General features: G+C 43.0%; 2 protein-coding genes across 3 annotated transcripts; one reads left to right on the forward strand and one right to left on the reverse strand.

Moving 5' to 3' along the window:
- Positions 1 to 3,502: 3,502 nt before the first annotated feature.
- On the forward strand, positions 3,503 to 28,636 carry ATP2C2 (ATPase secretory pathway Ca2+ transporting 2). The gene is made up of 27 exons (XM_008925184.3): positions 3,503 to 3,601; positions 8,091 to 8,201; positions 9,033 to 9,149; positions 10,910 to 10,999; positions 11,085 to 11,120; positions 11,215 to 11,276; positions 12,409 to 12,517; positions 12,594 to 12,743; positions 13,127 to 13,195; positions 14,147 to 14,222; positions 14,461 to 14,527; positions 15,734 to 15,858; positions 17,738 to 17,835; positions 18,480 to 18,581; positions 19,333 to 19,422; positions 20,750 to 20,851; positions 21,406 to 21,562; positions 23,181 to 23,351; positions 23,965 to 24,062; positions 24,156 to 24,206; positions 24,743 to 24,909; positions 25,605 to 25,673; positions 25,758 to 25,874; positions 26,492 to 26,639; positions 27,233 to 27,328; positions 27,628 to 27,769; positions 28,429 to 28,636. The coding sequence occupies exons 1-27, from the start codon at positions 3,503 to 3,505 to the stop codon at positions 28,539 to 28,541; spliced, it is 2,832 nt and encodes a 943-aa protein (XP_008923432.2). The 3' UTR covers positions 28,542 to 28,636.
- On the reverse strand, positions 28,387 to 41,925 carry MEAK7 (MTOR associated protein, eak-7 homolog). Of its 2 annotated transcripts, XM_008925079.3 has the most exons (8): positions 41,836 to 41,925; positions 40,246 to 40,422; positions 37,427 to 37,657; positions 36,790 to 36,934; positions 35,763 to 36,203; positions 34,370 to 34,488; positions 33,009 to 33,185; positions 28,387 to 31,999 (listed from the first exon to the last, which is right to left on the reverse strand). In XM_008925079.3, the coding sequence occupies exons 2-8, from the start codon at positions 40,411 to 40,413 to the stop codon at positions 31,871 to 31,873; spliced, it is 1,410 nt and encodes a 469-aa protein (XP_008923327.1). In that variant the 5' UTR covers positions 40,414 to 40,422; positions 41,836 to 41,925; the 3' UTR covers positions 28,387 to 31,870. The 2 variants fall into 2 exon arrangements, with proteins under 2 accessions (XP_008923327.1, XP_017939363.1); XM_018083874.2 differs by lacking the exons at positions 40,246 to 40,422; positions 41,836 to 41,925 and adding an exon at positions 38,854 to 38,870.
- Positions 41,926 to 71,109: the final 29,184 nt, after the last annotated feature.

The following is a 71,109-nucleotide window of genomic DNA, read 5'->3' on the forward strand; positions in this document are numbered from 1 at the left end:
TTGTAGGTCAGACCCTCAGCTCTTGTCACCTGCATGCCTACTGCCGAAGAGGATGGACAAGACTGTAAAGAGGCTGGAGATGATGCCCCAAGGAGAAGGTGACCCTTTGGTCTCACCAGGCACTGTCCTTGTTGGTTCAGTGCTGTTGGTCACTGCTGGCTGGGTCTCAGCTGCCAGCTCAGGTGATTTGGGCCCACAAGCAGCTCCTCAGGCAGCTTTGCAGGAGGCCAAGGTTCGCTGGAAGGGTGGAAAAACAAACCAAGCTGAAGGGCAGGGCTGGTCTGTGCCCACTGCAGGACACGGGGCTGGCAGAGGAGAGAGGTTGGGCTGCTGAGCTCTGCGTTTCCAAGGAGCAGGCAAGACTCCACCATCCCACCTGCTCCACCCACATCAGTCTTGCTCAACCTGCTTGTCAGGAGTGGGCAGGAGTCCTTCTGCATTGCCTCCCTTCTGCCCCGAAACTGTATCAGGGAGAGAAACTGCCTGTAATTTATCCCGGGGTGGACAGTGGGGAGTCAGTGCTTTGGAAAGGTGTTCCAGGGGGGATTGAGAAGATGCCAGCCAGCACTAGTGTCAGGTTACCTCTTCACTCCATCAGGAAAGATGGGATCAATTGGATTTTTCATGGCAGTGCTCACAGAGGCTGTTTGGAAGGGGAGATTACAGGGTGTGTGTACATAACTCCTGTCTCCTGCAAGTGTGACATGGACCAAGTACCTCGGCTTTCAAGAGAAGGATCTGTTTGGTGAACACCACAAAATCATGTTTTAATTTCAGCTTGTTTCCATGTCAATGCAAGCAAATATAGTTCCTGTTGCTGTAGCTGGGTAATGGTCTTTGTGGAAAAAAACACAGTGTGACCTAAGGCAGCATCTGCAGCTGACACTGAGGAGCTGTCTGTGCATCCAAGAAACCAACTACTGGAATCAACAGCAGGATCAACACAGTAGATCTTCAAGAAGTCTAGAATTATAACCATAATAATCAGAATAATATAAAAATTGCTCTATTTCTGACTGCCTGGTTTAGGGCTCCATAGATCTCTGTGGAGCAGAAGTGTTCTGGTTACCTTCAGGAAGCTGTTCCATGGGTTGATGAGCAGTGAAGAAACCCATAAAAAAATCTTTGGAGAGTGATGTGACACAGCAGGGATTTGTTCATACAGGAGACTATTTTCTTCTCCCACCTCACACTGCCTACACAGGCTGGATTTCTCTCTGGAGCTGGGGTCGGGTGAGCCTTGGTTTTCTGTCTATGGCAAAAGGATTTACAGCATCATTTAGGATCCTTTAAAGGTAGACAATAAAACTCACTTTTTGCTGGTGAGTCTGCAGAGGTAAATCCTATTTCTTCCCATTATTTTCTCCTTCTTGTTACCTTTCTACACAGACAGAACAGCAAGAACCACGGGAGAAGCCATGCAAAACAAAAAAGACCTTTAGAGCGTGTCCCAGATGGAGATGTGGATGGTGGGGCTTGTTTCACCCAGTCTGAGCCACCCACCAGGTGAGTGTCCCGATTTAAGCAGTGGACACTGTGCAAAAAGAAACCAAGAGCTTTAATTAAATTCTTCCTTCCTCATTCCACACCTAGGGACAGACCTAAGGATTTCATTCAGCCCTTATCAGTAGCATTGACAAGCTGGAAAGGAACCACAGCCCAAAACTCTGTTCTTTGCATTTATAACCAGGAGCAGAGGATGTTCTGCCCAGGGGCCCAGGAAAACCCCAACCTGAAAGTGAAGTATTTGGATTTTTGGGTAGCAGCAAACTCAATTCTACCCATGCAGCAGAGTTTTTTTCCCTCAAGGTGGCACAAGAGGAACAAGAGTGTGACGAGCCCTTGTTCAGGCAGGGAAGCAGGTGAAGGATCAGTGTGAAAGCATAAATGAGCTCAGAGGGGTTTCACCTCCTAATTCCCTCACATTTCCATAATATCCAAATCCCTGTGTACCCCTGGGCTGCTCCAAGTCCCAGCTAAGCACCTTACCTAAACCCTGGGAAGGGCCTGGATGTGAGATTCCCAGAAAATCAGAGCCCAGCATTGTCCCCTGGATCCTTTCCCATGGGAAGGAGGGCTGTTGAGACGATGCAGGAACTTCCTTCATCTGCCTGACGCATCCAGTTTGGATCCTTGCGAAAGCGTTGCTCAACAGGGAGCCGAGGGATTTGGGAAGAACCAGCTGTGTTTTACGAGAACAGGGCTCTTTGCAGGGTGTTTCCCAATCTCTTTGTTTTCTCCTCAGTCTGGGAAGGAGCCTCTCCCTCCACAGGGTGCTCTCTGTGGCAAAAAGATCGTGCCAGGGGAGTGTCCCACGGGGCTCATCAGCTTTTGCCGGAGCTGGGAGATGCAAATAAGCAACGCTGAAATTCTCCAGGGGAAAACACCAGTTTGGGGGAAGTTGGCCAGGTTTTGGGTACCGTGGGCTCTCACACAGGTGAGAATCTGGGGTCTTGGCCTCATCATGATCTAGGTATCACCACCTGCTCCAGGGCTGTGAAGCTGTCATCTGGATCTCCTTGGAGGAAACTATTCTCCTGCAGGAAATTGCACATCTATTTTCCTCCTTCTGGGAATGACATCTATTCCCTTGATGCGGTTTTTACTGTCAAAGGAGTATCTTAATCTCATAGTTTACACCTCAGAGACAATTTAAGTGTAAGTGAATCCCACAGTCATGATGCCTGGGGGAGGATGTAGTTCTCATGGTGCCAACCAGAGCATGATGCTCCCTGACAGGCAGCCATAAATCTTTGGAAATGATGTAACTGGTGAACTTCATCAATCATGGAATGATAGAACCATAGACTATCCTGAGTTGGAAGGGACCCATAGGAATCATCAAAGTCCAGCTTCTGACACTGAAGTTCGACTTTAGCTGCATGTTGCAATCCACCATGAAAGCACAAATAAAACACTGTGGTTTTACAAATGATCATCACAAATTCCCACATCACACATTCATGCCCTGTCCCTGATGCAAATACTTATAAATACCGACCTTCTGCTGACTGGAGCATTTCCTAAGGAGGATTACCCCAGCCTGGAAGTTTACAAACAGGCTGGGCAGTGTGTGAAACCTGTCCTGCCTCTGCACACAGCAGCCTTGGCAAAACACCTGCCCTATCTGCTGCCCGGGATGTGGCACCGCCGACGCTCCTCCCGCAACAATCTTCCAGAGGGCGGAGGAAAACCTCAACCTGCTCTTCAGGTGCTGTCACACACACACACATATCGAGTTCACTCGTGTCCCAGGCACGGCGTCAAACACAGCCAGGCTCCCCCAGCAGGGTTTTACGGGCAGCACCCTGCCGTGGCTCCGAGGGTGTGCAGCCTCCTCCGGCACCGCCGGCCGAAGGCGTGACTTGGCGGCAGGTGAAGGTGCCTCTCCCCGCAGGTAACTCCAGCCCTGAGCTCCCAGGGGAATTGGAGCCCGCACTTCCAGCAGCCGGTGGCCCCATCCCGGTGGCCCTGGGGCACTTCCCACTGCGGCGCAGAGAAGATGGGAGAAGGGATTTTCACCAAACTCTTCCAGAAAAGGTCATTTTTCCGCTTCGTGCAGAAGTATCAGCCCCTTGGAAGCGGAGAGCCGGAAGAGGAGGTGAGGATTGCCTGTGCCTCTTGCCTGGACCTGCTGAAATAGTTTGTGTAATTGGGGTTAATTTTGTCTACTTTGTTTCCTTCGTCCCACCAGTAACTTGATATTGCGGCCGCTGCGCTCTCCCTTCCTGAGCAGCCGAGTCACTCCCCGTGCAAGGAGGGGTGAGATTAATGTTGTTTACCAGGCAGTGGGGAGCAATGGGGAGCCTTGCTTTTATGCAATACTCACAGGACATAAAGCTCAGGCCTGAGTCCTGCCCAGGAACATTGTTCTCTGCACTGAGGAGGCTCAAAATTAAGGAAACGTGGGAGAGCACATGCTATGTGGCCATGAGTGCTGTGTGAGCTCTGGAGTGTGGGCACAACGTGCCAGCCCTGCCCAGCAGAGGGGAAATGAAGAGCAAGGTTCATAACCCTGTCCCCAGGGGTCCCCTGATCAGTGGTAGAGGGGCTGTGACTCCTTGGGCTGTGACCCTCAGGCTGCCCTCTGTGCTGTTGCTGCTGTCAATGCTGGTAATGAGTGGCCAAGAACAGCTTTGGCTCAGACCTGCAGAGTCCACTTGGAAGTGATGCTTTCTTTTCCTCCAAAAGTGCCGGTGTAGAGCACTGATGTCCCCATCCTGCTCTCACTACTTCTCCTTGGTGCAGATGGACCAAAAAGTGGTGGTTTGTGTGGCACATTTGCTGTTCTCCTCATTTTTTCGTCACAAAACTTTCAGGTCTGGGATTATGTGATTGTTTGCTCAGCACAGGGTTTTCCATGGCCCAAGCCCTATTTTTTCTCCCACATGACAGATTGGTTGGGTGCTCTCTCACGTGGACCCCATTTGTCCAGTTCCTTCAGCACGTGGCATTAAGCCCTTACTCCCATCCCAACGAGCACCATCCGTGCACATGGAAATATTCCTGTGCTTTTTCTTACTGTCTGACTGAGGCCTTTTCTCAGATGAGATTTCAGCTAATCCCCTGCTCTCTTCTGAGTCTCGTCTGTTCAGTGTGGGGGTTGGTGAGGTTGCAGGGAGAAGAAAACAAGACATTGAACTCTTACCCTGTGCACCACACAGTGGGTTAGGAGATATTGCTCTACATTGCTCACAAAGAGCCCAAAATCCCAGGAAAAAATAATCTTGATGAGGTCACAAAGAATATCTGTACCCTGGTCTGATGGGAAGCTGAGATTTCTGATCATACATAGGCAAGAGGCCGCTGGCAATTAGTCTGGCTTGTTCCTTGGCTGCACCATTTCTGCTGTGACAAAATAAATAGTGACATGTATTTACTTCCAAATCTAAACCCCTCTTGAATTTTAGCTCTGGTCCATGCAGAGAGCAATGTGTGCATAACAGGACAGGGAGACAACCTGAGTTTTGGTACAGGATAGGGAGCAGGTAGCAGTGTGAAATGAAAATAGGAACTTGATAAATAAGGAACTTTTTCTCAGTTTATGATTTAGGCTGGTAAATGACCAACATTTTCCATACTCGATGGTATTTTGCTTCTTTACTTGAAAATACTTGCAGTATTTTGGTCCAAGCTGAGGGTTGCTGTGGGTTGGATTCTGAATTATTCCAGCACCCCTGAGACAGAGGAATTTTGCCTGTCCTGTCTGCAAAAAAAACCAGCCATGTAAAGGGCTTTGGAGGGGATGATTTGATTTATTCATTGCGTCTTTGGTAAGGATGAAGTTTATGTTCTAAGGATAAAGTTAAAGGGTTCCTTGTAGACTAAATAACCCAGCCCACTCTGGATTACAGTACATTAACTGGTCCAAAGCAATCTCAGACTCGGAAAAAGAATATGCAAAGTCTCAGTAAAGGCAGAGGTGGGGAAAAATCCCGAGAACTGATCTTTTGGGCTGTTTGCCAGAGTACACAAAAAGGGCTGTGTGCTCTGCAGAAAGTCCTATGCTCTCTTGCTCCCACATGGGCTGCTCAGCATGACAATTGCTGGATTGTTTCGGGATGAGGGATGTGCAGGTACCTCCGAGGTGGCTCCCGGCCCCCACCAGCTGCTCTTTACAGCCTCCAGTATTTCCTGACCTTGCAAAGCAATAGATAAACTGATAATTAGCTTTTTGTTACTTCTTCCTGCCCTGCTGTGTGGAGTTGTGCACTCCTGTGTCTAAAGGATAAAGGTTATAAAAGTAAATGGATAATGTGGATAGCCCACATCTGCTTTGCAATGTAAATAGAAAAGCAAGTGATGCTCAAGGAGAGGTTTGTTTATGAAGAGGTTTGCTCAGGACACTGCCTGGTGCCCAACATCCATGGGGTGGGATGTGAAAAGGGGCTCTGCACTGGCAGAATGTTACAGAGGAGGAGTGAGATGAGGTCCCACTGCTGCTTTTCTGACCTTTGCATCACTGTGGCTGTTCATCTGGTGGGAAAATCCCAGGTGTAAGCCCACCACTGCACATGGACTCATCCCAATAAAATAGGGATTCCTTTCCCCACAGCCCCTGGCTGTCGGGAGCAGGGAGCTGTCAACATTTTGAATGAAATCACACACAGCTTGGGCACATCCATGGATTTTGTCATTTATTTCCTCCACACTTTTTTGGAGGTAAATATTAGCTATAGAGCTGGGCCCTGATTGCCCTGCTGGCTCTGGGGACTGCAGGCATGTCATTCTCATGCCCAGGTCTCTTCCTGCCCTCCAGCTGCTTTACTTAAAATTTAAAATCCTTCAAGGCAAGTCTATACCTTGATATCTGAGTGTGTCACCTGCAGCACAGAGGAGCCTGTAGAAGCCACGTTAATTAGGATGGTAATGAATGCAGGGATGTGTCTATCCATGACAGCCCTGGGTTTTCTTCCCACCAAGTCCTTCCATCTCCTTAGACACATGGATGGCTCTCAGGCTTGCAGTGTCTGGATGTCAACAAAGTTGCAGGGGACTGATGAATTTACACAACCAGAACACACAAATAGGGATATAAATCATCCGTTTTAAACACTGAAGGACTTTTTTTTTTTGCCTCTTCTAGAGATGCCCATTAAGGGGATGTTGAAATAAGGGTGATGTCCAGTGCTGGTATGGCTCAGAAAAGGGGACCAATACTGCAGCTTCTTTGGGCAAAGTGTGGTCACCAGCGTGAGGGAATCATGAGAGCAGGAAAACCCTTGGAGATCTTGGGCCAGTTGCTGGGGTTTGGGGAAGGCAGGGTGTTCTTGGGGCAAAATGGCTTTTAAATGAGCCCTCCCCAGTCCAAGGGGTCAGAGCAGACCCCTGTGCTTTTCTGCTGGGAGCAGGTGGGTGTCCCACATGTTGTCAGCTGAGCTGTGGGTCAGGAAATGGCCATTAAAAGGGGGCTGCAACAGATGGATGTGGCTAAAGCCTCTTCAAGGAGCAGGGCTTAGAGATGCTCCTTGCTCACCTGCTATGAGCTCTCCAGAAACCAAGGGAGTGAAACCAATTCCACATCCCAGCAGGAGCAAACAACCAGGGAGATTTTTCTGCATTTCTGATTTCCTGCATTTATCTTACATTGTAAAGCACTGGATGTTCCCAGAAAGCTCCTGACTGTTCAGGAGGACTAATTACCCAAATACTGCTGCAGATACCCCTGAAATCCTCCAAGCCTTGCTCAGCTGCAGATGAGCTAGACCTGGATGAATCCTACAGCAAACACCCCTGGGTGCTGGCAGCAGGGAGAGGTGACAAATTCCTGCCAGGGCTGAGCACCACAATCCCTGGGGATGCCTTTCTTCATGAACACACACTCTGGTGCTTCATGAATGAAGGTAAATGGGAACAGAATCGCTGTCCCTTGGGAAGGGTGAGATTTCTCCCTCTCTGCATTTACCCTACAGTAGTGGTCACACTACCTCTGTCATGGACCTGGCTGAGATTTCAGGGAATGCTGCTGCTTTGGAAAGTGTATTTTTGATCAGAAAATGAGGAATCTTGAAAGGAAAGAGAGATTGGGGTGCTGAGACCTTGGGCTGCCTGGATGGAGCAAGAAGATTTATCCTGCTTGGAAGCATCTGTGCAATCAGTGGTGGAGCAAAACAGCCCTGCATTTGGGAGAGGAGATTTTGCTCTATCTGCTGGCTCAGAGATTTTCCTAGCTCACATTTTCAGTTCATTTATTATGTCTTTAACAAGGGGAAAGGGTTTTTTCCTTACTCTGAGTGCTGAGTGTGCAGCGGGCTGGTGAGACACTGAGATGGAAAAATGCTCATGTGGGACAGGACACCTCAAACAGCACAGCCTGACACACTTTTCTCATCAGCAGCTTCTCTTTTCGGCTACTCAGCTCCCGATGGCCTTTCTTCCACTACAAGAATGACACCTGGCTTGGAGGCTGTAATCAGGATTAATTAGGGGATGGTATAAAGCTGTGATTTGGGATATGTTGTAGCTAATTGAAGCTGTGCATCTGGCAAAGTGAGGGGAGGGAGTGGGATCAAGGGAAGGAGCAAAGAGGAGCTGAAATGCTTTCATTTGCTCTGCTCTCACCTAACAATTGCTTTGTCTTGTTTACTCAGCCCCGGGAGGACTGTGAACTGAAAATAATTGAGCAGGAGAAGGAGGTGACAGTTGTGCCCCCGAAAGATGCCTGTAAATGCCACAAGGAAGACTTGGCAAGAGCTCTGAATGTAAGGATTTGTGTGGGTCTTTGCCAACACGGGGTGCAGGTGGTGGGATCTGCCCGTGGGAAGGGGCTGAGCAGCAAAACAGGTCTTTAATTCTCATGCAAACTCCTGGAGTGCCCAATTCCTCTGGATTTACATGGGGTGAATCCTTGCCTGGATGGGCTCGAGGGTCAGCATTGGGAATTTGGGCTTTGTTTGTCTCAGGGAGGGATTTCACTGAAGTGAACTGCTCTGTGGGTGAAAGAATTCCCTTGCCCAGCCTGGAAAATGGAGCCCTGGCAGGGGCTGAGGCTGAGGAGGGGTCCCAGTGCAGGCTGCACAGCTCAGACACTGGGATTCAAGGAGGAAAAGGCCAGGGAAAGTTATAATGCTTGGCTATATTGTGGTTTCTGATCTCAGTGGTTTTTTTAAACCCAGACAAAATAGCTCTTATCCCTTCTAATTTTGTTCTCTTTGAATTTTGTCAGAGTATTTTTATTTTAATGCTTTTCTTTAAATATACAGTAAAATCAGAAATCAATTCTTTCCTTTACTGTTTTAGATTTCTAATTTGTTATCTACTGTTGGGTTTCTCCCTTTTGGAAATGCTTTTTTTTTTTTAATTAACTTGTGCTTACTTTAAGGTTTTCTGTAATGGTTGTTCATAAAGTTTTATGGTTTAATGAAAATAAATAACTAAAGAGGAAAAGAGTGGGCAGATTTATTTTTTGTGGGGAACTGAGCCATGAACGTCTTGCCCAGTCTGCTTACAGGGGTTTAACATAACCTTGCCTAAATAAGTTTTCCGTAACAATATATAATATTTGGGTTGGGTTTGGGGTTTTTTCCCTCTAGGTTGATTTACAGACTGGACTGTCTGAGTTTTCCGTGCTCCAGCGCAGGTTAAAACACGGCTGGAATGAATTTTCAGTCGAGAAGAAGGAGCCAATATGGAAGAAATATCTGGACCAGGTAAGGGATTTTCTGCACAGATTCTCATTTCCTGGCAAAGTCCCCTGGCTGAGAGTGTCTCTGCACTGAACTGTTCAGAGTTTCTGCTTCCAGAGGTTCAGCCTTGGGACAGGCTGTGCCCTGGACACAGAAACTATCTGTTCCCTGGGAAAACCATTGTGAGGTCCTGCTGCAGAGTGTGAAGATAACATCTTCTAGTAGAAATAAACCTTTTTATCTCCACACAGCCCACAAATCAAAAGCTATATCAAAAATCAAGATCAGTGCCCTGATTGCTGGAGCATATTTACTCCCTTTAAGGCAAGTGATAAAATCATGAAAGGTTTGAGGGGAACCAGTAGCAGCTGTGATCTGCTCTGATTTTTGGCTGCCACAGTGAGGGAAAGGCCTAAACCTGCAGTGAAGGGGCAGCTGTGGAGCCCAGGGCAGTGTCAGTGATATCAGTGACAGAATCATTCACACATGGTGCCAGGAACTGTGAAGATCCATGATTTCATGCCAGCTTCCCCAAAAAACCAGGCAGAAGGTGGTATTTGCAATCTTGTCTTCCCTCAGCTGAGTTATCCTTGAGTTTTGCTTTTATTAACCATTTCTCATAACTTTTTAAAGCATCTTTCACCTCTCTTTTAGAGCTTTTCACTAAACAAGAAGAGTCTGTTTTGTTTGGTTTTATTTTTTATTTTTTCAACTAGTAATTTGACTAATTTTATTCTTGCTTAGTCAAATTGTGAAGATTTGAGTTGCTTTGAAAGACTTCAGTTTTATGTCATGATTTATCTCTTTTTTCTATATGATTGGCATTCTTTAAGGTCTTGGTAATTATCTCTACATCTCTTCAAGTGAGATGCTGGGTTTTTTTGCTCAACTTTAGCAAGCAGTTTCTCTTACAGAGGCACCAAAGGAATTCTTTGGGGCATTTCTGAGCCTCCTGCAACCTGTTGGTGTCTCTGGAGGAGCTGCTGCAGTCCCACTCCATTCACACCCTGCACTTGAGTGTCATCCCTCAGCAGACACTTGCTGTGTCTTTTTACAGCTGCTATTTTTTGTAAACATCCCCTTTGCCCCAGTTTTCTAAAGAGAAGTGGAGGGATTTTCACCTTTGGTTTCAGCAAGGAAGACATTTAAATCCTGGCTTTCCTACTGAGCATCTCCACACATCTGTTACCCAAAACAGGCAGTTTTTCTTTATCTACTGAATTCCTTTCCAACAATTCCCACATTAGCTCAACGGAGATGTAATGTTCTCAGGTAGGAGAATGGGCCTTAAAATCCATGTTTAGAAGTGAAAAGGTGAATACCTGACTCCCACAGCCTTGGTCCAATGAGGAGCTGAGCAGATTAATTAAAGAAAAAAATGAAAAAATGAAAAAAAAAAAAAGAAAGAGGATTTTTGGTTTCAAATTCTGAAAAGACAATAAAGTCTTTGAGTGTACTTATTGTGCATCCAAGGAGCATTTGGAGTCAGGCCTGCGCTGTGTGCCTGCAAAGAGGGGAAAAAAGTGAAAAAACTTTTGCCTTTTGGTGTGAGTCTTGGTCCTGCTGGTCCCCAAAGCACCCTGTACAGGATTGGGATTTGCAGATGTCTGGTTGCAGGTGCTGCACCCTCTTTCTGGGCAGAGCAATGCTGCTGCACAAGCAAGGAGGGTCCCTGCAGCAAAACCACACCTGAATCCTTCCTGCTGAGCTCTGCACCAGCTCAGCTTCAGCAGGTCCGTATTTAATTTCATATTGTGACTTGTTCTTTTTTTTTTTTTTTTCAGTTCAAAAGCCCCCTCATCCTCCTGCTGCTGGCCTCAGCTCTGGTGAGTGTCATCACAAAGGAATATGAGGATGCAGCAAGCATCACCATGGTAGGTGGGACCTCTCCTGCACCCCAACCTTTGGGTGGCCCCCTGAGCTGGTGTGTCCACACCTGTAACTCCTCCTTGTTCACAGGCTGTGCTCATCGTGGTCACTGTGGCCTTCATCCAGGTAGGTTATCCAGAGCTCAGTTCCATGGCCCTGGCTGTTAGGAGCAAGCCCTCTCCTGTAACTCCTGGCTTTCTTCTCCTTTCTCCTTTAAAAGGAATATCGCTCGGAAAAATCTCTGGAAGAACTCAACAAGCTGGTGCCCCCCGAGTGCAACTGGTGAGACATTCCTGCTGCAGGGGTTTGGCAGGGATGGGGGTAGGAGGACAGAACCACCAGGTGAAGAAAATTCCTTCAGGTTGTTGTGGACATAATGAGACCCTGGTCCTCTGGAGGGATGGCACCATGTGTGGATGCAGCTCCAAGTCAAAGGAAAAGGGGATGAAATAATTAAAGTAGGCACCCTGTATTTGAATAAATGCTCAGAGACAGGAAGGTCACAGAAATGTTCCACTCCACACCCTGCATAAAGATCCCTGCAGCCTCCTGTGTGTCACTGATTTCCTGGGCAGGGAAAACCTCACCTGTGTATTTTTGGGGGACTTTAGGGTAGTTTTACCCCTAAAAGATTGGTACAAACCAGCACAGGAGTGGAGGTGCACGTGGGCTGGGGTTCCTCACTGCCTGTTTCTGTACACACCTGTCAGGCACACGGGAGCACAGCAGTTCCACAGCCCCTGGGGCAGCCACAGGGTGTGTGAGATCCTGCTGCCCCAAGGGCTTTGATGTTTGTTGTCAGTGCCTTAAATTACAGGAAAAGTTCTTCCTATTTAAGTCTCCACAAGTCAGTTTTGTCAAGGCCAACATAAATAAGCGTTGAGACTCAGGGAAGCCTGGCCCTGCCAAAGAGGTGTGGGGTTTTTCTCTGGTCCAAAGTTCACCCTGGTTTGGAGCTTACAAACCCCACTGTTGGTTCTTTATTTATTTATGATATGACACCATAAGCATCTGACTGTTTAGAAGGCTGTACTTTGGATGCAACAGTGGAATGCCAGGGCTAATTGTAGCTTTAAAAAGCTTCCTTTTAGGTTAAACAATCTGCATTTCATTATTCAGATCATAAAAGCACACCCTCTTGTCACTCCTATCTACTGTCTAAATACTGTATAATTCACTTATTGCTGAAATGTAAATCATCCATAACCTGCCCATTTGTTTGTAAGTTTAAACTGAGTCTAAACTGAACATAATCCTCTTCTCATCATTATGAGGATTTTATGTTCTTATTTACGTTGGAAGTTCTTTGGGGCAAGGCTTCTTGTTTTCCTGCCAGTCACATTCCCAAGCCTGCAGGAGGAAAAAAACCTCAAAGCCTGGTTTGCTTTCTTCTTTTTCCATTTATCTGATATAGCCTAAGGGAAGGGAAACTGCAGCATCTTCTAGCACGAGAGCTGGTGCCTGGAGATATCATCTACCTGTCTGTTGGAGACAGAGTTCCTGCAGACCTCAGGCTGATAGAGGTAAATTCAGCTATGGAAGAGCCTGGCTTGGGAGTTCCTTGTCCTAACAGTGCCAGAAACGTGTCTCTTTAATTAGGTTACAGATCTGCTGGTGGATGAATCCAGTTTTACTGGAGAAGCTGAGCCTTGCAACAAGACTGACACTGTGTTGCTGGAAGCTGGAGACATAACCACACTGAGCAATGTTGTTTTCATGGGGACCCTGGTGCAGTACGGGAAGGGAAAAGTGAGTCCTGACATCATCCAGCTTTTCCTTGGCTTTAGTTACAGATTCTTTCAGTGTGGGCATTGAGTGATAGGACAAAGGGGAATGACTTTGAGCTGACAGAGGGCAAGTTTAGGTTAGACATTATGATTATTTACTGTGAGGGTGGTGAGGCCCTGGCAGAGGTTACCCAGAGAAGCTGTGGCTGCCCCATCCCTGGGAGTGTCCAAGGTGAGGTTGGACAGGGCTTGAAGTAACCTGGGCTAGTGGAAGGTGTCCCTGCCCATGGCAGGGCTTGGAATGAGATGAGATTTAAGGTCTCTTCCAACCCAAACCATTTTGGGATTCTGTGAGTCTCTAGATTTTTTTTCATCTCCATCTCTTTTTTTTTTCCTTTTTTTCAGGGCATTGTTATTGGCACAGGTGAAAGTTCCCAGTTTGGCGAGGTGTTCAAAATGATGCAAGCTGAAGAGGTAACACAATCTCTGTCTATGGAAATGCTGGATGTCCTGGATGACAGTTTGTGAGCAGGAGCAGTCCCAGGAGTTAATGCTCTGGGTTCGGTTCTGTTCCTGCTACAGAATGCCTGTGTGACTGACCACAAGTGCTGCATCTGAAAGAGAAGGTTATTAGCAGGAGTTAGGCTTCTAAATTCAGACTCATGATATGTAGCTCATACCTAATTTCATAGTCACCTAAAACTTGTGGTTTCTTCTTTTTTTATTTCACACAAGTATTTTCCAGTTATTTCCAGGTATAAAAATCTTTAACTTCTACACATGTCAAGATCTCACCAGTCAGATCTCTGAACTAACACAGATGAGGGTCTAGAAACTAATTAACTCTTGATCCATTAACACAAGAAATCCCAGGAAAGCAGAAGCAGCCACTTTTCTGTGCTGCTGTGATGCTCTGCAGGTCTCTGCAAAGCGCTGCTGCAGAACAGGAGCTCAGGTCTGGTACCTTCCTTGGCCTGAAACTTTCTCTGAGCTGGCTCAGTGGAGGAGAAGGGTCTGCCAGGTCACAGACAGCCCTGGAGAAGAGAACACAGACCATGGGGATGGGCTTCAGACTTTTTATCCCTGTCCCAGAGGCTTTGCACACACATTATCCAATCCTAGGCTCAAGGACCTTTCCAAGTTAGTCTGTCTCTACCTTGTCTCCCCAGCTGCAAACTAATGTGATTAATTCATCTCTTCTCCCACTTTTTTTACCTGTCTTGAGTGCATTGAGGCAGACTCACTCCCTGCTGGATGGTCTGTGTCCAACAGACCCTGTTGGGATTTGGGTGGGGTAAGCACTGGGTAACTGCAGGGACCACAGAAAGGATAAGCAGGACTGTGGATCAGTTGTTCTGGGCTGACAAGAATCTTCTGATCCCACATAACAAGCAAAGAAAACTGGATATTCTCTGATTTTTCCAGACTCCCAAGACACCTCTCCAGAAAAACATGGACAGACTGGGGAAGCAGCTCAGCCTGTTCTCCTTTGGCATAATTGGTGAGTGGGACACAATGCTGGCACTGGCACGGTCGGCTGTGGAATCCCTCTGTGCTCCAGGGCTGCTTTCCCAGTCCTTGTTAATGGGGGTTACCTGGACTTTGGGGGTTTAAGAGGAGACAACTCTGAAGGAGATATTTTGGGTTCTATTGCACTTTTAGTTCTAAAACAACAGCTAAGGAAGGTTACAGATTTATGAATTTAAGTTTTTTTTAATGGGATTGTTTTCCCCCCCCAGGTCTGATAATGCTCATTGGGTGGTTGCAAGGGAAGCATCTCCTCAGCATGTTCACCATTGGAGTCAGGTGAGGGCTGGAGAGCACCTTTCTCCTTGATTTCTAATGAAACACATCCCAGGGAATTCCTCATTCAAAACAATGGACATTTCACAAGAGAGAACCTGAGTAAGACCCTTCCTAAGTACATATTGCTCTTGCACTGGTGACATTAATGTGAGCTTTAAACAGAGATTAGGAGAACAAAAGATCAAGGGTTTATTTAATTTTGGAAATTGGCATTTTGAAAATCTTCACTAGCACCTCTACCTCATCATGCTGGAAATGCCCTTTCCTATCTGTACTGTGAATTTAAGTGGGAGTGTAGCAACAGCAAATATTACTCTTTGCTGTTCTTACTGGACTTACATCTAAAGATATGAATGAACAATTCAGCAGCATAAAAGAGCATGCACAGCCTCTTAATCAAACATAATAAACCATGTTACTACATTTCAGTAATGCCCATAAACCATCTTACTTGGGGTTGTCATGGCTCTAAAATCAATTCTTGAAAAACCATTCTATGGAAATTAAAACAAAACCCAGGATGAGGGGACAACAGAGAAGCCAAAATGGCTCAGTGCCACCTCCCTGTCTGCCAGGGCATGTGGTGGCAAAGAAAAGTGGTTAATCCTGAGTTTTGGAGAGCAGCCTATGGTTTTGAAAGCCCTCCTTGATTATATTTTGCACAGACATAAAACCATTCAGACTTTTCCAAGGAATATCTAATATTGAACATGCAGACTGTGGCTGGATTTTTCCAACATATCAGGTGTGGAAGGTTTTGGTCTCGGTATTGCACCAGTTGGAGTGATCTGAGGAGCTGGTCCTGCCCCTCCATGGTGTGTAAGAGAGGAGATGAGGGGCTGCATGTGGCCAGGAGCCAGTAGCTAATGTGTGAGCCATGATGCCAAGGAATATTCAACTTCCATCCTCAGAAAGTTAAATAAACGAAATGAAATCCAACCACTAAATCCCTGCTTAGCCAGAAATTAATGCTCTTTGGCAATGTAAAGAAGAAAAATAATTACTCTGTCAAAAATCATCCAGAAAAAGGTTGAATGGTTGGACAAATATCTTGGTTTTGTACTTACAGTGAGCCAGGAGTCCCAGTGGTGCTCCCAGGCAGACACTCAGAAAAATTCATGCCATGGAAATGTCCCTGTGGCACATTTTGGTCACTATTCATTGTTTGACCCCTTGCTGAAGCTGTTGTGTCTCTGGTGTCCCCAGCCTGGCCGTGGCTGCCATCCCTGAGGGCCTTCCCATCGTGGTCACAGTCACTCTGGTGCTGGGAGTTCTCCGGATGGCCAAGAAAAAGGTCATTGTGAAGAAGCTGCCCATAGTAGAAACCTTAGGTAAGGCTGCCAAGGGGCCACACAGCTCAGTCACCTCCCAGACTCCAAAATCTGAGCCAGGGGCTGGCCCTATGAGCCTTGGTTTGATGAAAAACAGAAATTTGGAATATGCTTACTGGGACAGAGCAACCCACTCAGAATTAAATGTGTTCTACCCTGTGTTTCTCACCCTTTTCCCTCACTTTAGTGGTGTGAACACAGGCAGGTGCTTGGAATGATGCAACCTGAGCCATGGTCCACAGGGAACAGACATACATGCCCTGCTTGGGTTAAAAGCTTGGTTTTTCCCTCCTCTCCACGCTCTGGGATCATCCTGTGAGTCCATCCTGTCCAATTCTTCAGTGTCTGGCTAAAAACCTCCCAACCTCAAGTCAAGCCTGGCAGCACAAATAAATATCTCCTTCTGCAGCCGGGTGGCCATCTCCCTCATATCCAAAAAGTCACAGAGAGACCTCGAGAAGGCATCCTGCCCATCCTCAGAACATCAGAGCAGAATGAACCAGAATGAAATCGTTCTTCCACCTCCCCTTATCTTCAAATGGGCCCTTACTCCCAGGTGGCTGCATGCCTGGGTCAGTGTAGCAGGGAAAGGGAGGAGGAGACACTGTGGTGTCTGTTTAGAACCCTCATTAAACTCACATCAATGCCAAGCCTGGTCTGTGCAAAGTCCCAGATATCTGCTGCACAACCAGATCCTTCAGTTAAACCCTGTCTTCTCTGGAAACCCTGCTATTGTTTGAACTGCCCTTGTTTGTTCTGCAGTTAAGGAGTCTTATCACCCTTATTTTATTGTGTCTGCCCTGACCCAGAACATCTGAAATGGCTTTTCCCTCATGAGGAATTCTGTTCTGGTAGGGCTGTGCCCAAGGAGGCAGAACTGCCAGTGCCAGGTGGCCAAACCTGTGCTCACCCACACACTGAGAGTGCCATGTCTGCTAAACTTCTGAAAAGGAGAGAAATAATCCTTCTCCTCCAATTGTCAGTAACTAAATATGTAGTATTGGAAGTGATGGCTTTGCTCTCTGCTAATCCTTGAAAACTACCATTAATTTAATTGCAGCCTAATCTGCTTTATTCTCTCCAGGCTCTTACCTGGAGCTCATCATGCTCGTGGGGTCTGTGCCCAAGCACTGTGGGCATCTCCAGAGCCAGGGAAGATATTCAGACTCAGAAGGGAGCTGGAGTCTGATTTTTTTTTTTTTTTTTTTTATTATTATTATTAAAGTGATTTTTTTTCCCCTTCTTGGGAGTGGAAACCCTCTGGAATGTGGTATCTCTGATAATCTACTCCTTTACTGTATTTTGTAAGTGGGCCCTGGAAAAATGTGCTTTACTGAAGCAGGATTGGCACAAAGCAGAGCAAAGGGGCAGCTTCTTCTCTCAGCTGTGGATCTTTAAGTACTTTTTTAACAGCCTTTAACCCATCTGCTCTCACAGTCCTTTGGTGAGGCAGGAAAGGGCTGCTATTCCTGATTTAGGGAAGCAAGGGTCAAATGGCCCCTGGGAGGAAGCACATGGCAGTGGGAATTTGAGCTGTCTTTTTGGAATGTAGCAGCTGTTCTGTTGTGTGATGTTGCAACTCAGAAACACTGACCAGCTCCCTGGGGATCAATGCCCTCTGACTGCCCACCCTATGATGAGACAATATGGCCCTCTTCAGATGTCTCCTACCCCATCTCACACCCAAATTATGTGCCCAATGCCCTGACGTGCACTCAAATCCTTCCCTTACACACCCTGTCAGGAGTTTCATCCATTTCCTGGTCTTTTCTCACTGGTGCAGTTTAAATAACATCAGGGAAACTTGTCCTCCCTCTTCTGAATCTCACTGTTGGGCTGCATCATCTATCAGTTCTGATTAAGAACTTTCCTTCCTCAGGTTGCTGCAATGTCATCTGCTCAGATAAGACGGGCACCCTGACGGCCAACGAGATGACGGTGACCCGGCTGGTGACCTCGGATGGATTCCAGGCAGAGGTGGGCATGGGACAGTAATTCAGGCTTTGCTGCTGAAATTCAGCAGGGCACTTTTGCCTCTAGTTCATTTAGACCCAGATGAGGGAGGCTGGTCAGCCCCAAACCAAGCAGTTTGTTGCACATCACCAGTCCCATTAAAAGAAGGGATTTTTGCAGCGCTGGAGAGAGGCAGAGGTGGGGCTGAGGGTACACAAACTGCTCAGATATCACAGTTGATATAACCTGCTCGTTGACATAACCTGCTGTTCTCTGTAATTATTGTGAATACTGAAACCTGCCACCCACCCTTGTTGGTCCATCTTCAGTAGGAAGATGTGACTTAATCCTTCTGCTTGGTTTGTTTACCTGTGTGAAAAGTGAGGGCAGGGCTTGGACAAAACCACTGAACCCACTGCTGCCAAAGGGCTGGATTTCTCACCTGAGCTGCAGGAGACTCCTGAAATCACGGTGAAGAAGTGCTGTATAGGACAAGTTGATTCTTTTTGTTCCTATACAGCTATTATATTATACTGTCACTGTCTGCAGCCTTTCCTATAAGCTTGAGGCAGAAAAAAGAATCCCAGAACTCCTTCACAATTAGAACTTGTGCCAGACAGGACTGTTCTGAAAGGGAAATATGTCCTTTCTGTCTCTCCCTCCCTCAGGTCAGCGGGGTGGGCTACAATGGAGAAGGAAATGTTTATCTTCTGCCAACAAAGGAGATCCTTAAGGAATTTTCCAACGTCTCCATTGGGAAGCTAGTGGAGGTAAGTGTAACCTATGAACCATCTTACCCCAGTTAAATTCACTTTTCAGTTGAACTAATCACTTTGGGTAATTAGCATGAAAAAAAAAACCAAACAAAACAAACAACTTTTGTAACTCCAAAATGAACTGTCCTGCTAAAATATTCTCATGGAAAGATGCTGAGTGCGATGTGGTACCTGAAGCTTATGGGTGAAAGGGAGAGATCATAAGACATTCAGGGAGAGACCAGGGTCATCAGCTTCAAGAGTCAATGATATTTTGGATAAAACCACAATTCTCTCAGAGGAGAGACTGATTCATTTTACCATGTTCAGGTTTTAAGTGCGGACAGACTCTAGACTTTAGCCACATAGTCAATTTATAAATGTATTGTGATGATCTCTGCATCCTGTGTCAGCATTAAATAAAATTTTGAACATTCAACTGTAAATTAAAATGAGTGTTTGGGTGGTGAAATGATATGAGCTGGAATCTCATATGGAGATTAGGTCATATCTTATCCCCACTTCACATTAGAATCAATAGTAGGGGAGACACTAAGCTTTCACTGCTGTATCCTATGGAGTAAGGGGGTTTAGAAAGCACAAGACCTGATCTCAGGAAATGCTACTGTGGGGAATCTTTTCACCAATCTTTTGGGATGTGGCTGCTTTCATTCTCCAATCTTTCATTATTTCATTTAAAGAGATGGAAAAGCTATGAATTTAGCAACTAAAAAAATAAACCATGTAAACCTGTCCCTTTCTGCAGGCTGGCTGTGTGGTCAATAATGCTGTTATCAGGAAAAACAGTGTGATAGGACAACCCACAGAAGGAGCTCTCATTGCCCTGGCAATGAAGGTAAGGTTCTTATGGTTTAAAACTTTCCAGAAATTTAAAAAATAAATTAAAAAAAAAAAAAAAGCTGGAATTGTTAGGTCTGGCAACAGCATTCAGACTGCTTTAAATCCCCCAGACTGGTTTTAATCTTTCCTCATCTCTTCTTCCCAAGGTCATACATGTACACCTCTCCCAGTCAACCTTTTTGTCGTGGGCAAACACCTTCCCTGAGCTTCTGCACTAACAGCAATAACTGTTTTGTTTGGTTAATCATGCAGTTAGGCTGTGGAATGGATTTCTTTCAGGGTCAGACTGGACAGCCTTTTCAACATTTTCTGCATGTGCCAATTAAGAGTTCAGGAGGAAGACAGGAGTGAAACATGAGCAAGAACAGGCCAGACTGGAAAGCATGGCAGAGGGTCACCCTCATTTTGAGTCATCTGGCAGCTTTCACTTTTTTTCTAGTCATGGTTATGTTAAAGAAGATTTTTTTATGGGTGTTCCATTCATGCTCATAGGCAGAGGCTGTAAAATACCTCAAGGTATCACCTAATCAGCATAACACAGCCTGTGGCTTCAGAGCTCAGCTGGGCTGTAAAGCACAGAAGGTACCCCATGAAATGATGCACCTCCTAGCATCTGATCTTACCTCTTATTTTTAAAGCCCATAACTAACAGCAAAATCGTGATTTTTTTTAATTTCTTTTTTTTTAAAAAAACAATATTTCACTTCCCTAAATGCTGAATTAAAAGCTCCCTCCTGCTCTGACATTCAGTAGCCAAGCAATAGCAGAATATGTGGGAGGTTGTCTCTTCCATTTCTCTTTTTAATTTTTCAGTTTGGTGAATTGCTTTTTGAGTTCAACTCATCAGGAAATAATTGGAAACCACATTTACAATCTACCATTCAGTTATTTGCAATTTCCCTTTTTCTTTCAACTAGAGTCACTGGGAAATAACCAAAGTGGGGGAGCCTGAGCTTGGGCTGGAAGAAATCTGCCCAGCCCGTTGCTTTGCTGTAGTTTTAGGGAATGGACTTGAACCTCCTTTGACCCAAAGCCCCACCAAAAAGGCAGAGCAGCTCCCTAGTTCTTTTAAAAGTTAGTAGGAATCAAGCTTTGGACTCCAGTTTAATTTATCCCACATGAGGCACCAAAAGGAAAAGTTGGATTTGAATTATGAATTTTTCTCTCATATTTGAAATATGAATTTTTGTGGTATCTGACAGCCTGGAAGGACATGGTCAACAGTCAACCCTTTTAATATATATATATATAAATATATATATACACACAAACTTTGGCAGTGTTCAGCATTACAGTGCTCTTTTTATTTTACCTTACTTCAGATGGAATTAGCTGACATAAAAGACATTTATGTAAGAAAGAAGGAAATTCCATTTAGCTCTGAACAGAAGTGGATGGCTGTGAAATGCACACTGAAAAATCAGGTAAAGCAAACAGTGGTGGTGGCTGGTTTCGTGTTTCTAATTGTGCACCTCAACAATGGGCATGAAATGGTATCTCTTCAGCAAATAATGTTTTCAGGAGTTAACTATGTCGGGAGAAAACTGAACAAACCTCCAAATTCCCAACTTGGGTGTAATTTTACCTTGTAGAGCTGTGTTTGAATGGGAGGAGAGAATACTTTCCATACACTGGTTTGAGCAGGAAAACAAAAGCTTTTCAGAGATAACTGACAGGCAAAGAGAGATATGGTGTTTGGGAGAAAAAGGTTGGCCCTTTACCCCTTACTGGGTCAAGGAGTTCATTTTGGCTGATACTGTACTGGTGAAGTTAAAAACTCACCAACCTTTTCATTACAATTTTGTCTCTGATGGCTGAACATGAAAAATGACCAGAACAAAAATATCCCATCTTATACATAATGCAAGTTCCTGGGCATCTCATGAAACAGGTAAAAGAGGAAACAAAAGATCCTTTTTAAAAAAAAAAAAAAGTTCTCTTTTTTTAATATAAAGTGTATTATCTCCTTGCTTTAAAGGACCAGGAAGATATTTACTTTATGAAAGGAGCATTTGAAGAAGTTATTCAATACTGCACTCTGTACAACAGTGGTGGCATCTCACTGTCACTCACCCCCCAGCAGAAAGCTGCCTACCAGCAGGAAGAGAAGCGAATGGGCTCCTCAGGACTTCGAGGTCAGTCTTAAGTTTATGGGTTATCATGCCCTGGTACTTTCCTGCTCTGTTTTAGTTAGGGTGGACAGAGGCTCAGTCATCACAGATTCACAACATGGTTTAGGTTGGAAGGGACCTTAAATCTCATCTCATTCCACCCCCTGCCATGGGCAGGGACACCTTCCACTAGCCCAGGTTGCTCCAAGCCCCGTCCAACCTGGCCTTGGACACTTCCAGGGATGGGGCAGCCACAGCTTCTCTGGGCAACCTGTGCCAGGGCTTCACCACCCTCACAGGGAAGAATTTCTTCCCAATATCCCATCTAAATCTCTTTCAGCTTAAATTCAGTTTCTTGACATCACTTGGATGATCCCTTTGCAACCCTCGTGAGAGTTTGCTGAAGACCATGTCTTAGGTCTGTTGGTTGATCTGGTTTTTTGCTGGGTTTAAATTAGTGAGCTTGAAAGGAGCTGAAATAAGCACTGGAAAGGTGAATGTTTTTTTTCCATGGAGTGTTGTGATTGCCTGGCATACAGTCTGAATGATGCATTGAAAAGCTTTGTGCTGGGCCCCCTCTAAGCACTACTCTGCCAAGGTTTGCTTTTGGAGAAGCTGCCTGAAAAACAACAAAAAAACACTTTGAAAGAGTTCCAAACATGGATTTGGGTACTGAGATTTTCATTTGAAGTTCATTTCATTTCTTCACTAGAACCAAATCTAACAATCTCCTTTTGATCCCGACTGCGTGTCAGTGCACAGCCCACAGAAGTTTTTGTACACGTGTCATCTCCTTCACCACTAGAAACATCCCTTCAGAAATATCTTAGGCTTTCACACAGTAACAAAGACATCATCTCCTGTGCGTGTTCCCAGGTTGTAAGTAGATGAGAACAAGTCTTGGCAGCCGGATCTGGAAGCTGGTACAGTTAATGTACATATTCTCCAGCCCCGTGTCTTGTGGTTAGTAACTCATGTACGGCGCTTGCTTTACAATATCCAAATCATCTGCCCTTGTGGTAACAGCAAATTACTGCTCTGAAGGGAAGTGATTAGCTCAGGCAGCTGCTGCAGCTTATGATTCCATCATCAAAGCAACACTGACACGAACCCCTGGCAAAATATCCTTGAGTGATTTAATGATTGAATGATATGGGTATGCACCGGGAACAGAAATGAAATGTTCAGAGCCTTGATGTTTACGTGATGGGAGTCTCACTGGTTTAACTGAATTTACATTTCACATTTTTAGATTAAAATAAAAAAAAGTGTAAGTGCTATTGTTTAACTTAGCAGTTTAATTGTGCCTGGCCTAACATTGCACTGTCCCGATTTAATCCATCTGTGTTTGGGGAAGACGTGGTAGACAATTTAAAATGAGAAGGACATAAATCCTAAGAGAAACATGTCAAACAGAAATGCTCTGATTCAGATGAACTATTATTTAATTGGACTGAATTTTGTCTATATATTTGTCTTGTCTATACAAGATCTGATTGTAATGACTAAAGATCCAGTTTTAATGACTTTTTCTGCTGGAAAACTGACAATTTCATATCTCCTCTAAATGTTCCTTTTGATGTATGGAAATACATTATTAATAATTTACTCTTGTCATCTTTTTTTCCCCCTCTATTTCTAGTACTCGCTTTGGCTTCAGGTCCAGAACTTGGCAAACTAACATTTTTAGGTCTGGTTGGAATAATTGATCCCCCGAGGGCTGGAGTGAGAGAAGCTGTTCAAGTCCTTTTTGAGTCTGGTGTGTCAGTGAAGATGATAACTGGAGATGCCCTGGAAACAGCTGTGGCTATAGGTACCAAACTTTGCTTCTTCCCTGGGGACCTATAGTATGTCTGTCAGATCAGTCAAATGTTACATCACTTAATAGCCAACTTTATCATCCATTTTTGGGTGCAATAGAGGTTTTAGAAGTCACTGAACTCTTGCTTTTCCATTGAATCAACACTTAAATGCAGTAATAGAGCATCTACGAACTATGAGCCAAATTCCAGTGAGTTAATTCTGCTATTTTAGCACCAGAAATGGCAAAATCTCAGTGTAAGACCCTCAAAAGACACAGATGGCATTGCTGGGATTATAGAATCCAATAATGTTCAGAGTGTGAGTATTTCAACTCTTCACATTTTTTTCATTTTTCCACTAGAAATGCACAGAGCAAGTAGCAGAGCAGAGAGTGACAGATTTAGCACCAGCTCTAGTTCTGGGTACAATATTACTTCCATAATTCCCATTGAGTCAGTACAGGATGACTGGCCCAGTCCCAGAGCTGTGTGTCCTGTCAGGTGCCCCAGGTTCAGACACATTTTCCAGTAAATTCTTTAATTGCTGTCTATTCTCTAAGTCAGGAAAGAGCTGGCTTTTTCCAGAGCTGATGGGCAGATCTCATTTTAAGCTTTTCTTTGCAGGACAGAATATTGGTCTCTGCAATGGGAAGCTGAAAGCTATGTCTGGGGAAGAGCTGGACCAACTGGAAGAGGCAGAGTTGTCATCCACTGTCCAAAATGTAATGGTTTCGATTACATAAACAAGACCTATTCCCAATAGCTTCCATCCAATACAAGATTAATTATATTTTGTTTGTTTTCTGTTGTTTCAGGTTTCCATTTTTTTCAGAACAAGTCCAAAGCACAAACTAAAAATAATAAAGGTACTAAAAGCTTCTCAAATCCTTTGCATGTCTCTCAAAAACAAAGGGGAGGGGGAGCCAGAGTTCTCTAGATGACCTGGTCTTCCATGGCAGGATCAGCTCAAACTAAAGGACTGTCAAAACTCAGCTAGAGCATTGGCACTATTTACACTGAAGGTTTTAGATATGGAGTGGAACTTGATGATCCTTGAGGTTCCTTTCCAGCTCAGGATATTCTGTGATTTCTCTTGCAAGTGTGGCCTGGGCATTTAAAAGACACTAGTGAGCTATTAGCAAGCATAATATCAGGACAATGATTTCTGAGGACTTGACTCCCCTCTTCTAACTTCTACTGGAGTTATGAGATGCTCTATACTTCTGAAAATCCAGTCTCTTAATTCTTGGTCTGAGTTTTGTCCTCAGTGGCTGCTGAGCCTGCTTTACCCTCAGAGTCACACAGCACTTCTGCTCCCTCGATGTTATTGCAAACCCTGTGATTGCCTACAGGACTTACTTATCTTCTGGCTACAGAGCCTGTCACCTCTTCTCTCCCACAGGCTTTGCAGAGGGCTGGTGCTGTGGTGTCCATGACAGGAGATGGTGTCAACGACGCCGTGGCCCTGAAATCCGCGGATATCGGGATCGCCATGGGACAGACCGGCACGGATGTGAGCAAAGAGGCTGCCAACATGATCCTCGTGGACGATGACTTCTCAAAAGTAATGTAGGTTTAGCCACTTTCTTACTAGCAGGCACTTTCTTACTCCAGATACTTTCTGGCCATCCATTGCAGCCAGTTTGTTATGTAACTAGCCCTGGGAACAAGGCAAGATGCAGGACATGTATGTGGAGATACCCAGTGTGGGTCCAGCTCATTTTCAGCATACACTGCAATTTGATTCAAGTGGTGGTGACAAAGCCCCCTTTCACCTGAAAGCTCTGGTTTCTTGTTGCTGTAGCTAACTGGGGGTCTGAGAGCACCTACCCAGAAGTCTGGGTAGATCAGAACTTTTTTGGCCAAAAGTTGGGCTAAACAATCTTGGAGGTCTTTTCTAACCTTTATGATTCTCACTTGCTCACTTCCTCATCCAGGAAGCTCAGAGGAAAAACATAATTTGCAATGCTCTGTTGGTTCTTAACAACAGAGAGAGTGGGCAGAGTCCAGTAGGGATATAAATAGATCCTAGACCTGCTTCATGAACCAAAACCTGGCCATGTGATGCATGTTTTCAGATCTTCTAGTTCTGATAAAGTGACTGTAAGTGAGAAGCTGCATTGACAACCTCATCCTGAGCTGTGCTCTGAATTTCAACTGAAATAAGGGCTAGAGAAGATAATTTGTGTTTGGAGTGTCACAGGGAGCTCAGTGTAAAACAGTGTGAGCGCTTTTTACTTAATAAACTCTCCTCTCCCCTCCAGGAATGCAATAGAAGAGGGAAAGGGAATATTTTACAACATAAAAAACTTTGTCCGGTTCCAGCTGAGCACGTAAGTTCCTGTTTGCTTCACTTCCAGTGAAAGCACCTTCAGGGGGAGAGTCCCTGCAGAATAATGTTCTTTTGTGCTTTGCAGGAGTATCTCAGCTTTGAGCCTAGTTACTCTGTCAACAGTGCTCAACCTACCAAATCCACTCAATGCTATGCAGATCTTATGGATCAACATCATCATGGATGGGCCACCAGCCCAGAGGTATGGAAGAGTCACATGAGCAAAACATTCTTGGCTTTGATTCCTCATCAATGCATTAATTATTTGGTGGCTAGATAAGACAAATTGTGCTTTTATTCCCTTCTGGTCTGCCCAAAAGCATTTACTTCACATTTTTGTGTTACTATTTCATGGTAGAAACACTTAACTATGTCATTTTTGGCTAGGAATGGTCTGTTATACTGAGAACATCACCTGCTCATAGACTGGGAAGGGAATACTGGGTACATGTGGGGGCGTATGCCCCAAAATCACAACACTTAGGAACCTCATCCAACTGCTAATTACAACTACAACCAATTACAATTACTGCTTCCACAACATGGAAGAGATGTTGGCCACACTCTCAGAGTTAGCTCTCCCTCTGGCACAGGGAGATGACATGATGGTCTAATGTGTCATTTTAGCAGCTCCATATGCAAAAGAGACCTTTGGTGTTGGTGTCACAGACAAATTTGGGGCCTTATGTCACCCTACCAGAATACTCCTGCTGTATTCCAAAGAACTGCCTCCTCCAGCTCCACCCTGCTGTATCAGCAGTACCTTTTTGGGATGCCCTGCACTAACTAAACACATCCCTCTGCTTCTCTTGGAGGCAGCTTGGGAGTTGAACCTGTTGACAGGGACACCATCAAACAGCCCCCCCGGTGTATCACAGACACCATACTCAGCAAATCACTGATCCTGAAAATCTTCATGTCAGCTCTCATTATCATCAGTGGAACCCTCTTTGTCTTCTGGAAGGAGGTGAGGAAAATCTGCAATCGGATCCTGATTTCATCAGGGTGGAAAATGAAGAGAAGGGCAGTTTCTCAAGGACATGCAAAGGACTTTCAGGGATGTATCCTGTGGGGAAGGATCAGTGCAGGCAGAGGATTAAGAAACCAGGGTCAGCTCATAGCTCTGCTTCTGCCTTCCTGCGTTGCCTCTAATTTGGAGCTTCCTAACTACAATAGGAAAACTCTTACTTGCTGTGGTATCGATGCTTTAAGGGACTTTCCACTTCTACCTTTCCATGTAGGTAGAAAATACCAAGTGCTATGGATTGCTGTTGGTAAATAGTGACTGTTACTTTAACAGTTTAGGTAATTTAATTTAGAATGTCCTTTACTCAATTCCACATCATTTTAAGAATTTAAAACATAGTTGATAAAATCATAATCTCAAAAATCAGTAGAGAGAAATTAATGCTACCTATAATAGCTAGAACTCGATTGACTCCTTTGTTTTATTACCCTTTGATATGACTGGGATCATTAAAGGGAACATTTAATTCACCTACTGAATTGACATGTTTTTGTAAGGCTTAACTAAGCCCTGAATTTTAAATGTGCTTCCAGAATCCAAAAGGTGGCATAACTCCTCGAACCACAACGATGACTTTTACCTGTTTTGTGTTTTTTGACCTCTTCAATGCCCTGACATGTCGCTCTCAGGTGAGATCGCTCTGTCAGCAATAATTTCTTGTCTCAAATCACAAACATAAATTAGAATACCAGCAGTTTGCATAGTAAGGGGTTTTTTTAATGCCATTTAAAGCACTGTGATTTTTATCAACTTTTTATATAAATAAAGTTATCCATCACAGTTCAACTGCAACTACTTGCAACTATGTAATTCTGCCTAAGTTAGTGTTTATGTAACTTCAAAAAGGGAGTTTGCATGTAAAGAAACATTGTGATATTATGTTCCAGCAGAGATTCACATTTCTCTTTCCCCCCCCTTACTTCTCTAGACAAAGTTGATACTTGAAATTGGCTTTTTTCGGAACCGCATGTTCCTGTATTCCGTGCTTGGATCATTTTTGGGACAGCTGGCTGTTATATACATCCCTCCACTACAGAAGATCTTCCAGACAGAGAATTTAGGAGTGCTAGGTAAGTTGCAAAATAAATAATGGTTTGGTTTTTCTTTCATTTAAGCTACTTTAAAAAGCAGGTGCCATTCCCAGTTTGTTTCATGTTACCTCCCACCACATCTCTGTAGGGGAAATCAATCAACAGCTCCTATACCTTTATATTTACACATAATTATACACAAATAGTAGTAGTATTTAATGATATTATCCCAGCCTGGGTTTTGAATTTTGATTTACTGCACATAATTGCAAGTAAATGGAGACATGCCAAGATCTTCTATGAGGTCTGATGTTTCTGTCCATAAATCTATCTCGGATCCTTGTGCACTCCCTTCAGAAAGTGCAGGGTGACTGTTTCCCAGCTGAAATGCAATGCAGGTTTCACCATTTGAATCAGCAAACTCCACCCTACCACACTGTGTTGCATCCACATCAGGCCTGTTGTCATAAGCAGTGGTCAATGATCCCAAATTATTAATGTAGAGGTTTCCACCCTCTGAGCAGACCCAGCTATGGATCCCTTGTTCATCGCAGCGGTTTCCCTAATTCTCCAGCTGGCAAAGGCACGGCAAGGCCATGCACCCATGGGTTACACCAGCACATATGCCAGGTGCAGGAAGGCCCTGCCCTGGGATTCTTGCCCAGCTGAGCTCCCTTGCACTCTGTTTCCTCCCCCAGACCTGCTGTTCCTCACTGGACTGGCTTCCTCAGTGTTCGTGGTGTCCGAGCTCGTCAAACTGTGTGAACGACGCTGCTGCCGCCTGGGGCACACAAAGGGATGTCACACCTGACTCAGACCTCCTCTAAAACACTCTTGGAACAGAGCTGTGATGCTGGATAATCCAAATGCATCTCTTTCTGCTGCCACACATCCTTCCTGAAGATACCCACGTGCATCTGTACCACCAGTCTCCTCTACACGCCCCACCTGAGCTGTTCTACAGAAACCTCTGCAGCAGCTCCGGTTTCAAACCAAGAGCAGGTATATTTTTATAACATATGTCAAGAAGGCTGTGATAGTCCCAGACAAAATAGTCCCACACCTGTACAGAAAAATATATTGTGCATAAACTGAAATTTTATTTATTTAAATCAAAGTCATTTTTATTAATAAAATCTACATTTTTAAATGTTATTGACAAGTATCTGTGTGAGACTTGATTTAGACCTGTCCTTTTACATTAAATTAGAAGACTGGAAAAGACCTGCCTTCATTAGCACTTCTTTTCCTGTAGTCAATCTGTAGTGTTTCTAGATTTCCAGATAGCCAGCCTTGATTCAGCAAGCCTTTCAGGGAAACTGTGGGGAGATGGCAGAGTAGAGAGCTGAAGTGCCAACCCTCAGCTGTCTTTTTTGGTACCTGTGTGACTAAAAGGAGCAAACTGGAAGGGTGATGTGATCCAAAGCACAGCAGTGCATGGATTTAATGGGGAAGGGAATTGTTTTCACAAGCATCTGAGAATAAAAATGAGTCATACAGAGCAGGGACGTTGAGCTTTGCAGTTGGATCAAGAGCTGCACAAAAGGGACTGAGATGTTTAGATCACAGCTAAGCCCACTGCTGACAAATGCTTTCTGGATGTTTTAGGTGCATGAGCAGAAAGCCCAGAGTGCTTAATCATTAGGTTCAGGGGGAAAAAAAAAGTTGAGTCTCTCCCAAGCCCATTTTTTACATTTAAAGAACAATTTTGAACAATCCCACCTGCTGGTTGGACCAGTAGTGTCCTAGTAAATAATGCTTCACTGAGACATTTGCTGAAGTGCCATAGTGTCAGTTTTCCTCTTGCTCCAGCTTAACACCTTCACTTCAAAGTGAAGATGAAGAGTCTCAGACACAAACTTGTCAAAAAACTACACTTTCAGAGGTCACAATGCTATGCTGATTGTCACAACATGATGTTTAAACAGGATTACATTTTGGATTCATAGTCTGAAAAGAAACAGCTATCCTGATACTTATCATAAATCAAAGACAACTTGGCCACTGAAATACTTATGGAGAAGAGTAGCTTTGTGAAACTCACCCTCCCCAGACACAGCCTGCTCACCACTTTTTTAAAAACCCTTGCAAACAGTTTCAGTTCTCAAAGACAAGTCTCCACCTTCCAGCTGTTTATTTTATGTGTAACTGCAGAAATTCAGCTGCCTCATTCCTGTATGCCATCCACTTGGAGTACCCAGTGCCTAAGTGGAAAAGCCCTCTGAGACTTATGGGGGGAGTTTGAGAATGTTCAAACAAAAGCTGGTACCACCACACCCACACAGAGCTTCATGTACTGACTTGCTGTCTATACAGCACTCCCTACATTGTACTATTTAACATTCTTATTAATATACAGAGGAGAAAATTATACAAAAGTATCAGTGCAATTGTTTCGCTTCTTACATTTTTTTTCTACGTGTTACAAACTTGGGAGACTTTCAGGTTTTTATTTAAGCAAAAAGGACATTAGTTCAGGCCTTCCCCAGCACACTCTGTACTGGAACAAACAGCATATATGGCCCAGTCATTAGTTCAGGTAGTGTACAAAATGCACAGTTGAGTTCTAGGATGTCTGGCTGGAGTGATTTCTTCATGTTCTCCTTTCAAGCCTAAGTTCACTTTGTTTAACAAAATCTAAAAGAATGGGACCTACATTAAGGCACAAGTGCAGATTATTCAGAATATTCAAATCTGGCTCCCTGTGAAAAACAACAGGTGGGGAAAAAAAAGACCACACACAGGAAAACACTAAGGGAAAGAATTTGAAGGAAGGCCACGTGATCAGGAATTGCAGAATTCTGGTACATTTTTTGCTCTAAGTTGCACAGAAGACAAAGTCATGCCAGGACAAAGAGGATTGGGTACAGTCCTTTTCCTCAGGAAGAGAAAGATTGACAATCACAGACACCAATAACCAAATAACTCACTATTTGCTGAGTTAGAAATTACACTCCCTGGTAAAAATTAGGGTTATTTTTGACAAGTTAATTACACATAGAATTAGTGAGGTCAAACTAATTACTGATAGATGAGAACAAATTCAAGTAGAAAAAGCCCTGAGTACAAGAGACCTGACAAAACTGGTGCTGACTGGTGAACAGTCACAAAACAGAGCAAAAACCCCCAAATAACTGCAGGCATTTTTTTCTATAATGCAGTAATGATTAATTACGTGGAAATAAAATGTACAGCAATCTTCTTTAAACATTTTACATAACCCTGATTTTTATTTCTTTTACAAGGTATCTGCAGATCCTATTCCCAATTAACTGGCTTCCTTTTTAGTCCAGTCTCGAGTGAGGCTACTAAAGAAGTTACCTTCCCTGGAGAATTTCTGCTGAAAGTATGGCCCATTTTTAGGAAAAACATGGCTGAATGATTCCAGTGATTCTGTTTTACTAAGTTTAAAAAACAACAGACAAATTTCTGCAGAAACAGCTGAAGTGAGATGCACTGAACTATAGTGTAGTATTATAAACCTTGTTGCCGTATATGAATATTCTGGACATCTTACAGCCCATATGGAGTCACTTGCTAAAAAACCAACTTAGAAAATGTCAAATTTAATGCTTTAACCAAAGCAATGCAAATTAATAGCACCCTTCATATGGAATCGTGGACTATTCTCTGTTTACCAATGTAAGACATCATTACAATTTGCAAATTCACTGACTAATTTCATTACATGCAAATAAATCTGCAGTTGAGGTATAAAAGCCTTAATCAGTGTCTTGGACAGTCTCTTTATATATATATAGATATATATATATATATATATACAAAAATATCAATTCTCCAAGTCAGTAAACCATACTGTCGATATCTTCTGCTGCTTTCAATTTAGTTTTCAGACATGATCTATGGGGAATGCAAGCAAATTCATATTCAGCTAGGACTCAGACATGTCTAATGATTGTGTCCCCAGTTATTTTTTCTGTCCTCCCCAAACAAAACCCTTCAGGCAGAATATTGTATTAGACCTAAATATTACATAAGTACGAGGCTTAAGCTTTGTCCCAGATAATTAGGTAAATTTAAGGGAAAAAAAAAGAAAAGAGGAAAAAATACGCTCTCCAAGGAACATTAACACTTGGAAGCAAATAAAAATAAAGGGATTTTCATTTTACTGTGATTCCTTTAGTTCTCATCATCCTCGTCCTCTTCAATGGGTTCCCGGAGACCTTCGCTGTGACGACTTTTTCCAGCCATTTCCAACAGGGCCTGAGCCTCAGGATCCACATCCAGGATACTCTTCTTACCTTTTGTCTGCAAAAGAAAATAAAACAGACTCAATTTAAAATGTCAATATCAGGCTACGGGAAAGAGACACACTCAAGAGAAGTCCATAAGTGATCTGGTTTGCAGGCTTGGCACAATGGAGCAGACACACTTTCCAAGTAAGGCATTTAAGATTCACTGGGATACAGCAAATTATTTTTATAGCTGCCATAAACTTCTCCTAAGATGACAGTGAACTATTTCAAGTTTATTCAGGTTACAAGCCAACCAGAACATCCTGGTTAACCTCACCTCAGACTGAAGTGCAGAAGTAAGGGTTTTTTTAAAGAAGAGATTCAATTACAATTTGACGTTTTCTGTAAACAGTTTGTTCTGTTTCTATTTAGAGCTCTGTGTCCAGTGAAGTCAAGGCACACAAATTTAGTATGAAAAGAAGTAAAAATTTGAAAAAAAACAACACCAAGCTGTACAGACCAGATAGTTTAATATAAGAATAAATTACGGGGACGGAGGAGAGTGGAAAGAGGGTTCCTGCTCATTCCCAGAAATAAACCAAGTGCAGAAAGACTGGCATCAATTGAATCACATAAAATTATTGTAAAACAACAGTAAATTTAAAGCTACTGATAAAGAAATCTTTTGGGTCTGTTCCTGAACTACAGATTGGGCTTTACTTGAGAGTTTCCAGTGCTTGCTTTCTGTTTTATAAACGCTGGGTTTTACTGAACCCCTCTCCAAGGAGGTTCCTCCTCGAGACCATTCGTCAATATTGGAAACGCCTTTGGAAATTCAGAATAAAGTACTGCTCTTCTGACTCTATCACTTCTTGGCTCCTGAAGGTCTTTCTTGTTGGCAACCTCCACAATTCCACTACTATTTTGCTATTTGCCTGCTACAAAATACATGGCACCACAGGGCCAGTTATAGAAAATATTATTAATTACAACAGAGAGAGAGAGAGTTTAATGAGAAAACTGCAACTGTGGGTTTTGCATGTTCTGTTCCAACCAGGACACTATTTCACAGGTTCACCTACCACGCTTTCAGGGACATCTCCCACTGCCCAGACTTCCATGGCATCCAGTGTGAAATCCTCTTTGGCTGACAGCTGGGGGCTGTTGTAGGTGGTACATCGAGGTTTGGCTTTGCTGTGTCCCTTCCCATAGTCACTGTCTATCCAGAGCCCGAAGTATCCATGTTGTCCACCCATACCCTGTCAACCAAAGCAGCACATTAAACACTGGTTGCACAGGCAGAACAGACTGGGAAAGTCATGAAGCCTAGAGAATAAATTGCTGTGCTCAGTGTCTGTGCCACACTTCTATGGAGAGGTTAAAAAAAGGGGGATACTGAGTGAACCTGGGCTTCTGTACCCACATCTTGCATTCCTGAAGACAGACAAGAATTTACTTGAGTGATACTGCCCTCCCTCTACACTTCAAAGAATACCAGTATCTGTGAGTTGTACCAGAAATTTAGCTCCTGGTTTTCAAACAGGAGTGACAGTGCCCTGGTTTGCTGCCTCTTTTCCATTTAGAAAAGCATCTACAGAAACAAATAACGTAACTTGATGTTGTTCACTTTCTTTGGAGCAAATTTATTCCACCCTGCTGCAATTCCCAAAGTTATGGGCACGTAATGCTGCAAAACTGCAAAGCAGTTTCAAAACAGGTAGTGTGTGGTAGCTCTGTGGAAACTCCTCTGCAGCTGGAGAGCTCATTTGTGAATTTGAGTAAGAGAAGCTTCTGCCACTGTAATGACACAGCAGCAGCAGCAGCTACTTGCAGTGTTTGCACTCTAATTCTGTTGGGCTTTCTCTTCCATCATTTAAAAAGCAGTTAGTGTGGCAGTGAGAGCAGCCAGGGGAAGGATCCTCAGTTACACAGATCAGCTATTTTGTGCTGCTCCAGTGGTGTGGATATGTGCAGTCAATTCGTCCAGGGAGGACACCTAGAAGGACTTCTGTGATAACCAAACTTGGCAAAAAGGTTTCTTCCCAGAACCTCCAGAAATTTAACCTATATAAAGCACACCTGCTTGGGTCACACACAAATAAATTCCATCTTAGTTGATTCAGTACTTCAATATACATATTAACTGTAAAGAAAAGGATGGGCTCTATCAGTGCTGTAAGCAGCTCTCCATCATCATTCATAGCTCACACTTTACACTGATGCTTTAACACAAAAAAAGAAAAAATCCTCCTACTAAAAGTGGGGCACAAGGGATGCAAACATCCTCAGAGAATAAAAGGTGAAATAAATCTGCTCTCAGAAACAGAAAAAAAAACAACCAAAAACAAAACAAAACAAAACAAACAACAAACCAAAAAAAAAAAACCTCTTCCAAACACAAGCTACAAATCCAATTTCCAGACTGTCATTTCTGAATACTTACAAGTCCATTTGGCATAGTCTGTTGGCCATTGTTCAAATACATGAAGTGGTCATTGTACCCTGTGTATGTGTACACAGCAAGAGAGGGGAAAACAGAAAACAGAAAGCATCTGTTGTCACCTGTAAACGGAAAAGCACCTGAAGTCAGACAACTGGTCACACAATAACTTGTCTACAAATAGGATAGAAAAATTAATGGAAGAAGTGAAGCTGAATAGCTCAAAGACAGCAGCTGCCACCTCAGAAAGCCAGTAGCTATCTCTCAGCAAGATCTAGACCTGTTGTTTACTCTCAGGTAATTCTGTGCAGAGTCACAGACATTGATGCAATTATAAGCTGTGATCAAGGGCAGTCAGAGGCATGACTAGGACATTATGTCACTGTATGAGGGCACACCTACCACAGGCTGCCTTCTGTCATCTAAAACTGGCCAGCTGCCAGATCTGCACAAACTGATGTGAGTGCAGACACCCTTGGTTCTGACTACATTGAAACATAGATCAGTTCAGAGTCAATGATTTAGAGCACAACTTTCATTATGTCCAGTTTGGTACTCAGAGGGACCTGTGCTGTGCTTGACTAATACACTGTACGTGCTACTCTATCAGGAAAAAAACACAAGGAAATTGTGTAATCAACATAACATAACACTATATTAACTGACTCAAGTGGTAATTATCAAATACTAATTAAGTATAGGAAGTGAGTTTCTGATGTAGCCAAAGTGAGGATTCCCAACAGGACGGATTATCCAGAGCCCATAATTGTTTTTTCAAAAATCCATCACAAAAGTTCTTTCCAAAGAGTTATGAAAAAAACCTTCTCTTGTCCACCTCCACTGAGGTTTCAAGGGAACAAAAAGTTTAGTTTGTCCAAAGAACCCTTTGGCTGCTGGATTTTAGAAGGAAAACAAAGACAGACAGTGCACAACTGACAACAGGAGGCTCAACCTGGCATTTGGCTCAGGTGTTCCTGATGGAACACTGCCATCCTGTGGACAAATCATTTAATCTCTAATCATCTGTGCTTACTTCCTTCATTTTCATTTACTTTTCAACCTATGCAGCTACAGGGCTTGATAAATTTCCCTGAAAACTTGCTCCAAGATCAGTAAGTCCTGCAATTTTAAAGGTCTTATCAAACAGAAAATTCTAAATATTAATCTGTAACGTTTGAGTGCGATGCTAAGAATAACTCTGCATGTGTTGCGCTTTTTTTGAAAATTAATGTTATTTTTGCCACAGAAAAATACACTTGGGAAGTGTAAGAAACACTGTATGTGAAAGTAAAGTGATAGTACCCATGAAGTGGATATTAAGTATCCATTGTTGTGCCTGCACAGAACAGGGAATGTTTACCAGAGCCATGGGATACCAAAAAAAAGTGAGTTTTACCTTGAAACTGTGGCTTCACCTCCCAGGAGTGAGATGCAAACCCACCAAAGAGAAACCCATCCAAGTCCTTCAGGATCACTATGCAAGGCCCTTTGTTCACTATGTGCCCACACAACTGTGAAAAGCTTTCCCCGTGGAGCCTGGAAGAAAATAAAAGCCGCCACTTGTGCTGCAGCTCTGCAGGCAGGTGGGAGTTGATGTATATGATGGATGGGATGTCAAAGAGGCTGACAAGTCCTCTTCCTTTCATGCCTTTGCAGCGGGGAACCAGGTTGAGGATGTCGTTGGTTTGGTCTGGGAGAGAATGGAGAACGTGGAGGCCCTGCCTGATCACGACACTGAGGAAAACTGAGACCTGAGGAACTCTGTACACCCAGTCCTCGACGACACTCGGATCAAAACTTGTCTCCAGCAGCTGAGGACCCACAGGTTTTGTCCCATCTAAATAATAAGACATATAGAAACAGGAGTAAGTTTCCCAGTCCGGAAAATAATCAGCTGATTTTTAAGTGTAAACACAATATTTCATTATTTTGATGGACAGCAAACCACATGTGAAAGGAGCCATGACAATAAAGTGTCAACTACATTAAGCAAATGCAACCACAGAATTAAGATCTACTTGTGACATTCATTGGCTGGGCTGTTGTAATTTATAAACATGGGCTCCTGGCTACAACTTAGGGGATGTTCTTTGCAAGACAGCAAAATCTGTTATTACAACAGTGCAAAGACAGACCTATGCTTTGTAAAAGGACATGTGGTCATAAATACATGATAAATATATTCAAATAAGTAATACTTAGATGCCCATGCATCTAAATGCCCATCATCTGCAAGCCAGGTCTTTGTAAAACAGACATGTTCCACGACAAATAGTTTTGCATGTCCACCTAATTTGGGACGTCAACCCAAAGCTGTCCTGAATTTAGAGGAGAAAGTTGGTAAGGTAAAATAAATAAAATTCCCATGCCAGGAGATCAGTGATTACAGGAGCTCTAAGACCTGCTACACCAAGGGTGCTTACCTGCAAGCTTCAACTCTGAGAGCAGCTGAGAAGCCAAAGCCTTTACTCCACTGGCAGAATCCCGAGTATTCTCCAAAGTCCAACCTTTCAGTTCCTTCCTGTAGCTCAGTACATGGACTAGAGACATGATCAGATCCTCTGTGAACTGAAAAGATTAAAACATCACCATTTTGGTATTTCTTAGAGGAAATTGCCAAGAGCTTCAACGGACTGTCTGAAAATAAAGTCAAGTAGTATTGATGCTGTAATCCCAAGGCAGAAACTTCTCTTGCCATGACAAGTCAGGAACTACAGAAATGCTATTTCAGTGTCATAGGTCTTGAAAAGAAGCCTTTTTCAATATTTTGTACATGTTACTCCATAAAGCAACTCCATAAAATATGGCATGAAAGAAGAAGTGGAGGACCAAGTTTTGCAGTGGTAGGAGCTGCTGGTGAATTACTGTTCTGTGACATCCCACTCTTTCACCTTGCAAGCTATATTTGATTCCCACAACTCTCCTGCAACTAAAGCTCTAACAAGTATTTTGCTCAATTTCCAGAAGCATCAGTCACACCACAACCCTTGCTGGCTCTTAAATACAGCCCTGCTCTCTTACTGTCCCCACACACACACACATTTTAACTGCCCCGTTTACCTCTTGGATTTGTTTGCCCTTCACGGGCCCTTCTGTCTTGGAGATCATTCTCATTATTATGGCAATCTTCTCATCTGCATTCCCTTTTAAGAGGTCTGACATAAAAATTACAAACTGCTCCTTAGCAATCTGTTCACTCAGCCCAGATGATTTCCCAGGCAGGTCAATGCTTTTCATCCCGTTGTACAACCGAACAGTCATTTGCTCTGGCAGTGCCTCCCGAGTATGTGCCTGGGAGAAACAGCAAAGAGCACATTTTATAAGTGAAGAATAACTAATGTATTCCAGGTAATCTGTGCTGAGATGTAGTATCTACTACGAGCAACAAACTTCCATCAAAGGACTGGTTTTCCAAGAGAAAAAATAAAAAAATCTATATTTTTATAGTGATTATTTACTGATTCAGGTTGATACCGATACTGGACTTCAGAAAAACAACACTGTAAAGTCTTAACAGAATATTAGCAAAGTGTTTCTACATGATAACTCTGTTGCAAAGGTCTACAATTTTGCCAGTCAAATATTCAAAATCATGTTTCATGTCTGTTTTTGACAGTGGAGCTCATAGATATTTAAAACCAAAGAGAAGGTAAAGTGTTTGCCATATCTCAGTTTTGGCCACAAGACAATGTGTTTAACTCTATGCGCATGTGCAGAAACAATCCTGAGGAATTTCCCTCTGCATACCAACTAATTGAAACATGGAACAAAGTTGGGATCCCTTGATTTTTGTAGGCAACCCTGATGTTAAGACAGGTGAGATCAGGAGTTATTCATCTGAATGGCATGCCTGGCCCTTTGAACTGAAATCTAACTGATACACATCGTCACACATCACAGCTCTGTGGGGAAGATCTGACTCTGCATTCAACTTTCACAGTGTTCAAGATAATTACATGGTTTAAAAATAAATCATCTCAAATACATGCACACACTAGGACATGATTACAGAGCATCCTCACTGTGCACAGCATGTTGAGGACCTGCCTTGACTGTTCTGTACAGGGGTGTAGCCCAGTGGGGACCATGCTGAAATCAATGGAGCTGCACCTGCCAAAAACACTATTCCAGCTCCATTTACTGATTTGCTGGCTCAATACCACTCCTCTGGAAGCCACCTGGGCTGTTCCTATTTGATGCTAATGGCTGTTGCTGGGCATATAGAGATCCAATATCCCGAGCTCTACCCTACTTTCATTGACGTCAGTGGTAGAATTCCCATTGATTCCAGCAGGAGCAGAAATAGCAGCCACAGTCCTTCACATCAGAGTGCTCCATACTGAGGGAGGGATGGTCACAGGGGGTACAGCTGTCTTTGAGAGGCTTTCTGAAAATGCTACATGAGCCTGAAGTGGGAGAAGCAGCAGGGAACACAACTAAAACCTTATACTCAAGGGCTTTTTACTTCACACTGTTGAATCACCTACCTACTCCCTGCCTTATCCTGCCCACCACTCATTTTGCTTTTAGCTCTTCCAAAGAGTAGACCTGGGGTGCAAAGAAAGGAGATGTGTAAAAAAGGAACCTTTAATAAACATCTAACTGACTCACACTTCTGACAGTTTAGAATCCTTGTCTTAAATGGCTTCAAGAAAGGATCTAGAGATTCCTGCTCTACCTGCTTCCCAAGCTGTACAGTGCAGCCTGCTCTGGCCCAGAAGCCATGTAGTTTCCTTCTAGCAAAGCATGAGCCTAAGCAGAGTCCATGAGGTAATGCCTGGGGACTCATCAGTGTCACCAGACTGTTGTTAGAACAAACCTGCCACATCTCAGTCTAGCCCAGACATGAGCAGAGTCACCTATGAGGCAGGAATGCCACAGGAACTGTCCCTGCACCAAGGAACTGGGCACCTACAGGCAGCCTTCCAAGATTTGAATGTAAGTTGGCAAACAAAAAGGCAGGAAGGGAAAAGACAAATGTTCATCAACCATCACACTGATCTAGAGGTAAAGCCAGAAACAACTTCTTCCAGGTCCCAAACTGGTAAAAGACACCAAGGGCAGGTTCTTGGATAAAGCAGTGCTGAAAAGCCGGGCAGCAGCAACACTGTTTCCAAACTAGTGGCAGCTCCTGAACAGCCAGGCTGCAGAAGGCTAAAGCTGGTCTGTATGCAGAGGAACTGCTAAATACCTTAAAATAACCTGCTGCTTCCAATGAGTTTTAATTTGATCTCATTAGCTGTGTAACACATATAAAAATGCACTTTACCACTACATTCATTTGGCCACTTAGCTCCTGCCTAACTGAAGTTATCAACCATTTCAGCAAATCATTTTTCTCTTTTCTTGATTAGAAAATTAATTCAAAGTTAATCAGAAGCATATTGCATGTTAATTAGCTAAAACAGGGAATCACAGCTTAATCAAGCAAAATTGAATTCTCTCCTTTTAGTGCAAATGAAGAGATTAGAGGTGGTGATGCATTGAGGGAGACAGATATAACCAAATACAAACTGACTTTGTGACAGCTTCTCCAGAAAATCTGTAAATAATCCCACACTATAGATTCCAGGGGGGAAAATATTCTTCCCATTTTTCAGGTTGCTGTAAAAACATTTCCATACATCCCAATTTACTTCAGAATCAGGAAAGCTGCAAATGGACTCAACAGTGCAATTTAAGAGATAAATAAAGGCCTGAAATTCACTACTCATGTTAACTGTAAGAGAAAGTCAAAATCCATCCCGCCCAAAACCTTAACTATTCAATTGAGATGAGCAATCCTTTAAAAGTAACTACTGCCACATCTTTAATTTCTTTCTGGAATTCTGATTGATTCACTACATCTCAGCTATATAATGAATAATAGATTGTCTTGCCTGTAGTGCTGCCAGAGTCATAGTTTTCTTTGTAGCTTTGGCATTTTTTCCTCCAGCTGAGCCACTTGACCCCGATAAGGCATCAAACACTCCATCAATGTCAGTCTGCTCCTCAGGAAGAAATCTGGAAAGGTGATTGTGATAGGCATTGCTTTCTGCATTTCCCATCTTCTCAACCTGAAGCAAGGGAAAAAGAATTAAAAAAAAAAAAAAATTAAACACAGAAAGGTATCACAAGGGCCATGGAAGACATATCAAACTGACTAACATACCAGTGCAAGTTTAACAAGAAAAGCAAACTACTACCCTTCCAGGAAATTATTAAAACTAGTGTTTAGTCTCTGTATTCACTGAGACTTAATGAATTTGGAGAACAGCTGTAACTGTGTTTCAAAAATTGACAATCTGACAGCTCTTTGCTAACACCCCCCCGTCCACCAATGCAAACATCATTCAAGTCTCTATCAAATGGAAAAACCAATATGATCTAATGGTTAAATTAGCTTATACAAAGTGACCATGAGTCTAACAGCTGCAATACAGCCCTAACATGAAGGAAAAAACCTGATTATGGATTACTTATGACAGATTATGCTACATCATTCTGATGCATTAATGGACTGAAGCTATGTCTGCCAATATGATGTGGCACTAAAACACCGTCAGGGAAAAGCCTCTGAAAATGACGAGAATGTTTTTTTTCTAAGGACACAATACAAAAACATTTTGAAACAAAGTAACAAAAACATTTAGGAACAACGCAAGACCCATTAAAAACACACAGGTTTATGTGAAGTCAATAAATCACTGAGAGTTGGTACCCACAGAATTAAGGTTGGAGGAGGCGGGGGGGGGAGAGTTGATTTGGGGTTTCCTTGTTTGCTTGTTTTACACATTTAATGGTACAACTCCGATTTCTCTCACTGTCCCAGGATTCACCTGCACTGGGGTAGATACATGTCTGGGGTAGACATGTCTGGGGTAGACACATGTCTGGGGTGACATTAAAAAGAAGGTAAGATGTGGAATAAAACATCCTTTTGTAGTTTTCTTTCTGTAATTTCCATGTCCTTCCTGACACCTCTTTTTCGGTTTGTGATTCCCAGTTCCACGGGAATCTCTTTTTGCAGACAAGGCCATCACACAGCCCTTCAGCCTCGCCAGAAGGCCACAGTGTTGAGCCTAATGCAGTATTTTTATCGCTATCTGCTGCGTTGTTTACCGCACACAAGAGGCCGGGTCGGGCAGCCTCACCTTCAGGCCTAAAGCCCTGTTTGCCTGCGAGGAAAATTTCGACCGTGGGGTAAACCCCGAAGAGTGAATGGAAACCACCGTGACCGTGACGACACGATTAATTTAAATTAGCGAACCGCTGGAGAAAGAAGGTCCTTGAAAGGTTCATTTCTCGCTGTGCTCAGCCCATCCCTCCCCGCCCGGCGGGGCAGCCCTGGTGTGTGTGTGTGTGTGTGTGTGTGTCTGTGTGTCTGTGTGTGTGTATGTTTGTATGTCTGTGTGTGTGTGTCCGACCCCCTCCCGGTGACAAGGCAGCCCTGAGGCGAGACCCCCACCCTGACAGACCTCCCCGCTTACCGGCAGGGCTCCCCCGGCCCCTCTCCGCCCCCGGGACCGTCACACAGAGCCCGGCGCCATCCGGCGCCTCAGCCCGCCCGGCCGGGGCGGAGCGCGGCCCATGGAGCCGCCCCTCAGGCGGCGGGGAGGGAGGGATGGACGGAAAGGATGGAGGAAGGCAGGGAAGCGAGGGACCGGGACAGCGGGGATTTCGGCACCCCGAGCGCCAGGGGAGAGGCGGGCGGTGCCGCAGCCCGCTGTGCAGGGCGGTGAGGAGGCGGCCTGAGAGCTCCGGAGACCGGCGAGACCGCGGCGGCCCCTTCTTCCTGAGGACATCCTTCGCCTTCAGGGCATCCTCCTCCCTGAGGGGACTCCTTTCTTTGAGGGAAATCTCCCTCACCATCTTTCCTGAGACAGCCTTTCTCCCCGGGGAGACCCTTCTCCCTGAAGGAACCCTCCTTCCTGAGGTGTTTCTTCTTGGCCCTGGGGGGACCCTTTCTCCAAAAGAGACCCTTTTTGCTGAGAGGACCCTTCTCCTCGAGAGGACCCTCCTTTTTGAGGGAACCCTCCACCCTGAAAGACCCTTCTCCCTGAGGGAATCATCCTCCTGAGGGGACCCTTTGCCCTGAGGGGAACCTCCTTTTTGAAGTGACCCTTCTCTCTGAGGGGACCCTCCTCCCTGAGGTGTCTCTTGTCCCTGAGAGGACCTTTTACCCTACAGAGACCCTCCTTTTTGAGGGAACTCTTCTCCATTAGGAGACCCTTTTCCCTGAGGAGACCCTTCTCCCTGAGCCGCCCTGCCCCTAAAACGTTTTTCAAAAATAAAAGTAAAAATTCAGAGCTGTAGCCGGGGCAGAGTGACCACCCCCAGCAGCCCCTGTCTGAGCTGAGGTGCTGCGATGGCCTGTGCTGAGGCATTTTAAAAACCATCCCAAAAATTATACCCGGAAGATCTGTGGCAGAAGGTGCTGCCAGCCCTGATCTGTGCTGGAAAAAGGTCTTGGCTTTTGGGAAGGAAAAGGCTGTGTGTAATGTACACATACACACACACAAACAAACACACACACACACACACACACACACACAAACAAACACACACACAAACAAACACACACACAAACAAACACACACACACACACACTTTCATTTTCAGGGTAAACAGTCAGGGGCTGGTGAATTTCAATGGCAATGGGGAGCGGAGGGAAAACACAACAATTTCTCAATGTATAGGTTAAACTTCTATCTCCTGACTGGCAAAATCACCTCGATCTGAGGCTGAGGGACCAGTGCAAGGTCACAGGGATTGTGCTTAGAGATCAGCCCTGCACTTCAGTCAGACATGTGAATACCTGTGAGAAAAATTAAAACTTCAGTGGTTGAAAACTGGTCCCAGAATTTACTTTTTTTTCAGGTTAACAATTTTCTATCTCACTTACACTACTCAGCAGCCTTCTCCTTGTACTTTCAGCCACAGGGTTTGGCTCCTGTAACATACCAAGGCCTTTACCTTCATAGCAGTGACACCTCAATCAACTGTGCTTTGTCTGACTCCAGTTGGTTTCCTCGCAGCCCAAGCTCAGCGTGAAGACTCCTCCTCCTTCCAGCCAGGGGGAAGATGTGCAGATTCCCACAAAGCTGGTGCTGTGTGAGTTCCTGTAACCAAATGGAACAGGTAATCAGCTTTGGAATTTAACTTTTAATTATAGTCTGATCAGTGTGTTTTCAATAGAAATCTTCTATGTTCCTTTATATGTGCAAAAGAAGGAAAATTAAAAAAAAAAAAGTGTTGTCCATAGAAGTTATTAATGCCCCATCCCTGGAAGTTTTCAAGGCCAAGTTGGACAGGGCTTGGAGCAACCTGGTCTAGTGGAGGATGGCCCTGCCCATGGCAGGGGGTTTGAACAAGATGAGCTTTAAGGTCCCTCCCAACCAAAACCATTCTGTAATTCTATCTGTTCTAGCCATGGCAGAGCTCCCCCTGTTTTATTCTTTTGCAAGAATGAGTAAAAATATTGATAAAGGTAAGTTCTAAACATATCCGTTTTATTTGTTTGGGTTTTTTTTATCTTCATGGATGCAAAACTTCATAAAAACATGTAGAATATTCTTCTTGCTGCCAGATGAGAGTTAGAAACACATTGACCAGAATTCCAAGGAGACCACGTTTGAACCAGGGGATACAGATTTCGACTTGTTACAGTCACCACTAGAGGCACAGGAGTTACCCGGCTTGTATCAGCAGGGTGAAGACATGCAAGTAAAAGTGAGGGAATTAATGGGATGTTCATGTAATGTGAGCACAGTCTGGGCTAGTGGAAGGTGTCCCTGCCCATGGCAGGGACGAAATGATGATTTTTAAGATCCCTTCCTACCCAAACCATTCTAGAATTCCATGAAATTCGGCGAAGTTCATCTGGAAACTGCTGGAGGCTTAATTGCCCACACGATGGCATCGCATGTTTAGAAAGTTCTCTGTGGAGCCTGCACTGAGGGCTTCGACACTGCTGAAAGTGTGTTTAGACTCCCACGTTTATAGACAGCATTCGTATAGAACTAAAAGCTTAAATAAGATATTTGTTTCATCCCTTTCCCGTTAACTCTGCAAACACAATACATGACCATGGGGACAAAACTCGGTTCTCAGTGAAAGTCCCTCCCTGGGCTGCAAAAGCAGGTCCTGGGAAAAGTCTGTTGAATGGTTTCTATCAGTTTTAATGAATTTCCACTTGATGCCAAAGAAAAAAAAAATGAAACATACATTACAAGAAAAACAAAGTTTTCCCATTCAGGTTAACTTCTTTTTTTCTTTAATTTATTTTTAAAGGATAGTATTTCTGTGGACATAGTGTTTCACAGAGAATTGTATGATTTTTAATTTATAAGGGTTGTGTTTCATATTGTAGCTGTGTCTGGAGGGTCTCTTTCAGCCAGGAAATACAAGATTAGAGATTCTGGTCTAACCTACCTTGCCCCAAGACTGACTGACCAGTATCACCTTCACAAACATATGATGACTTCATGACCTTTTTCTCCAACTACTGAGCACAGAACCAGCCAAAGGGTACCTGGCCTGCCTTAGCTCCAAGCAGCCAGTTTTGCAAAGATAGGTTCTGCTTTAGCCTCTTTTGTTCAAGTCCCTGTGAACTGTGGGTTTATTTGCCTTGTCTGTCAATCTAAACCAAGCTTCCTGCTGCTGCTGGATGGTGTTTTGTCACTGCCTGTGACAGTAGGCTGTAAACTGCAGGGTAACTAACTCTTAAGGCCACAAGGTACTCACACTAAATCAGCCAGATTATGCTCCTGCTGCGGGGGAATTTCCAGGTCACAAATTGACACCCTCTCATCACCTTTTTGCACCAAGAGTGTATAAAGTCAAGTTAAAACCTGGTGCATAAGGGCAACAGTTCACAGAACTCCTGAAATGAGTAGTCACTTCCTCATGTATATTCTCAGATACCCAGCAGAGCTAGTCAAGTGTCCCCAGCTTTGTTTCTGCCAGTAAGAAAGAGAGAATACACTAAGATGCCTTTTAAGGACATTCAGGAATATACTGGTGTATAAAAAAGAGGAAGAAAATGCAAGAGGGTTCTAAAAGCAATTGTGGCTAATTTTATGAATTGCTGATAGACTTGTGTTTGTTTGCAGAGGGAAAAAAAACAAACCCACAAAACCCCAAACTGTTTTATTTAAAAGACTGTATATCTTTGACTTGCATAAAAGGAAGAAGTTTGGTTTTATTAGTTTGCCAAGACTACAGAAAATCTAAATGGCCTTAGTTCCAAATAATTCTCATATCAGTAAAGTCTCTCATTTCAAGTAAGTCTCCTTCAGTTAAAGGAAATGATTGCAAGGTAACAATGGAATGTAAATTATGAGCTGAGCAGCTGTGTCTTTATATCAAGCACTTCTGTTTTATTCAGATTGTCTTTTATTCCCTTTAAAATTATTTTTTCTCCTACCTTGAGTTAAAAGAGAGAAATTTTGCTGCTCCTCAGTTTTGCAGATGTGTGTTAAGGTTGTTACCCTCTCTGTCAGTGATGCAGAGAATCATTCTGATTCACCTTTGCACTGTGTTCTTATTGAAGGCCTGCTGAGAAGGGGACCCTGCTGTGCCAAAGACTGTGCAGAGAGACAGAGGATTTCTGTTCCCAAGAGCTTATAATTAGCAACATTCACACATACATTGAGCAGAACACCAGTCCTCTCAGCCACAGACATCAGAGAACTCCAAAAAATGGTGAGACCACATCAGTGGCATTTTTCAGCAGGGTATTTTGGGAGCATATTCACCTTTTGGGAAGGGGAGGTTGGAACTATACTTCAAAATAAGCCATTTGGTTTCAACACTCTCTTGCAGGCTGTAGTCTAGATAAGGACTAGTGTAAATCACATGGAGGAAACACATTTGATACTTTTAACTTCCCAGTTATTACTCAGCATTTCAGTTATATTGTATTGCAGAACTCTGGCCCTTGCAAAAGAGGTCAAACGACCTCTTGAAAACAGGGGAATTAAATTATAAAAGACCTTTGTGCATGTTTTAGGGTCTAGTGAACACAAAAGTCATTGCACCTCTTCCTAAGGCCATTTAGGCTCCGTGTTTCCTGTTTTGATGTAGATGATGTATTTTTACAAGCCATCTGCAGTCACAGTATGTGGAATCCTGCAAAAATATTAATATTTGATGAAACTAGTTGCAGGCCCAGCCCACTGATCATCTCCTAGTGTGACCTCAGCATAGAATTCTTTTGACTTTAAAAGGTATAGTCCAAACCTTCCCCCTCATGTCCTTTTATATCCATGTTGTTCAGCTCTGCCTGTAATTGGCTGCTGGGACAGCTCTACCTTTGCAGCTACTTACCTGATTTGCCTTTGGGGTTCTGTGGCATTGCCATATTTGGGGAAAAGAAATGGTCTGACTCTCATAGAACTGTGTTCTTAGGCAGTCACAAAGGAAGTTCTGGGTTTTGCAAGGCTTTATACTTCCTTTTAGAAAACCCTCTGCCTGCTAGTAACCAATTCCCATCTATAAAAGGAGAAAGAAACAGTGCAGTGAAGAAATGCATCTGATTATTGGGGGTTGGAATTAAATTACCTCTATGGTCCCCTCCAAACCTTTCTATGAATCTTTGATTATGGGTAGAGATTATAATGTGCAGCATCTTAGAAAATGTAGTTACAGATTGGATAAAAGCCTCCTGTCATAGCCTATTAACTGAGAGGAAATGTGTTGTTGCCAAGATGCAGCTGCTACATTTACAGCAAAACTGCAATGCCTGACTTTACTAAACTAAATTGTAGCATGTCTTGTGTGCATATAGATGATAAACATTGCTTTGGGCTGTGGACTAGATCCTGGTGACTGGAAGAAGTGCACGACCCATAGTGAGGGGGGAATATGAAAACAAAGCTCTCCTAGACTGCCCTGGCTTTGTCTTCCTTGAAATACTGTAGCATTTTGAGTGGAGGTTGGATCCAGGAATCCTTTCCATCCTCTATGATTCTGTGATTAGAGCTGTTACATGGGAAGACAAGGTGGAATTATCACACAGCTAGATAAAATAGTCAGAAGGTAGGATAATTAATGTGCAAAAACATTATAGGGCTTAGGCTTGGAGCATTAATGAAGACATGAGATGTTGACCATGCTGACTTCTGGACTCCACAAAACAAGAAGCTAAAAACAAGCTGCCTGGAGTGAGGAGAAGAGATACTTTTTTTTCTTCCACTTTGGAACAATTAGGAGGAAGACATTATTCTTTTCTTATGCAGATTTCCTTCATAAAAAACACTGCAAATTACCAGCTAGCTTAGGTATATATATAGTTTAACAATCAAAAATGAGGAACTGGGACTGACTTTGTTCTTACGTAGAGAAAAAACTGATTCCAATGTCTTTTCCAAGTCAGCTGTCTTGCAGTTTGCTGGATGTAGGAAGTGCTGGGCATCTGAAATATGAGAGGATCTCCTTTGGGCCAGATGTTCACAAGATACAGCACAAGCAGTACAGCTGTTTGTATTGCTGCTCCTGCTGTGCACACAATTGTCATTGTTCATGCCACTGAGAAATGTGGTTGTGCATCAAACTGGAAGAATATCCATCTACTTCTGACTGAAGGGCATTGACTTGGCACAGAGAATCTGGGCTGCACAGCTGAAGTCCTCTTCACCCCTGCAGCTTGTATGGGGGGAGCTATAAGGCCTTCACATGCCCCAGGTTTGTGCTGCTCTGTACCTGTCAAAACAGAGTGGAGGTTCCTGGTGCATCCCATGATAACTGGGTGACATTTGGGGATGTTTATGTTGGCCATTTCAACACAGTTTTGATATAGTTTGATATACAGTTCTTATAAATCATTTCATAACAAGACCTATGGCCCAGGTTGGTGTTAGGAAATCTTTCACTTTAAGGAACCATCTGCTATAATCTTCATATAAACTAGAACTAATTTAACAAGGTAAATAATCCTCGTCAAGGGAGCCTTCTCCATAAAATATGCAACCTGTGATCCTCAGAAACTCTACACAACCACTTCTGTTTATTTTCTGCTTAGCCCAGGTCTAGTTTGAATTAAACAGACCAGATTACTCACTGCATTACCTAACCCTCTGTATTGTTTGTAAAGGCTTGCAATCTGTGTTTAGTGAAAACTGCAGAGGAGTAGAGCAAGTCTGTAACTGAATAAAGGAGTCAAATGGTAGAATTCTGTCTCTCACTGAACATCAACAGTCCTTGGGTTTGTTTCTTTTTTTGTTTGGTTCAGTGGTTCAGTTTAATTTTGTTGGGTCAGTTTTTTGTTGGCTTTGTTTTTTTTGTTTTTGGGTTTTTTTTAAAGGCTGCTTTCCATGGAGGAATTTTAGAATTTTCTCAGTGTATTTGTTCTAATAAGGAAGTTTTCCATAGAGTCTGATGATGCATAACTGGAGCTGTTTCTATATATAGTACTGCAGGATGGAAAGCAGAGGATCCTTTTGCTGTGGATGGGAACAGAAGGTCTCATTTCCTCAGAGAACAGCCTGCATTTCAGCTATTTCAATTGTAATGTGGGCAACACTACACACAGTAGCACTGTGGCCCAGTTTTTTTGAGCTGGACATGAACATAGATCACCTCACAGTGTGCTATCACAGCTGTGTCCTTGTGCTCAGACTGCTTGGTCTATCAACCCAAAACCCTGGAATTGTTAACACCAGCAAAGACAATAGGGTGGAAATAAAGTGCAAAAAATCAAACCATTTTAGAGCACTGTGTCTGGCAAACAAAAACAGGGTTTGAGTGGGAGATGGGAAAATCTTGGTAACATTCCTGAGCTCATTTTCACCCTTGTTCAACTCTTTAACTCATGTAGACTCTTTCTCTTCCTCCAAACAGTGGGAGAGAACTCTTTAGAACATCTCAGATCTGTAGTTACTAGTGAAGGAAGACTTTTTCAGCAGGGCAGCTGTGTTTCTTGGCAGTGTAAAATATTTACACCCACCATGTAACAAGAAACCAGTGTTTTGTCCTCTGGTGTATGGAAAACTCTTAGGTTTTGAAAATAAGCGATGGAAACATGATCATGCCTGCGTGATTTTAAGGGCCATTAAATAAACTAATAAATTTCTTGCAATTTCAGATGTTTGTGCAAGTAACATTGCACTGGTTTAATTGTTATGTGCAGGTCCTTTTCCCACCACCTGGGCTGGGTTGTATCTATTCACTCTCTTTTTGTGCTGTACAGTTTATTTTCCACCATAGCTCATCTTTTTGACTGCTCCCCATATTCCTGTCCAGGTGTGGAGTGTGTCTATCAGAGTCCAAAGTCTTTGGCTTACCTGGAGTAAACAAGTGCCCACAACAGGGTGGTTATTGCCCAAAGCAATACTTCCCAAACCAGTGCAGATTGTAGGAGCATCCAGTTGTTGCTGCGTGCTCAGTGCTGGGATCTCTGCTCCAGAAATATCTGGGAAAAGGTGAGAAGGTAAGACACCAGATATGTGTGTGAGGAAGCTGTTCCTGCCTCATGCTCCTATGTGATCCAGCAGCTTCCTGTGTGATCCAGCAGCTTTCTGTTTGATCCAGCAGCTTTCTGTTTGATCCAGCAGCTTCCTGTGTGATCCAGGTGTGCTGCCTACTAGAGCCATAAGCTGTGGAAGGAAGTTAGGGCAGTAAATTGCTTCCATCTCAGTGTTTATCCCATGTGTGGGATAAGTCCAGTGCCTTCACAAAACAAGTGTGGCAGATGTGTCTCCCACAGCTGCTCTCCAGAACAAAACACAGCAGCTTTCTCTTTATTTTCTGTTTTCAGATTGTACTTTATCTCATAAGAGTGAAACCATCACTAAGAACAAATAGTCTTAAACTGCAAATCCAACTATTCTCCACAGCACAATGAGCTGTTAAAGGTCAGGCTGGCTCTTTACAGCTTGGGCCCAATTATGCATTACAAACAAGCAAGAGGATAACATGCTTTTATCCTGAGTAAGGTACCGGTTAGATCAAGATCATAGCAGAGAGCTGTGACAGCTTTGAAGGGCTGCCTGTAAGTCATCTGCTGCTGGAGGTGACTCAGAGAGTGTGTCCCCAGAGAAGGCTCAAGTTGCAGTTTAAAGCAGTGATTTTCAACACTAAACAGGAGATACGTGACAGATCAGAGTCCAAACCAAGCTCTGCCTTTATATTGGGCTCTGCTGGCAGCTGATGTGGGGAAGGGGAGATTCAGGGTGGTGGGGAGAAGAAGGTGAAGAGATGAAATGCTCTGTGTGATCAGTTGGGAGTGAAAAATGATAAAAACCTCTTTTTTTCTTTTTCCCCAAGGTCTGTTCTTGTCTTGCTCTGTGGCCTCAGGCAGGTTAGTTGTACATCTCTCCATACAAATCCTGCAAGAGTGCAGGGTGTAATGCCCCTGATTTTCTCAACTGCTGTAGCAACATGCTTTCTAACAACACAGGGAGGAAAAGTAACAGCACTGTTGTTACAGGTTCCCCTGAAACCACCCTTTTATTCCCATCCTGCAGAAGGACCCCCCCTTGCCTTAGGCACCTCCTTTCAGAGCTGATGTACCTGCCAAGCAGGAGTTACATGGAATAAAACTGATTCCTGTGGCTTGAGGTGCATCAAAAAACCACTTTGCACTCAAAAGCAGCCACAAATCTGGCAGGAGCATGAGGCCACCACCAAAACTGGGTGTTACACGATACCTTATTCCACTTGGGAAGAGCTGGCTGTTTCTATGGCTACTGCTGCCTTTCTCTCCAACAAACCAACCATTGGTTCTGATGAGATCATATTGTATTATAGAAAAAAAAAAATCACTCACATACTGCTTTACACTGCAGCATTTGTTGAGCTACTATATATCTGACTTCCTATAATAAAGACATTTTCCATTTAATGTATTCTTATAAACGGGTAGGATTTCCCTCATCTCTGATTTATAAATGCATCCATTTTGGCCTCGAAAATCCTGGTTCTGGTTTCCATGACAACAGGCTTGATTTTTGAGGCTATTTCTTCCCCTTACTTCATCTTGGGTGGGAAGAGTTTCTGTCCCCTTCCAGTAGCAGTGCAATGGGCAAGCAAAATGATTGCCTTGAAGGAGAATGAGCAGACCTGAAACCAGAAACTTCAGCCAGCTTTTTTAAACACAGGTGAGAAATGCATGAGAAGAATGGCACCACAAACCTAGCACGGGCTTGAGTCAGATTTTTTGTACACAGAAAGTCAAATGCACATATAATCTCAGGAAATTTTAGTCATGTACCCCCCTGTCAGGTATTTAACAAACTGATCTGGTAGCCCTGAATAGCACTGTGTTGGCACATGACAAAATAATCAGAGGATCTCACCAGTCTGTTCATATTGTAACCCTGTAGATTAATTAGTACTGAATACACTTTATTATTTAAAATACACTCTCACTGTCTCTATTTTTTCCCTCAGTACATCCCATCTACAGCACTGGACTGCCAGGACTGTCTCTTTCATAGATCATTCACAGCTAAACCATATTCTTTCAATGTGGAACAGTGCATTTGAGACTCTGGGTACTAAAGGCACCATAAATAATCCATAACTGCTTTGCAAGGATCTTTCTAGTGGTTTTTTTCACTTTTAACATTTCCAGGAAAAATGAAAAGAGAGAGCTGCTGGTACTCCATGGCTGAAGTGGTTTAGCAATTGCTGTTCTAAAATGATAAAAAGATGGTTTTTGCAAACTCCTCAGAAAATCCCTGGAGAGGGCCTTTGTTCCTTTTTCCTGCAGAGAAGAAACACAACTTACCTACATCCTTCTGGGTAATAAGTGCCTTCAAATGTGCCATCCACTGAGGTTGCAGACGAAATGTCTCTCTTTGGCTTGTCATAGAGTTTTCTTACTTTCTGTGAGTGAAAGATATTATGGAACCACAGTGTCTAAGGTATCATTGCATTATGGCATTATAATCTCATTTGCATTTGAGCTGGGAGCAGCCTGATAAAGCTGTTCCTCAAACTAGTACAGGATTGCTCCCTGTGTTTAATCTGAATGCTGGAGCTGCCAGCCCATCTTTTGGAGCAGAAGATTCAGGTGTAGGTCAGGTATTCTGCACTAAGACAGAAGGGCAGGAGTACCTCATTTAGGCATGTTTTATCCACACTGTTGTAACCTGCCAGTAATTTACATTAGAGGCTGGCCTGTGACCCCCAAACAAAGCACAGTCCCCACCTGTGCAGCCCCTGACACATCTCAGGGTAGGAGATTATCACCGAAAGCCAAGCACAGTTCAGAGTGAATCAATAACAGGCACAACACAAAAGTGATTCAGTGATTGCCTTAAATAACCACAGGTTTTCCCTTCTGTCATGACTAAACCATCCTGCATAACAGCCAGTCCCTTGGGGACAATGAAGTCACAGCAGCACAATTTCAGCTGTGCAGCCAACTAGAGACAATATGAGCACCCTTGTCTTCTCTGTCCTACCATGGCATGGAGGGGATTAAAAAGTGAGTCATTTGCTGGAAAAAGTACTGATCCTGTGGCAGTAGGATGAGTCTTAAAAAAGCTCTTGCATTCTGTAAAGGTTAATTGTAAGAGTGGTGAAGCAGGAAGACACGACTGAAAACAGTGAAACCTATGCATTGTGTACTGTTAACTTCTCAGATATCAACGTTTCCTTCTCTAAAATGCTCTCACACTTAAAACACTTCAGTGGATTTATAACCCAGAACAATGGGGAAAAAATACAATTTTTACTTGTTTGGGTTTGTTCTCATTTCATGTGAGGACAATACAAGAGTATTGTGTTGAAATCCTGAATGTTGTTTGTAGTACTGCCTGAAAGTTCCTCCAAATAGTTAATTGATTCTTGCTTTTCATGTAGCCCAGAGCAAGTTTAGAGGAAATAAATGTAACATGAGTTAGTCATCCTTAAATAATCTCAAAGCAGGGAGCCCTACATTAACAGCAGGCTGATAATAAGCTGTGTAGTGCTATCTCCAGTAAAGCTTTGCCCATGACTTCGAATAAATTTACGAGCTGTCATTTATTTGTTTATTTGCTTTTTCTCAGCAGGAGAATTTACTGTCTGCTTGCTGAAGTATCAATTATTCTTGTAAAATTGAATAGTACTGTCGTAGGATTATGCACATCGAGGCTAACGTAACGTGAGACATGTTGAAAATTAATAAGACACCAACTCTGCTAAGACACCTGTGCTAGGTACTTTTTCGTGCTAGAGATAAATCTTATGTTAGAGGAACAGCAAAGAGAGGGGTTACAAAGAACCAGCAGACTTGATCTAGCCCTGTAAGTTTTTGTTTTTGCAGGCTTCTGCTGTCAGACCATCTGCAGCTGCTGCTGGCCAGGCATTGATCTGACCTCTGAGGGACAGAAATCCATTCTGTTCCAGGGCTGATCATTCAAGTCTTTTTATTCTAGTGTTTAAATTGGATTTTACTCAATTTTATTTAAATCCACTATATCAACACTTAATGAACAGAAGCCCTCCCACTCTGCTCTATGGCATCCCATTGTATACCACCATTTTAGTCTTTTTTGTGTCTTATACATATTCATTTCCCTTAATCTTTCATGCTAATGTGTGTTTCCCTTTCCCATTCTTTTTCTCTGCTCGATTATCATTAAATGCCAGGATTAGATTTAAATGTTAGAAAAGCCCTGAGAAATGCCACAGAAATGCCACATACTGGACAAGAACACAATAGTTTATGTTTTAAAAGCCCTGAGCATGGTAATATCTGCTTTCCAGGCTGGGGGGCTGTTCTGGCCACCCCTCAGAAAAAAGCAGATCCCTTGAGAGAAATAGATTTCTGTTGCTGATGGTGTTTTGATTTTGAGCTTTGATACTGAAATTGGAGTTTCAGAAATGAATCCTGTCTTCTCTCTAGTTCATCTCTGCCCTGACATGATAATGGGTCATTGGAACAATCAGCTGGCTTCATTAATTATTAATCCTAACACATGGCAAAAGCAATCTGGAGATTCACTGGATGTGTGGGGGTCTGTTGATGGAAATGTAAAGGGGGCAATTAACAGCCTGAAAAAGCCAAAGAGGAAGGGGAATCAGAAGGCTTAGGTATAGCTGGAAGAATAAGAAAATACTTTATTTTCCAGTCAGATGCATATCTTAAGTAACATTAAAGTGAAAATTCCTACAACAGGGCATGAAGTTCACATGAGGATTGGGTTACTTGGCTGAACTGTGGTCTATTAAAATATGCATTTAGAGACCTTTACAAGAATTCTGATACTTGCTGAGTGCATAGAAAAAGCTGTGAGCTGTTCACTCTTAGGGAACTGGATACCCAAACAAACAAGAATATAACTCTCATCCATGTATTTTAGTAGCTTTATTGTGTATTCACACTGAGGGGAGAAAACAGAAATCTTGAGACCATGGAATAAGAGCATAACACAACTGCTGTGTGAAGGGGACTTTTTATCTACACAACCTGGGCAGAATAATGGACAATGAGACTTATTGCCACTGTAGAAAGGGAACTGTATGGATTTGCCCCAAAGGGTCACACAACAGGAGGGTTATTCCTGTGGTCTCTCTCTCTGTTTGCTGCACAGACACTGTACCACAACAGGAGCTCGTGCTCTGGGGTTTCAAAATGGCTGTAAAAATCAAGGGCAGAAGGAGCTCTTCGTACATTTTCTGTCTCCCTAAAGCAAAAGACTGCACAGATGAGGTTTGTGCACAATAGCATCTTATTTGAATATCTTAAAGAACAGAAGGAGAGAGTGGTGTGTTCCAAACCCCCACCCTGGTCTGTGATGCATTGCCAAGGTCTGCTGGTCTCCTGGATGTTGTCCGGATTCAGCTTCCAGGTGAGCTTTCCCTCCCCATGACACCAATGACATCAGAGCCACCTGTGAGAGCTCCAGATAGGCCATCCCAGTTTTTTCAGCACTATCCAACCCCAGTTGGCAGTGGAAGGCAAGCCTGGAAAGGTGAACAACCACCCCTGAGCCCAAACTGCTGAGGAGGGTTGGCAAACCACCAAGGGCTTTCTCTTGCTTAGGCTGCCACAGCTCACGCAATGCCACGGATTAATGGAGCTCCAGACTGTCTAATGGAGTTTTTCCCACAGAGCAAAATATTAACCAAGTCAATTGATTGCATTTTCATTTCTTAAGGGAGGTGCAGCCCACACATCCCATTGTGTCTGAGCACAAAGACAGTCTGCTGAAGCAACCCTGTGTTATCTCACGGGTGCTTTGTGCTGCATCTTGCTTCTGATGTAAAAGGAAATGGAAATTCTTGCTTAGAAGACCTACCTGACAAAGAAATAAATTCCTGTAAATTCAGTGTCCCAAACTGAGGAAATTACAGTAGCTGCTGCTGCAAAACACTGTGATAAACCCCCATCCATCTGGAATGTTTCCATAATCCACTACAGATTGCCAATTAATTGCATACTTACTTCTATGTAATAAGGACACATAATAGGCTGTATCAGGATAAGTCTCCCAGAGGCAGTGGAAATACATCACAATATTCCTAAATAGCATATTTTTATTTAAGCCATGCCTGCAAGCCTCTGTCTGGTACTAGAAACCTATTGTGTGAGGGACTGTACATGTAATGAAAGGCCAGATTTACAGCACACACTCCTATTAAGTGAAGCACTTAATTGCTTACTTCAAGTACCAGTTTAAATAAAGTGATCTCATCTATTTTCTAATTAAATGTTGGAAATTACAGTGTGGCTGGTTGGAACACAAGGTTTTTAAATCCTCTTCTAGAGCAGGAAGAACTGTAAATAGTTTCTTATGCTGTTAAGATTAAAATGAGACTGGTCTCACAGAAAGATCCTTTGAACAATGCCGTGTGAAATAATTAGGATTTTGCACATATAAATAAATCACAGATTTTTTGCTAGCTTATGGACAAGCTTTCATTGACAGTTTGGATTTAGACTAAAATTCCCTTTAATTAAACCAAATAATGGGAAGACATAGTTTTTAGAAACACACATATTTCATTTTATTCAGACTAATCAAGTTTTTCCATGCTCTACTGAACATAATGTTCATGATGACCTTTCTCTGCTTACAGTAGTTTTAATATTTGACTGCAATGTTTCTGGGAAGCAACTCAGTAAACAGTAATTGTTGTCCAGAGGATAAAAAGGGGGAAAATCTGTATGTTTTGAAATCAAGTCAGATTGTCACAGGATTGTTAGATCTAAGGAAGTGACGAATCTTTATTTTATTGCATTTACTGCTACAATCAGTTGTCCCTGCATATCTGTGACAGGTACAAGAGAGTTGTGCACTTCTTCAGTTTAAAATTTTCCTGAACATTTTGTGTTTGTCCTGTATAAGTGGGACATTTCAGTACCCAAAGCCACACTACTGGGTGTAACTCTGCACCTCCATGTGAAAGTCTCTCCTGGAGTACCAGAGGCAACAGAGTCTTCATTTTAGCTTGGATGTCTCTGAGAACAGTTTGGGATTGCTCTAGGATGCCTGGAAGGGCTCCCACTGAATGCCTCAGCCTGTGACTATAACCTGTCTCAAAAACAACTGATTGTTTTCATGTTGTTGGTTTTTAGGATGTTGCTCCTGTGTGTGTTTTTCAGACAGCAGAAAGCTGAGCACATAGAGCAGCTTGCTGCTATCAAGAAGAACCATTTTTCTTTGCCATTTCCTTCTCCTGAGGTTGCCACAGGACTGATGAAGCAAAAATTCTGCCACAAACCACCACGTGTAAGACAAGGCAGAGGGAGGCTGGACCCCCCTGCTCCTCCTATATTATACATCCCAAACTCAGGGTAAGTTCAGAGGATTTCACACTCTAAAAATAGTGTCCCCATTACCTAGGACCTCTGGGTCTTCCTAGGAACAGGCACCACATAAATTAATCATTCAGCTCCACCTTCACTTTTGTGCTATAGACTAAGCTGAGCTTAATTCCCAGGAGTGCCGAGCATCCATTTGACAGTAACAACAAGGGAAATGTTATTTATTACCCCTGGAAGCACTTGTGTCCTTGGGAGACTCAGCTTCCATTTAGCCTCTAACAAGCCCATGTGCAATTTAGAACAATTTAGCTTTTTTATGCTTAAAGGGAGAAGTCACTTCAATAGATTATAAATAGATGGGTGGGTTTTCTTCTCTCTTAAATGCAAAGTTTGGGGTTTTTTATTTTGCTGTTCTCAGATGGTTTTTATACTATCAAACTAGAGAATCTGATTTCTGTAATCCAATCAAAGATTTTAATAATGAGAGCAGTAGTTATGAAGCAAATAGAAAACTTCCACTGTCTCTGTTCAGTCCTGATGAGACTCTTCCCTTTTAACTGTCTCTCAAATCCATCTGGGAAGCCTCTGCATCACTTGCAGACACTTTTCTGCTTTGATAGTAGGTTGTGGAAATGCTGATTAGAACCATTTGATCTGGATTGGTATTAAAGTGTCTATAAGAACTCACTCCCACAGTGCAAGATAAAACTATTGGTTCCTCCCACGTAACAGATCTCAGGAAGTTTCTTACACCTTCAAATACAAGGGGAAAGCTTCAGGAATCTAAAATCTTCTGAATTTGACGACAGAATACCATCACAATTTCTCTTCTATAGAGACAACTTATTCCTCATTAGTTTCCTTTTTTAATTAACAAAAAAGCCACTTCTGAATATAAGACCAAATGATCCTCCAGCTTTAAGACATCTTTTCACTACAAATGACAAACTACCAACACCCTTCTCATGTCCAGCTACAAAGTATTTTAACATCTGATTATCCTAAGAACACCTAAAATAACAAATTAACTCCTACTGGCAGATAGGAAATAAAAAAACATGCTGCCCAGTTGGCATGTGTCTGTAAAATAAATATATACCTTTTAAGTGCATATCCATGCACTCCTGCAGGCCATTATAGCTGGATATGTTTATGCATCTGACAGATATAACCTTCTTTTTTCTTTGTTGTGTTCATGGATTAATTTCAGATACACCAAATCCTCAGCCATATGAATTCTTTGAGTTGCATTGAAGTCCTGAACATTTATACCACCCATATAGTTATGGGCCTGTGTTCTGCCAGCTATGTTTGGCTTTCTCATGTACGTTTGCTGAAATATGTTGTTCTGAAGGAACTGTTCTGTTTTGATGCCCCAACTGAGCAATAACAAGAGCTGACAAACTTTTTTTTGTGTGTGTGTGTGCAGATCTGTGTTTAACAAACAGCATTCTTCTCCCCCCACCTCCACAAACACACTCTTGTAAATCTGAATCAAAGCCCATTCGGGACATTTGATTTTAAGTGGTTTCATCTTACTGTAATTACCAAGTCATGTGAGGAGTAGTGAAACAATTGTGTGCACAACAATGGAGATGAAATAAAGATAGCCTCTAATTAATTCCAGCTAGGTTATAATTAATTTTCACTGAGTTGCTCAGGACAATATACTTAAGTCTCACAGGCTTCTCTAAAGAGGGCTGATCACCAGCTGCTGCTCTTTGATTTTCAAAGCAGATGGGGCTATTTCCAGCTATTGCTTAAAAGGAAATGATGAGGATGGGGAGTGACTGTTTGGCTTTGGGTGGGCTCTGCGGTAAGACTGCTGGGGGGAAATGCTCTGTCAGAAAACTCATCTCTGATAATGTCTTTTAAAGATTTTAGAGAGGTTTTGTTATAATTCATCTTTATATTTGTAAGAGCCTCTTTTTGCTTTATTAGAAAAAAAGTGATGCTATGTCAGTAAATATTTCATCATGTGCTGTATATTAAGTCTGCTCTGGGTCACAGTGGTGTTAAAGCTGATGGAGGACACAAACACAAATGTTTCTAGTCTTTGACATTTCATAGAAACAAAAGATGAAAATTATCTGTTTGGATTGTTATCCCAGTTCTGTCTGTCAATGTAGAATTGTTCCCTACTTCGTTATATAAGAAGTTTTGGTGAATAATGTTAAAATTAATTAATCTGTGAAATTCTGCTGCTTCCTTTGTTTGCTGACAAACTACGAAATTCTCAGATGGATTTGTTGTCAGAAATTACTCATAAATTTCTGGAATTAATAAATCCCAGTTTGCTGGTAGACTGTGCTCATTAGGAGACATGGATGTATAAACTACCAGCGTGGCAGTTCCTCAAACACCACAGTATTTAGGGTTCTTGACTGGGTAACTTGTAGAGCTACCTAATACCTGGCATGTGCTTAGTTCTGCATTTATAGGTGAAAATCCAGGTTGGAAATTAACTTTGATGATCTCTGGTAGAACACTTGAGTAAACAGAGAGCAGATAAGTTCAGAGATAAAATTTTCCAAGCTAAGAATCACTACCTGCATTGTTAGTGGGGAGAGAAAAGTCAAGGTGTTTTCCCCATTATGTGATTCACTAGAAAAAAATAAGAAGTCTGGTGATTTAAATGTTAAATGCTTTTAACAGTTAAATACTTTTTCCAGGAATTTCATGTTCAGTCTACGTTTTTCCCGTGTTAAATTTTCTGCATCCTATCATTTTGTTCTGCTGCCTTTTCATTGCTGTAGCATACACACCACCTACTAAAACTATGTGCTTTAGAAGGTGAAATTCCCACTGAAAACAGTGTTTAAAAGCTTATATGGAAGACCTGTTAACATGTGAGAAGTTGCCAAAGAAGTTGAGCAATTTTCTTGTACTGGGGTTTTGAAACTGGCACTCACCAGTATAATCTTTGTGCTGTGCATGGCTCCAGTCCAACTCAGTTCCTGTGTCTTGTTTAGTCTGAGGGAGACAATCTACTGTTCTATTTTTGGGAAAGCATCAGTGTAGTGTGTGGAAACACAGCCTCCATTATCTCTGTGTTACCTTGAATGTGGCTAGTTGAATTTTAGTGCTCTTTTTTTGTCTCTTCATTCAGATGTCCATTTCCTTGTTTACAGCTAATTTTCTGAAGCCAGGAAGATCATTACAATACTTTAACCTACCTTTTCCATAATAGAACCCACAAAGCTTCACCCAGTAACTCTTTCAGTGAGCCCAAAAATCATGTTCCAATTGGAAACTCCCTCTTCCCCTCCCCACCCTTAACACAGGTGTCTTTAAACTCTTTGGTTTTCCCAAGTAGACAATGTATTTTAATGTTTATGGGCACGTAAAGGTGGAGTTTGTCACTGCCTGTGTGGCTTCACTTGCTCATATCATTTTATAGGGCAGAGTTCTACCTAAGAGACATGTCCCACCTATTTTATAAAGCTGTTATAATCTGGATGAATATATGTCTGTTTTGAAATAAATTAAGACTGTAATTAGGGCTTTTCTCCCTTTAGTTTTCTCTCTTGAGCAAGTTGTGCTTCCCATGCTTCCAGTTTTAGGCCCTGTAAAGCCCTGCCCAGGCAGCTTCCCTGCTCTCTAACAATTTCCAGCCTGCCTGGACAACAGGAACACATTGTCTTAGGAGACACCAACACACTGAAACACTGGAGTCATGGTTTTTACCCTAACACCTCTTCCATCTAAAATGAGTGAGGAATTCAGGGTTTTATTTCAAAAAGGGAGCTTTTAAAGTGACTCACACATTCGTTCTGTTTCTTCAAAGGATTCTTCCATGCTGGAAAAATCTCCTATGGAAAATCCGAGAGACAATTCAAGAAAGATCTACAGTTTTGAGAGCGTTGCATTGCTTTCTTCTGGCTTATTCAGGTATGTGGTTCAATTAACCCTAATTCCTTATCATCTACTCTTGGACTGCGTGACAGGAGCAGAAATCCCTCTCCATCTACTAACAAATGGGCAGACATTGCTCATGACTCATTACTGCACAGGCATAGGAGGTCTGTCCTTTTCCAAGGTTTCTAAGATATTTCCTCATTAAACTCTCTAGGGGAAAAAAAGAGGAAATTAAAAAAAAAAAATCAAAACCACACATGGAACTCTCTAAAATGCTTACCTGACAGTTTTCAGGACTGACACACAGCTTGAACGTGAGGCTGGGATATAAAAATATTCTTTAAGGGGCTTTTTATATGTATGTATGTTGAGATGTTCTCAATGTTGTTATGTGGAGAAAGAATAGCTGCATGTGCTTGTTCTGGTTCAAGATATTCTGTAACTCTGAAATGTGGGTTCTCAAGTTGAATCCTTCTGAGGGCACAACTGCTTTCCAGAACTGCCCATCATCACTACTAGTACCTAATTCTGCCTAAGGCACAGTGATGTGATTTTATTACTTGAATTACTTTATTCAGTGGTAATGCTGGGTTACTGCATTCTTCTAGTTTCTCCTTTCAAGTTTTACTTGTTCCTGCTCTTGTCCTGCCTTCAGTTTTATCAAATGAATTTATTATAGAGGAAAGTGATCAGGGAACTTATTCAGCTTAAAAATCACCTGATTTTAAAGCCAGATTAGGCTCCTGATAGGTTCACATTGTGGCCTCCTGAGCACCTATGAGGAAGAAGAGAATTGTCACCATAAGCTGGTGACATGGTGTGAAGTGGTTTAGCCACAGAAATCCAGTCTGTCACAAATAGAATCATGTTTGTGATGTTGGGTCTCTGTTCTGGACAGGGGAAAAATACTGCAGCTTTTCTGACACTGTTCCCCTGTGGCCAAGAGGCCAGTCACTCACAAAAGAGAAGCACAACCCTGAGATCAGCCTAGGAAGGGTTGTTTGGTAGGAAGGTGCAGTTCTAAGTAAGCAACCTCTGTGAGGAGAGCACGTGTAAACTCTGTCCACCCAACTTATTTCCTTCTGGCTTCCTGCTCTTTTGGGCTGTGACCTGATTTGTAACAATGCCAGATGCTTGTAGTGCTGGGAGTGGGGACTGGGAGCATCTTTTCTCAGGAATGGATCGTGTGAATTTATTGTGGGGTGACTTTTGCTTTACATTTGGTAAGGGACTGTCAGTCTGGACTGTTGTACTTGGGATACTCATTGAGTCGGGGCTCAGTGAATTATGGATCCAACTTGGGATTTCTTTGGTACTGCTCACACAGACTTGGTCCCTCAGAGGAACTACTGTCTTGAAAGGTCATAAATCCCTGTCTCCTAAACCCTGTGGTGAGGGATCCAACAGATTTCACTGTTAATCTGGTCTCCATCATAAAATGCACGGATTCAAATGTGGGAATGGCTTGTTCTAGGATAGTTATGAGCCTCTCCATCACCTGACTACCTACCATGCTTCTGCCTCAGGAGTTCCCTCAAACTCTGCCTTTGGTCAAAAGGATTCTTAGGGGAGTAGCAATAATCAGAAATAATAATGCTTTAACTCCTAATCCTGCAAAGATCAATTTTCAGGACTTGGGCCATAATCCTCCAAGGTGATCTTAGTGTGGATAATTGAGAGAAGATGATTAGCCTTCTGACTTCTCCTTTTGGGTGTGTGTGGTGTTTAAGGGGAAACTTAAGGAATGTTGAAGGGAACAAGTTCTCTTGAAATGTAGCCAGCTAGGAACAGACTAGTGCAACTGGGCAATTGAATCAGGTCTCTAATATTTGCTTAAGTCTTTTTTCCCCACTCTTTTTTTGTTTGTGGACACTTGATTAATAAATTTAGCAAGACAATTTAGCTGCAGAAATGGCCTGAAATTAGATGATTCTTCTGTAGCAAAGGTCTTGACCAACTTGCAATTTTACCATGTTTTCCTGGTGTACTGCTGAGATCTGCAGAATGGATTTTTATCTTTTCCCTGTGAGTAATTTTTCACGCAGCTTCCACTTAGCCCTGAAAAGGAACTTATCCTGTTCTTGAGAGAAAAATGCAGAAAGGAGAACTAGACAGCCCACACCCTGTTTCCTCACACCTCCTGTTCATGCTTACTCTGCTCTTTGCAATCAGTGTCTCAATGTTGGTTAGTTCCCTCTTGGACACAGAAAATTATATCAGGATGGTGTTTCAAGTTGCAGACACTGAAACCAAAAACCTTTTTATAGTGTCTCAGTTGTGCCTCCTTTGTCCACTTGAAACAGGTTTTTCAAATATAAGAAGCTTACTTAACCCAGGGTTTAAAGCTATTTTTATCCAACATGAAATGTGCACGGAGAGAAGGCATCTGGAGATAGAGGACAGCACTATTTGTTTTTCCTCAAGGTCTCCTTTATGCTTGGGAAAGATATAACTATTTTCTAGAAAACTTAAATAACATTCAGATATCCTGTATACTCACACTGTTTGGGTCAACACTTTGAAGGCCAAAGCAGCAGATTAATTTGCAAAATCCCACTGCTGCAGTCAATAGAAATCAACTGTAATGTCATTGCTTTGGGTGTTCCTGATTTCTATTAAGGTTCTGCATCCTTGTCTGTGAGATCTTATTGAGTCCTACCAAATACAAGTGGAAATTTCTCCTTCCCAGATCACTGCTCCTGCACTGTTTGTAATAACAACTAAAGGCCCTTCTGTGTTCACCTCACATCAGCTGCTAAAATTGCTTCTATTGTAACAATATATCGAAGGGTATGATCTCTTTGAAATGTAGCTCCATAGTACAGCCTGGAGGTAGCACATCCCTCTGTGCTGCCATTCCCCAACATTTACTGGAAGTGCTTGTGTAGGTGCCAACTTGAGTCAGGGTGAGATTACAGAATTTAGAATACTGGTGCAAAGATGGCTGATTAATAGAATTTTGCAGCCTTTACAAGAGCAGCCACGTCGCTGTTATCAGACAGTTTCACTCCACCTTAAATGGAGAAGCATCTCTGTTGCCTTTGTGAGCTTTTAATCGCTCCAATTACCCTGCTTTTCCCATCCTGACAGCTGGCAGGCACCGGAGTCCCTCGTTAAGGCTCGAAGGAGAGGTAGATTTTTTTTCCCTTCAGTCAATGAATGACCACAGTGCCAAGCGCAGCCCCAAGAACACCCAGCAAATTGCTCAGCTGGAGTTTACTGACTTTGGGTTCTACATTAAACATCTGCTGTGCATTCTTATGTGCACAGTAACTCCCCTCCCAGAAGATGCAGCAACACAGAGCAGACTTAATCCAGGGGGTTATTAAAAAAAAAAACAAACACTATGACAGAGTTAACTTTAAACAAGAGCTTAGTTTAAAAAGCTGTGCTTGTTGTAGCTGGACTTCTAGCAACACAGGCTATTGGCTTTTGAATCAAAAGTGGGTAAACTGTGGTACCAGAATAAGAATGAAAGCATACAGAAGAAAAACCTACTCTGCAATCCACATAAAGGATTGACATTGCCTCAAGTGTAAGGAGAAGTCCTGGTACTCAGCTTTGCTCTCTTGCAGCTTCTCCTGAGTGGCCACGCTGTGGTGACTTCTCAGGCAAGATTACTGTGGGGTTTTGGCTACTGGAGGTGAAATCTTTCCCCTTCCTCACATCAGGAAATGTTCTGTGCTTAATGAACAAAGAGACAAAATCCAGTCCTGGCTGCACAGAGTTTTCACAGCTATTACAGTTTGCCTCTTCAACACTTAAATCCCAAAAGTAGGTCCTGTCGCTCTTACCCAAATTAAGCACCAAAGCCTGATTTCACCCTCTGTGAGGCCTGTCATGACTTGTGATGGGTCAAAGATTTAGTAACTTGCCAAAGGCCAGAGAGGGAGTTGGGAATGTGTTTTTTTCTTAGCAGCAATGCCAGCTTGTGCATCTCTCTAGTTGTTCATCCAGTGTCCTGAACTCTGGAACTGGTTAGGCTGAAAAATTGCATTTTAAAGAAAATTTGGTGAGTTGGATTTTGTTTGGTTGACTTTTTTTATCCAATAGATCCTGCTCCTTTCCTTCACTTGGCTCCTCCAAAGTCAGATAATTCTGGCACAATGAAAGAGATGGTTCTAGATCATTCTTAGTAGCTGGTTCTTGCAGCTCTGTTACCCAGTATCTTACCAATATTGCAATGCCACTAAATTCCCAGGTGTTCTTCAGAAATGTGTTTTCTGGAAAACCTCTCCAAATAGCACTGAGTTGAGAACCCCCACAGTCTAAAACACAGCCTGAATTGGATACGAAAACCCCCTATTTGAGAAGACACAATTCAATACATTTGCCACTCTGGCCCATTATCAGAAACCAATTTATGCCCCCAAACCAGCTATATTGCAAAGTTTTCCAATGGTTTAATATAGAGCTGCTTCTCTTCTGTGCTGAGCTGGAACTGCAGCTGCTGGTGCCTTCTCTAGTGATCAGAAAGGCTTGTGGAAGTGTTGGCTTCAGCTCCCATACAAATAGCAATGAAACCAGGAGCCAAAAAATGTGAGCAAAACACAAATAACCTGGAGAGAGGTGTGTCATGGCTGTGGTTTTACACCCTCCTCCTGTGCCCTCCTTCTCCCTGCTGTAAAAGTTTGTTTGAAAGCTGCAGAATAAAAGTTGCTATGGGATCTCTTTTATATCAGTGCAGAGCTACAACTTCCTTGTGTATATCAGTTCAGAGAAACTGCCTGCAGGATTATGTGTCCTGGGAGCTCAAGCTCCCCTTTGGAACTCCAAGTGTGCTTCAGTGAGCAAATGGGTGCAGGTTGTTCTCAGCACCTTGCAGAAATAATTTTGGTGTGTTGTGGGCTAGGAGGGGTCAATTTAGTGTTATTGCCCCTCAATCTAAAATTCAGTCCTGCTGTCCAAAGGTAACTTCAAATTTTCATTGCTTTCACTGTGGGAGGATCTAGATCCAGGTTTGCTGTGCCATCTGACTCCTCAGCCAGACCCTGAACAGCTGCTCTAAAGGCCCAGCTTTACTGACTGGCAATGCCCAGCAACCCCTGTCCCTCTCCAAAGTCAGAAGGTGGCTTAGCCTGGGGAACCGGCTTTGAAATGAGAATTTGTGTTTAAAGGCACATTTTATTTGTGCCAACTAGCTGTACCAACCCTCCCCCAAAGATTGTGTTGCAGGCAGGTGGAGGTGCCCAGGCAGCTCCAGCAGAGCTGCTCTGGGTGTGGGCAGACCCAGGGAGGGCACAAACACTGCCCACTTGTGCATGGCTTCAGAGCTACCTTTGTTCAGAAAGGCTCAGGATTGCTATGGCAACCCCAATCACAAACTGTAGAGGATTCATGCTAAAACCCAAAAAGGCTCAAGCTTTAAGGGCTTTTCTCCCTTTCTCTCCCTCTTTCTTATTTTCACCATCACAGAAATCACTTCTGAGCAGATGGGCCTATAGCAGCTTTATCATGGACCCTTTGTGTACTGGGAGCCCTTTGTTCCCTGGTTTCTGAGCCTGAGCAAATGCAGCTGCTCTGGGAGTCAGTGGGAATATCGGGTGTCTGTGTTCCAGTGACTCAGATCAGCAGAATCCTTGCAATGAAACCACCCAGTCCAGTGGCTCTTTTCAGCTCCAGAACACCTCTGTGGGGTGAGGTCTGAAACTGCTGCTCATGCACTGCTTTGTTTGGAGAGACTGTCCCTTCCTACAACCAGAAAAGCTCTGGTGTGTTTTCTGTGTGCCAGAGTTTTAGGGCCCTGGGAGATGAGCTCTGTAAAATCTTAGAGGAGTAGTGTAGGACATTATTGACTCCTTACACCCTCCTCTGAAATGTTACAAACTTGATCACAGAAGTAAGTGCTGATTATTTACATGCACTCCTCTAGCTCTGCTTAGAAGAGCTCAGGGAGCTTCCATGGATGGGAATTTCTTTGGCTGCCTCTTGGACTGGGATGGTTTTGTCCCTCCAGCTGCTTGCTTGGTCCTGTCTTAGATATCTGTTTACAGTGGTATAACTGGACCTTGAATTTCTCTATCCTTATTCTATTTATCCACATTTAAACAAAGCTCTGTCCACTGGATGATCTTTGTGACTGTTGTGGTTTGAACAGGAGATTTGGGGAATTCCAATGGAGCAGAGTAGCTCAGAGGGATCTCTCATCATATTTTATTCTCTGTATGCTGAATGCATTTCAGAGCTGTCTTCCCCTCCCAAACTGAAATGTGAAAAGCAATTCTGTTCTACCCACTGACCTTTGTGTCCTTGCCCCCGGTGGACAGCAGGAATTCCTACAGAGCTGATTTTTCTCTGCTTCTGAGGAAAAACTTCTTTATTTGCTCTGAGTCACACTGGATGTTCTCCATGGCTCCATGGTTACCCAGTTCACACTTCTGCTCCCTGCCTAGAATTTGCCACAGGATTATCAACTGGCAGAGACTGGAGGACCTTTATAGGTATGAACACAAGTCTCCCTGATTTATCTTGGCAGATTCTGACCATTTGCTGAAACAACTCCTCCTAAGTCCAGCTATGATTTTACACAAATGAATGTGCACAACTTAAAGTAGCACATTTGTACTTGCACATTTTGCCTGAAAGGGGAACCAGCTGTTTGGGTGGAGGGAGTTCCTGGATCAGTTGAAATGGGAAGTAGAGAACTGGAAAAAGTCCTTTTGGTTTGAATTTTCCCTAAGAAACATGTCTCATTGAGTTCTCAGAGAAATCTGGCTTTTATTGCCTCTTAATACAGTGAAGAGAGATCTTTGGTTTGTGGTTTTTTTTTTATTTTATTTTCAAGCAGAAATAGCAGATCAGCATGGCCAAAAGCGGGTAGGACCAATCTGAGGAATTGCTAAATGCTAAAGGAAAGTAAAGGTGACGTGAGGGATTAAATTGTTATTGTCTGACTGAGCTTTAAAGGCAGAACATTCAGTATTTAGTCGTGCAGTCTTACATGATAGTGTTTTATGAGCGTGTTTGTTGAATAGTGAGGTTGGTCCAGCAGTGCCCTTGGTGCCCACTGTGGGAAGAGCTCCTTTTGCTTTGATGCCAGGCCTGAGCAGCTGCATTCTGTCCAATGACAGTTCTGGCAATGCATAAATTACAGTGCATCTGAAATGGCTGGTGCAGCAGGAAGGCTCTCCCACAGAAATAGTTCACGAGTGATTAGCCCCTCTCTGGTTCAAGCAGACAACACAGCACATGTTTGCAGAGCACAGCAATCCAGTAATCATTACAGTAGCAATCCTATTGCTCCTGAATGGAAATGCATGAGAGAACTATATGTACAAACCCTAAAATACTTCCTGGGCATAAAGCCAAAGTGGAATAATTTAACTGCATCAAAGTGTTTTGTGCTTGGGGGGGCTTTTTTTTTTTTTCGTGCTAGCACATGAAAATCAACACATTCTCAAGGAAAGCAGAGGTTTTGTAGAAACAGCCTTTTGTAGTGGCAGAATGGTGTGGTTTTTTTCATTGAATTTTGACCCCTTTTTTCTAAGACAGACTGTTCAAAACTCAGGGGCACATGCAAATTAGGGGCAAAAGTCTAATTTGCACGTGCATTTGCCATGATTGTAAGAACAGAATTAAACTGATTTGGTGCTAGGGGATTAATAATACTCCATGTCTGAGCAGAAGGGGAGTGTGAGGGGGTGGGAAGTGGTTCTAATTTCATGATTCCTGGCAATGTCAACCCTGGCATATATATAATTAACCTACTTGATTAGCACCACAGAATAAAAATATGAATGGGGGAGCTATTCTACTCTGCCAGCCCAAAGCTGAGGAGCTGGAAGGCGCTGAGGGGTGGGCAGAGAGGCCTTGCAGATAGAACAGTTTGTAATGATTTTGCTAGCTGGGGACTCAGCATGACTTCCCCTTCCCTTGTTTATGGCAGAGCTCCAGTCATGGCCTCCTTCCTGAACTGAAGTCGTGGTCTCTCTCCAGAACCTTGTACAGTCCTGTCCTCATTGCTCCTGTTAAAAGGCCTGGAGAAATGACTGTTCTGCTTTTTACCATGCTGTGGAGTCATGGATCTGTGCTCCCTCAGCCCTTGTGTGGAGCAGCCCTCCAGAATAAATAACTGCAACAGCTCCTGCTGAATAACACAATTCACACAGACAAAGGAGGAAGCATTATCTGCTTTTTTTTCCCCCACCCTTTGTTCACAATCAAAATAACCAAGGCAATCCATCCCTTTCCCAGAACGTGGAAGTGGGAATAAGTAGCTGTAGAATCCTACAGGGCAGATGTCTGATAACAAATCCATTCAGTTTAGCTCTCCCTCATGGAAAATAAAGGAATATAAGAACTCATTATTGCCAGTGCCCCAAGCAGAAGCTTAGCAGCTCGCAGTAGTGACAGCTCAGATTATTAGTGTATTTATAATAAAGTCTTTTAAGTCTGCCACATGGAGGGATTTGTGAGTCAGCAAATAGGTCTGCAAGGGCCAGGCCGGGCACAGAAAGGAAAACTGTCAGGAATTACTCAACCTTCAGCATGCCCAAGTCTGCCCCTGCTTCCTTTAGCAAGAATTATTGTTCTGGGAATGAAAATTGTTACTTTTAATGTCTTTGAAAGCAGTACAGGGAAGGCAAGAAGTGGTGCTGGCTTGTGACAGGGGATAATGAAGCAGGTCAGCCTCCCTGAGCTGGCACCGGCACAGAGCGAGCTGTGCTCGAGGATGTTCTACCAAATCACCTGCCAGGCAAAGGCTGCTACCCAGTTTACCCTCTTAACCTACATTTGGAAGCACACTGTGCTGTACAGATGCACATTGCAGTAGGTTTGGGGGAACTGATTGACTTTCTAATAGGTTTAGAGCTGGAGATACCAATTTAGGGCTCATAGGAAGGACAGCCCTTAATCCTGTTCAATCTGGAGGTCCCTTGCAGGGCTGAGACCACATAGAACCCAAAACACAGAGATGTGTAATCAGTTTTCTAGATTTTTTTTTTAATAGAATTATTTATATAATGCAAAAGATCTTAATGATATATAATTTTTTTCACTGAAATTTTAGGAAAAAATAAATCACATTTATTCTCATGACAAGCCAGAAAGCAACAGCTGAATGCCAGGGCATAAAGGTGAGATTCTAAAGAAAAGGATGCACAGCTCTTACCAAAAGTTGGTTGGAATGAAACACTAATTCACACCAGGATCTTTCAAAGCCTTGCTAATCATGGCTCCTAATCACTTATGCTCACTGATGGTCCCATTCTGCTTTTTATAGCACTAGTAATCCAGGTAACCTGGACAAGCTCCAACTTGGATAATTATGTTCTCCTGACCTAAATTCCTCTTGGTGTTTCAAATGGATGCTATTCTTGGGCTGATATCCTAAATAAGCAATTGCTGGTTTGTGCACTCTAAAAGGCTTTCTGTGTTTCATCTGAGTTAACTGTGTCTCACTGGAAATACAGCGTGACCGAGGGACACTGTGGTAGGTTTATGAACTTAAAAATCCCTTTGTAGGGATGAAGTGGGAGAGGAATTAGCATATTTCATTTACAGTTTACAGCATCTACTGAAAAATATTTTTGCTGATATATATGTGTTAATTAAATAGGATATTTTGGCATGCATACATGGTCTGGGGTGTGGGCATTGTAGGCATGTTAATAGGCAGTTGTAGAAATTCAGCTTTTCTTGGCATTTATCACAGGCTTCAGAGAATGAATGCTCATAATTCTGCCAAACACTCAGTAATGAGAATTTCAGCTGAGCATTTCCAGCTTGTTCTTCCCAATTCCAACTGGTCAGCCAGTACCTGAAACACACCAGTGGTTCTTGGAAATACATTTCCTCCAGGAAGGCTCAGCACAGACCAATATACAGAGCACAGACTAAACTGTATGTGCAGATAAACCCTGCTGGGGCTTTTTTTTTTGAGGGGGAAAAGTATGTGTGTTTGGTGGTTTTTGTTTTTTTTTTAATGAAGGCTCCAAGATGAGGCAACAGCCTGAGGAAGCTGTAAAAGGATAAAGCAGACGTAGTGGATCACCCTGGGGATGTCAGCTGAATCAACATCAGCTAAATTTACTAGACTTTCTTCCACATCTTGATTTCAGTCTGCTCTGAGTGTCAAGTACTTACCTTCACTGTTGTGTTACCCATCTGGTTTCTGATTTTATCAAAACCATTTTACTAATTTTTATCCCTCAGCTGGTGCTTGGGCCTTGCTCTCTTTCACATGCTGGGATTTGTCATGTAT

This window comes from Manacus vitellinus, unplaced genomic scaffold (genome assembly GCF_001715985.3).
Source record: "Manacus vitellinus isolate BGI_N305 unplaced genomic scaffold, ASM171598v3 scaffold_10_pilon, whole genome shotgun sequence".
NCBI classification, from domain to species: Eukaryota; Metazoa; Chordata; class Aves; order Passeriformes; family Pipridae; genus Manacus; species Manacus vitellinus.

Excerpts from the sequence above, each read along its gene's own strand:
- ATP2C2 (XM_008925184.3), top strand. The coding sequence starts at position 3,503 with ATGGGAGAAGGGATTTTCACCAAACTCTTCCAGAAAAGGTCATTTTTC. Across the intron at positions 17,836-18,479 it reads CGGATGGATTCCAGGCAGAG|GTCAGCGGGGTGGGCTACAA; the intron begins GTGGGCATGGGA and ends TCCCTCCCTCAG. Across the intron at positions 25,674-25,757 it reads GTCCGGTTCCAGCTGAGCAC|GAGTATCTCAGCTTTGAGCC; the intron begins GTAAGTTCCTGT and ends TGTGCTTTGCAG.
- MEAK7 (XM_008925079.3), bottom strand. The coding sequence starts at position 40,413 with ATGGGAAATGCAGAAAGCAATGCCTATCACAATCACCTTTCCAGATTT. Across the intron at positions 34,489-35,762 it reads GGTGAAGCCACAGTTTCAAG|GTGACAACAGATGCTTTCTG; the intron begins GTAAAACTCACT and ends TTCCGTTTACAG. Across the intron at positions 33,186-34,369 it reads AGACTATGCCAAATGGACTT|GGTATGGGTGGACAACATGG; the intron begins GTAAGTATTCAG and ends TTTGGTTGACAG.